The sequence below is a fragment of the Dasypus novemcinctus genome, chromosome 17, assembly GCF_030445035.2.
Source record: "Dasypus novemcinctus isolate mDasNov1 chromosome 17, mDasNov1.1.hap2, whole genome shotgun sequence".
NCBI lineage: Eukaryota > Metazoa > Chordata > Mammalia > Cingulata > Dasypodidae > Dasypus > Dasypus novemcinctus.
The window spans coordinates 81,811,075-81,883,163 of NC_080689.1; positions in this window are offsets into that span (position 1 = coordinate 81,811,075).

Here is a 72,089-nt window from a genome sequence, read left to right on the forward strand (position 1 = left end):
TTGCCCGTTCTGCTTTCACACTCTGTTTAATTAGTCTTTCTTAAATATCCAGGACCATCTTTTCCCAAGCCCTGTTCATTTTCTGAAGTGCTCTTCACTGGGCTTTGAAGGACAGCCCCCTCCTCCATTCACGCATTAGGCCAACTGTCCCCTACTTGAAGACAATATTTCCTTACTCCACATTTTACGTGGACCCCTCTGGGCCAGTTACCCTGCACAGACACATCTTATTTTATCATCCTGTCATCCATGAAAACTTTAAATTTTTGAATGTGTATAAGAATGGGAAGGAAATTATATTGCACTGATGCAGGAAACCTATCAATTAAGGAGAGAAATTCAAGCAAAATAAGTAAACTTAAGAATGTTTATTAAATGCAACTTCATGGAAGAGGAGGAAAAATACATGGGTGTAAAGAACACATCTGAATTAATTATTAACACCTTCTAAACACAGATACTTGGTGTTCTAAGTACAGGGTGGATTGTTGATGAGAAGGAATGATGTCCCTGTTGACGTGGGTATGTGCAGCACCATTCTTGAATGCTGGGAGGGGACCCCTCCTAAGGTAAAGTGCTCATAAGGAGGGAAACTACAGAAAATGAATTTATTAATTAGAATTAGAACAATAAATGCCTTAGGACATTCCACATCATGGGAAACCTCAGGAGCTTTGGAAAAAGTCGGCAGGAAAAGTTATACTCATGATAGTGGCAGAATTTTTTATCTATATAATTGTTAAAGTGTCCTAAATTTTCTCTTGCCTCTGACTGTTCATGCAGAGGGTTGATCCTGAAATGGACCAGGTTCACACGGCCCTACCTTTCCTGAGTAACAGCTTAGCTCAGAGGAGGAAATCTCAAAGAAGCAGGTTAGTAAAGGTCTCAGAAATGTTACTTGTTTACTGTGTAACCTCCCAGTAAAACGAATCATTCTACTTGTTCATAATTTAATATCCTATGCGTAGAAGTGTTCATGACATTGTTATTTGCATAATTCTAAAAGTATCATTACTTTTGGGTAGAAATAAATGAAGAAATTCTCTATCTGAACTTGGGAGCTTAAGTCATTTTACGTATGACCACTAGGTGGAGGTGTTGCACTTCAGGTCTGCTAATCACTTCATTAGTGATTTTAGAAAGTGGTTGACTTAAATGATAGTCCTAAGGATGACTTGTAAATATTGGTAACTCCTTTCTGGGAGTAATATTGTATTAAGGGCAATACAGAGGACTTGTTTTGGAAATATTAAGTGAGGTTCCTTAGGGATGTTAAAATTTAGAATAGACTGAGTTAGATACACCATACGTGCACTACATCTTAATCTACCCAATGATATGAGTATGTTCCACCTAGGTTTTGGCACCATATTTATAACACTTAATAATTTCTGATATTACACTTACAGATGCATGTATTTTCTTACAAATTCCTTTTGTTTTCAAGATGGGTGCAGTTGATTTGGAAAAGCACAATTGCATATAAAATATTTCATTTTCCGAATTGTGCTGAATAGCATTGAAAGTTGTGTTGTTAAGCTGATATCTTGCCTTTTGCAGGCTTGTAGTTACATTTCCTCTGGTCATGGTATTTTTATCTCCATCTATTATTTATCTTCACAACTCACTGCACAGGTACATTTGACTTTATACTCTCTATTGATTTGCATATGCTCCTCGGGGACTTGGTTGTCTGCTCAGAGCTCTATTAATGCAGTTTCCCTGGAGATGGAGCCATAGTGCATCAGACAAGTGAGCAAGATGATGTCACATTCCCAACTGCTCATCCTGCTTGTACTCTGGGCCTCAGGTGAGAGGTTTAGAAGGGTATTATCTTTATAAAGCTGGAGAATGGTTTTAACATGCAGAATGAGCAAACCATTTCGTCTAAAGCAGATGTGAATATATATGAAAAATTTTAAAAACCTACACTTAGATACATATTTTATACATTTGTGGTTGAATGTATGCTCTATGTTCTTTTCTGGTTGCAGGCGCCAGTGGGGACATCGTGATGACCCAGTCTCCCGGCTCTGTGGCTGCATCTGCAGGAGAGACCGTCACCCTCAAGTGCAAGGCCAGTCAGAGTGTTAGCAGCTACTTAGCCTGATACCAGCAGAAACCAGGACAGACTCCTAAACTGCTCTTCTATGCTGCATCCAACTGGCCATCTGGGGTCCCTGATCAATTCAGTGTCAGTGAGTCTGGGACAGATTTCACTCTCACCATCAGTAGATTCCAGCCTGAAGATGTGAGAAATTATTACTGTCAGCAACGTCAGAGCTCTCCTCCCACAGTGCTTCAACCTCAAGCACAAACCTCCTCCCCAGGGCTGTAGGGCAGTGAGTCTTGCAACACCAGCTGCTTCCTGTTCAATTAGACTTGAATAAGTTTGCTTCTTCCATCAGTCTGAGAAACTACATCCTTTAGGGTCTGTACCATAGAAATCTATTTTTTACTTGGCTAGATCTAATTACAGGGTGACTGGACCCTCTAGGCTAGGGTCTTTTAAACTTTACACCCTGATGGATTGATTCTCTATTCATTGTACCTCCTTTATGTTTAAACATCATCTTCTTTCCTTGTCTCTTCCATCTTCTTCCTTCTCTTCCGTCATCTTCCAACTCTGGTGCTTCCCAAGATTAAATCCTTGATCCTTCATATTAAAAACTTCCTCTATGGAAGGTCATTTTCCTCCCTTACTCTTTCTTCCCTGGACACTTTGCCATCCAAGCCTTTCTTTTCAGTGTCACAAAAGATGATTTGATATCCTACTCTACCTTCCTTTTTTATTTAGATAACTATTTTCATTTCTTATTGCCATCAATTAGTAATTGTGGATGCCTTAATATACTATACTCAGTGAAGAATGCTTAGGTTAAGGGATGATGCTCAGCCAATGACATATGTTGATTTCAGTTTAGATATAAAATTTTCCAGTGAGCTTTATATTCCTGCGATTGTCAAGCTATTTCTATAGTTCTCTTATAAAATGGTTGAACCATAAAATTCTAAAAATTAAATGTTTTCTATATTGTTATAAGGTTTGTGTTTACTTCATCTTATTCCCATATATTTAAAATGACACATATATAATTTTATTCTTTAAAATATTACTTAATGTTGTATGCTCCATCTGTTTAAAAAGAAAAAAATAATTCAAATAGAATATATGTATGTTTGATGATGTGAAGCAGTATGGACCTCAGTAAAGTAGGCTCTTAAGGTGAATCTGTTCTGCAGGTGTAAAGTATTGTAGGTGGAACCATTTGAGTAGGTTACTTCAGTTCATGCCTGGATCACTGTGGGTCTCAGTCCCTTTACTTGAGTCTTTTATAAGAGAATGAGATTCAGACAAAGAAGGAGAAAGCCATGGCAGCAAGAATCTGAAGCAATGAAACCTGGAAGTTACAGAAGAAACAAGCAGATATCACCATGTGTCTTGCCACGTGACAGAGGATTCTAGCACCACTGGCAGCTGGTTTTTGCGGAGAAAGCATTGCCTGATGATGCCTTGATTTAGACAATTTCCTCAGCCTCTAAATTGTAAGCTTGTAAGTTAATAAATACCTCTTGTGGAAGCCAACCCATTTCAGCCTGGCTAACCAGAACAGTCTATATCCAAATATTTATAGAATAACTGAAAGTCTGCCTCCTTTTGTAAAGCCCTTTTTCTTTTCTCCCTCTCTTTCAGCTATTCTGATTCTTTCATCATGACTCTCTAATTCTTCAGCTTTAACCTTCTAGAAATGTGTGAGAACTTTCCTCGTGAACTCTTTCACCAATTGTCAACTTTCTCTCTTACCATCCTCTGGCACTGAAGGAATTCATGGTTCTTAAGTCTGCTGTAACCTGAACATTTTGAATAAAGTTTATTTATTATTCTTTTATTTATTTATTTATTTCTCTCCTTTCACCTTTCCATCCCCGTTGTTTGCTCTCTGCATCTGTTCCCTGTGTATTCTTCTGTGTTCACTTGTATTCTTATCGGTGGCACCAGCAATCTGTCTCATATTTTGAATCATCTTGCTGCATCAGCTCTCCATGCATGGGGTGGCTCTCCTTTTGGGGTGCACTCCTTGTGCATTGGGCTCCCCTACATGGTGGACACCCCTGCGTGGCTTGACACTCCTTGTGCCCATCAGCACTGTGCATGGGCCAGCTCATCCCACGGGCCAGGAGGGCCTGGGTTTGAACCCTGTACCTCCTAAGTGGTAGGCAGATGCTCTATCAATAGAGCCACATGAGCTTCCCTGGATAAATTTTAATGAACACATTATTCTCAGTGTGCTGGGGGAATACTCTGAATATTCTAGTATCATTTCTGAAGTTTCTTCATAAATATGTTGGTGGACGAAATTTAGTTTCACCAAATGTCTCATCAAAGCAGAGGAGAATACACCAAACTCTCTGACACACATAACTGCTCTTACTCTTAGTAATGAGAGGTATTTTAATCATTGAATCCATGTCTTTCATTCACTCAAGAAATATTTATTAAATGGTTCCTCTGTCAGTTGCAAAAATCCCTCCTATCATTGTAGGTGATGAGAAAAAAGCACGCATGAAAAATATACACTAGGCCAATTTTTGGTTTTATGATGAAAAATAAATCAGGTCTGGAGAGGAGATTGTGGCTTAACAATGAATAACAATTTAAAAGATGAAAATATGTCAGTTAGCTACTCTCATGTAAAATACCATGCCCAAAACCAGTATCATAAAGCGTTAGCTGGTGAGTTTCTGGTGAGCTGTGCAGTCTGTTCATATGGGGGCCTCATTGGCTCACCTGGGCCTACTCTTGGTGTATAGTTATCTGGCAGGGCCCTGAGGCCTGGGTGTTCTATGCTTAATTGTATTTGATCTCCTTCACATGTCCCTTAACTGGCCATCAGCCTGACTTTGGGTTGACTGCACTACATGTCTTTTACCACCTGGCAGACTAATTCTAGATTCTTCTGCTCCAAAAGATGAAATGAAAGCCCATTTCAGAGTGTTTTATTCCCTGATGGATCAACTACCTCTTCCCTGTGTCTCCTTTATTTAAACTTTCCTATTTTGACTCCTCATTCTTCCCTTCCTCTGGTCCCTGCTATTTTCCTCCATGTATGACATACAGGTATAATCCTGGCCACACAGGTTCAGAATCTCCTCTGAAGGTCTTGTCTGCCACTCTCACTCCATTCCTACTGGACCCTCTGTCAGGGCAGGTACTTCTGCTCAGCATCTCCTGGTTGTATTTTACAGGCCTAGCTCAATACTTCAGGAGGCATTGAGGCATTGGATCTCAGTAGGATCCAATCTGGGGTAAATTCATTTCTCTCTATAGACCAGTCACAAGAAATGAATTTTACAGATTCCAAAATACACTTGTGGGGCAGGCATAGTATATATGTTGCAGATATCCTGATTCCAAAATGGAGAGGATGAACGGAAGAAGAGAAGCACTGTTCTGAAGTAATTTTGAAATCCTGAAGTTCTGTTAGGTTCATTGTCTGGGGTCATCTCTATGACCTATGGAATGTCCTTGGAGACACGTCTCTGCCCTCTGGACTTCTGGCTTTGGTTTCTGTACCCAGGTCTCTGGCCTCTGAGCCCATGTTTGTTATAACTCCCCCTGCAGAGTTGTCCTCTGTGCTATCTGGTGTATTTTTTATTATATACATATTCTTAATCATTGTCAGTATTCCTGTCTGTGTGGGTGCATTGTAGATAGGACCTCGAATATGTTATTTGAGTTAAGGTGTGGCCACCTGAGTGAAAGGGGGCCATAATCCACATCACTGGATTCTGTTATGAGCATGATATATTCATTCAAAGATATAGAAGCCACAGGGAGGAGCCAGAAGATGGAGTCAACAGAAACCAGAGGAGAAAGAAGATGACACTGCGATGAAAGCAAGGCTGGGATAGTAGCCAAGGAAACTCAGGGATCTCTGGTATCCAGCACTGGAATGTTGTAGAGTTTGGGGAGAAAGCATTGCCTTGCTGCTGTCTCAGTAGTGGAGTTATCCTAACCTCAAAGCTGTGGGCCTAAAAACTCCCAGTGTTCAAGCCATCCCATTCTGCAGTACCTCTGACAGCAGCCTGGCAAAGTAAGGTATCATACTTTGTTTTTCTTCAAAAGATTTTTGAAGTTCATAGTTTTGTATTTTGTAATTCCACAGCCTTCTTAAATTTTTGCCCCTTTAAGCTCAGCTGACATTGTTTTTGATTATATAACATTTTCAAAAATCTTCTGGTTAAGGAGAGCACAAACCAATAATGTGGGAAGGGAGTCTGGTTATGGAGTCTGAAATTTCATAATTCTTGAGGACCTCTAATAGGCCTTTCGCTTAAATTAGAAAAGTTTGGTTACAACTGAATTCTATTACAGGGACATGGTGCTGTACAAGAAACAAGTGCATTAGGATCAAATAAATGGGAACTTTGGAATATTTGCAATTCCTCATAATATCCTCAACTATATTTCCACATAATTCTTTTAATGTGCATAACCTGATAGAACAGCCAGCGTGATGAGTCAGAGGAAGGAGCGTCTAGAGTCAGCTCCTGCTACAGGGCATACTTTGTAAATACTCAGGGCTCTTGAGCTAGATGAAGCACCTGCTTGGGGGCTCCAGGTGACCAGAAGCGCATCCTGCAACATACTGGAAGGAATGGAAGGATGAGACTGCCCATCTGCAGAGAAGACTCATAAGTAGAGCACTCCAAGCCACCAGGTCTGGTGCCCATCCTCCATGGTAGGCACAAGCTGCCTCGGGAGCAGTTCCATGGCTGGAATTGAAAGCTCCACTTCTAAAAAGCAGGGAAGGAAGATGTGGCTGGGCACTAACTTCAGCTACTGCTGAGTAAATTTGGCAGCAAAAATATAATCCTAAGAACAGCTAAAGTTTGAATATGTTCAAGTGAGAAAGAGGCTGGTAGCTGGCATCTTAACTCAGCACCTGGCAGAGGGGAAGCGGGGACAACTGAAAATCACAGTGCTGGTGGGGACTGGTTTCATTCCATCCAGGCCATATTGCAGTTCTGCCTAGGCTCCAGCCCCTCCTCAACAGGGAGGAGGCTGGGGGACCTGCAGCAGCCTCTCTAGGAAATTACTGGCCAAGTCTCAGAGGCATTTGATCACCTGATGTTGACTGTGCAAGTCACCCAGGAGCAATTCTGTGGCTGGAATTGGAAGCTCCATTCCCAGAAACAGGGGAGGAGGAGATGTTTGGCCACTGCTTGCAGCTACTGTTTAGTAAATTTGGCTCACTAAAATATAACCCTAAGAACATCTAAAGTTTGAAACTGTTGAAGTCTGAAAGAGGCCATTGTCCTCCATTTTGCGTAAGGGGAAACCAGGCTGAAAAAAATCACAGTGACTGTAGGAATCAGTTTATTTCACCCAGATCACCCTGCAACCTTAGCCCAGGCTTCAGTCCCACCTCTTGCAGGGAGGAAGCTGGCGGACCCTGTACAAGCCTATCCAGGTAACCGCAGGTATATTTGGCTGGCAAAGACAGAATAATCGGAATTCTACCGGGGCAACTGTGGTCATCTTTGGACCTTAACTTCATAGATTGTTTCCCCACCTACAGCTCCACCCCTACCCAAGGCAAGGGAGAAAGGGGTGTGAAGCTTCTTCAGGTTCTCTGGGCAGCTACAGTCTAGGCCAACACAACTTGTATTATTCCACAAAGCTGTGACTTTGTCCCTACTCCTGGCAAAGGAGAACGTTGGGAGAAGCTTCCTTGGTCTCTGGTGCAATGAGGGCAGCTTCAGCCTCCATATCTTGTAACACCAACTACATCCTTGACTCCTACTGCACAACCAGCAAGGGAGAAAGGGCAGGTAGCCTGAAACTAATGAGAAAAACTGCACCCAAAATAAATACTCTAGTAAGCCAGATGTCAAGGCACAACAAAAATTATAATCCACACCAAGAAACAGGAAGATATGGCCCAGTTAAAAGAAAAAGATAAGCCTCCAGATGACATAAAGCAATTGAGACAACTAATCATAGATGTTCAAACAAATCTCCTTAATAAATTCAATGAGATGGCTAAAGAAATTAAGGATATTAAGAAGACACTGGATGAGCACAAACCAAAATTTGAAGGGATACATACACACAAAAAAAGCAGATCTTATGGAAATGAATGGTGCAATAATTCAAATAAAAAATATTGGAATCATAAATAGATTTGAGGAGGCAGAAGAAAGGATTGGTGAGCTTAATAAATGGCCTCTGAAAGTGAACATATGAAAGAACAGAGGAAGAAAAGAATGGAAAAAATTGAACAAGGTCTCAGGGAACTAATGTACATCATTATTGCAGGGTGGTGGGAATGTGGGGAAGCATGGGAAAATACAGCTGGAGTGAACTATGAATTGTGGTTAGCAGTAATAATATAATATTCTCACAACTATGCTAAAGATGTACTTTGTTGATAATGGGTCAGTATGCAAAATGTGTGCCAAATGTACACTATGGAGGTGGTAATAATAAGATGACATTATCTTACCTGTAACAAATATCCCGCCACAGTGTGGTGTGTTGATTGAGGGATGTTGTTTGGGAATTCTGCACATGTGCATGATTGTCTATAGGATTACAACTTCTATCATAAAAATATATTAAAAAATAATAACAGGGTATTTTGGGGGAAAATACACCAAATGTAAGATAATGACTATAATTAGTAGTAGGATTTTGACAATATTCTTTCTTCATTTGTAAGAAATGTCTCATGACAATGCAAGGTATTGGTGGAGGGTTGATGTATGGGACTCCTGTATGATGGTATGCATGTTTGCTTTGTAAGTTCACAACTTTTACTATAAACTTATTGTTTTTGTATCTTCATATATAAGTGATACAAATATAATAATAATAATAGGGTGGGTTGGGGGAAAATACTTTAGTTAGTAGTAATATATTGACAATGTTCTTTAATAACTAGTTAAAAATGTCTAACAACAATGCAAGGTACTGGTGGTAGAGGAAGGTGTGAGAGTCCTGTATTATGTTATATATGTATGTTTTGTAAGTTCACAGTTATTACTATATACATATTTTTTATGTAAGTTTATGCATAAGTGATATACTTCAATAAAGTAAAAAATGTGCATATGAAAACAATTTCATAGACTGAAATAACTTGACTTAATGTTGTCTGTTCATTCAGCAGGAATTTTTAAGTGACATCTCTTTGTATGACTCAAAGACACTTTGCTACAAAGCAGTATAAAAATACAGAATATGGAATATGTGTTTTCCTGACATAGTCACATGGAATTTTCCAGGAAGTTTATGAAATAAGACAAGTTAGGATGAATTCAATCTAAAATTTGATTAAAAAGATGGGTTGAAATCTATTTGGGTAGCAATAGATATTTTTAAAGTCAGTAAAAAATGTCCATTAAGCAACTATTGCTTGCATGATGGATGATGTATGTATGGCAGGTTGAATAATGTAAGTACAGTGAATTATGCATCTTTTTATTTTATATTAGAAAAATCTGAAATATTATTGAAAATTTAATACCTAATATATAGTAGTATCTGGTATTAAATTTGCACATGTGTTCTCTCCATTTCACATTAGACAAGAGGGTCCTCCACAGATCTTTCCAGGATATTCCCATCTCTGTTCCTCATTTCTGCTCTTTGGCTGAAGTCATCCATATGCACATGCCTAATGTCTTTCCACTTGCAAAAGCTGTCAAGTCTCCCTTGAACTTATCTCCAGTTCATTCTTTCTTTACAGTTGATATCTTAATTTTAGCATCTCTTGCAATCTAGACAGATGGAGTATTATCCAAATCATAATTCATAGCTCCTTTTACTTAACAGTTTTTTCTTCACTTTATCATTTTACCTTTCCTCCTGTAGTTTACATACATAGCAAGATGAACCTGGGACACGGTGTGAATTCTTCACTTGGAAATCTCCTAGGCTATGTGTAGATGTTTCTTGATTTTGAGTTCTGCTTTTCACACAAAAAACACTCAGACAAAATTCAGCAATGCTCTGCTTCTATATAAAAGGATTTTCAGCTTTCCCTTTTAAGGTAACAGTTTGTCATTTCCTTTGAGCCCTCAACAGAAGCAAATGTCTATATTTCTACCAATGTTCTCCTTGAGGGAATCTAGGCTTTATCAAAGGCCTCAAAATTCTTCCAGTCTTTACCCATCAACCATTTTCAGTGTCACTTACACATATTTAGTATTTGTTATGGCACCACCCCATGCTTGGTACTAAAATCCACCAGGATTCCACCACAGAAGACCTATATTAAGAGCCTTATTGCAATGAATAATTTGATTGTTGTGGCTGATTTGCTTCAGTCCTCAAGGATTCTGATTACTGTCTTTATTGTTTTAATACCATTTTATTTTCTATTTGTGGTCAAATGTCCCTCCTATGAGAATATATGTGATGGCATTGGGGGTCCAATGTTTTGATCCAGGCAATTCTCCCATCTGAAGTTTTAACTTAATCACATCTACAGAAATTTTACGTATGAGATAACTCATATAGGTTTCCAAGATTAGGATTGTTTTATAGGGTCTCCTTCAGGTGACTACAAACATACAAAATATATCTTCAGACATCATGAGTCTTCTAGGATCTTCTCCTTGACCAAAGCAGTGTGACTGTTGCTGTGACATTTTCTATCTTGGTCTCTGGGACTATCACTTATAAGATATTGTGATTTCTTTAATCTTCTCAGTTCAGTCATCTTGTAAGTTGATTATAATCAGCCTGGGGGAGGGAATGGTTGGAGGTATGGTTGTGGCTTGAGGGATGAGATGATGGAAAATGTTGGGTTTGAAGAGGACCTTTGTTAAAGGATTTACTTTTCCAACTACTGTTCTTTTTTTTTTTTTTCAATGCAACTATCTCAACTACTGTTCTTATTTCTCCTTTTTTGCAGAGTTGAATGGATTCCTTCCCTAATATGTCTGTAATTAGTTTACTATTGCATTGAGCAAAGACATAACAGGATTTAGTTTATGTAGTCAGTTGATTGCATATACAGCTGATTGCAACTATAATCAGGAAAAGAGATTTTCCTCAGCAATGTAGGGAGTCTTTTTATCCAATTCAATGGTTGCCTCAAGAAAAAAATACAAGCAAAAACATAGGTAAATGAGCACTGATCTCAAATTTCAATTCTGTCCCTAAATGTCCAGACCATGACCTTCAGTTGTTCTCCTTCAGTCTCCTCACTTAATAAATGAGAAACTGCATGCCCCGCAATGATGAAATTGGTTGTTGATGTGGGTGGGGTGGGGCTAGAGGTTTGGGGGGCTATATGGGGACCTCGCAATTTTTTAATGTAACTTTAAAAAAATAGAGAAAAAAAAGTAATTCAGAAAATGGAACCCATTCCTTATGCCATTAAAAACTCCTTACACATGTACATGAAGTGGGCATGTTTCAAGGAGAACACTTTTATTATCAAAAATAAAATCTTGCTCTAGTAACAACAAAAAATAAAAATAAATGAGAAATTTCATTTCTAAGCTCCTTTCTCACTCTAAGGGTCTCGGAATCTTTGTCCCTGGAGGTAGCAACTGTGAGTAGTAGCTATTGAGGGGCCAGCACTATGTTTTAGAATTAGGGCTCTTGATCAGGCTGCCTGAGTATGAGTCCTGATTTCTGTATTTACTGATTGTGTGACATTGGACATTGTATTGACTCTCTCTAAGTCCTAGTTTCCTTATCTATATAATGAGGGTAATCCAACTTGTCCCATGGGGCTATTGGAGGATCCACTGATATGATCCTTGTCAGAGTCTGGGATATTGTATCCCTTACTATTATCAAAAAGTATTATAAAAACCTATTGCAAGTTGACAATTTTTGAACCATCAGCTGTATCATAGGTCTCCTCTGTTCTCATTTCATTTTTTATCTTGATTATCAAGATTTTATTACTGTGACATATGTCATGAACTGTTTCTCATTTGCTTCCACAGTGAACCCATGGTAAAATAAAAGATTGTATATTTTCTTCAGAAAGACACATAGAGAGGGAAGAAACTTGTTCACCATCTAGTCTGATCCTTTCATTAATTAGTATTTGGTTTAATCATGGTTATACTGCTCAGGAGTTTTGTAGTCCTAAGCACATGACATCATGTTTCTCAGCCTTAGTTTCCTCCTTTGGGAAGCAGGGCACTTGTCAGTACCAGCTAATGTCAGTTCCCTGCTCTCCTCTGCCTTCCTGGCTCCATTGTCCTCTCCTTTCCTTCAACCCTGTCCAGACTTTACCTAGAGAACTTTGCTAGCTTCAGGGATACAGAAGATTAGGGCCAGAGTTGGGAGATAGAACCTTCTCATAAAGAGATAAATTGCCACATGTGATGTCACATGGGATAGGTAGAAAGGACTAGTTGAAACCTGAGAAGATATGGGTCAGTAAATGGAGGGGCAGGAAGGCTGAGAGGAACTTGGGAGAGAGAGAGAGAGAAGGAAAAAAAGAAGCCATTACTTACCTGACAGTGGGGAATGGAGCAAGAAGAAGGAAGGGGACAGAGGAGAGGGAGGGTAGAGGGTGTGGGGAGAAAGGAAAGCAGGTTTCATAAGGGGTGTCTGTTGGGGAGCCCATGAGGGTCTCTGTCCATGACAATGTTGGCAAGTGGAGCCAAGGAGAGAGGAACTGGCAGGTGGAAAGTGATCATCCTAGTCAGTTTCCCCCTTCTTCCCCTTTGTCTCTTCTCTTAGCTTCATCCTGCTCAGACCCTTTGTTTAAATCTGCAAGGTCTTCTCAGGCTCCTAAATTTACAAAATGCAAATGATACACATTTATTAGAGAAGTCATGAGCAATTGCCAGTACAGCTGTGCTCCTCTCTGCTCTGCTCCTGTGGATACAACCTTCTCTCCTGTAGTGAACCATCTCTGTCCCTTGCTAAGGCCATAATCTCCAGCGGTCCACCATCTTCTCCACTCACCTACTCAAGGACATCATTCCAGCAATTTTGTCTTCTTTCTCTTGCAACATCAGGCTTTTCTCTCCACTGGATCATTATCATTAACACTTAAAAATTCTGTCATTTAGCTCAATTTAGTATATACCCTGAGTAGATGCCTATTCTTATTCCAGAAACTGCCTTACTGCTTCCCATTTCTAAGACTTTCCTTAAAGAGTTGTCCATGCTGGCCGTTTCCAATTTATCATCTCCCATTCTGTTTGAACCCATTCCAGTCAAGACTTTTGCCCCTGCCGTTCTGCAGAATCTACTCTTACCCAGTTCATCAATGACTGCCTCATTGCTAAATCCAGTGGTCCATTTTCATTCCTAATCTTCTTGGACCTGTCATCAGCATTGACATAGTTGGCCAGTTTCTCCTCATTGTAACACTTGAATTGCACCCGGGGCTCATCCCCCAGGGTTAAGCCTGCCACCCCTGTGTACTTGGACTCCTTCATCCATACTCATCCCCTAGGTGCTCTCACTCAGTCTTAAGACTTTAAACACCATCTCTACGGGGAAGACACCATACTTATGTTTCTGGCAGTGGCTGGTCTCTTCTGAATTCCAGACTCATAATGAGCTGTTTATCTAGCATCTCTACTTGGTGGTCTAACAGGGACCTCAGATTAAACATGTCCATAATTGGGGTCCTAAACCCTAGAAATAAAGAGAGTATCTATTGGCATAAGGATGTTCAAATTGAACACTGAAATGGAATAGAGCCCAGAAACAGACCAAATTGATATGATCATTTGATTTTAAATGAAGATGCCAAAGCAATCCAAAGGGACTAGGAAAGTCTTTCAATAAATGATACTGGGACGACTTGATTTCCATAGGGAAATTCATGAACCTTGACCCCTACATCATAACATACAAAAAATTAACTCCGGATGGTTCAACATTTAGCTCTTGGTCCTCCCATATCTGCTCCTTCTATAGGTTTCCATAATTTCAATTAAAGCAACTGTATTCTTCTGATTCCTTAGCCTGTGCATTCTGGAGTCACTCTTTTCTTCTCTTTCTCTTTCTTTCTCCCTCCCACCTACACAGTCAGTATGTCCTGTCAGGTCCTCTTTCAAGATAGCTTACAGTATTATAATAGCCTCCTAACTCTGGCCCCTACCTCCATACTTGCTCCTGCACTGGACTCTGATGGTTGTTCTCATCAGGAAATCTAAAGAAATCCTGTTTAAATAAAAGTCAAAGGCAATCATGCTTCTGCTCAAAATTCACCACCCCTCATATCTCTTGGAGTAAAAATATTCACCCTGTGACCCATCAAAACCTACATGATCTGCTCCACTTCCTCCCCATGCTGGCCACTTCCCTGGGTTGTCAACACACCAGGCACACACCCACCTCAGGACTTTTTGTTTGTTGTTCCTGTGCCCAGAATATCTTTCCCTCTTCATCCACATGATTTGCTTCCTCACTTCATTTAGTTCTTTCCCTAACTGTTACCTTCTCACTGACACCTTTCCTGAACTACCTAAACCTATAAACCTGCTCCAGCAACCTCTGCCCTTCCTCCCAAACTTAATTTTCTTTTTAGTACGTATCATTATCTAAGATAGTGCATTTTGTACTTATTAATATTATTTATTATTTTTCTCCCCCACTAGACTAGAAGCTCCGTGAGGGAAGGGAGCTCTACCTGTTTGGTATTCTCAGCATCTAACACAGCGTCTGACATATTTCAGGCATTCAGTAAATGCTTGTTAAATGAGTGAGCAAATTGGGGTTCATGTCCATGGACTATTGGTCAAAAGTGTTCTGCTTCCCCACACTGCCTTTCCCATCTGGTGCTCTTGTCTTAAGGGACTGGTTCAGTTTCTTGCCTGTATCTTGATTGTGGAATTAGATTGTAAGAGCATCAGTGGCAAGGAGCATGAAACTGGTCTCATACAGTTTTACATTCCCCACTATTGCTAGCATTGGGAGGGGCAGGTAGCAGCTGCTGACCTCCCTCTAGCTCCCTACATCATATGTCATGTCCAGTAAATATGTGAGCTTGTGTAGATACATGAGAAGTTAGGTCTACCACCCTCTAATGCTTTGCAAAATATTTCATACCTTTTTAAAATTTTTTTTTTAATTTTAAAGAAGATTTAGATTATATAAATGTCCCATAAAAAACATAGAGGATTCTTCCCATGTGCCCCAGTCCTTCCCCCTCCCATACTTTCCAACGTTAACATCTTTCATTAGTATGAAACAGCTATTACAATTGATGAGCACATATTGAAGCATTGCTGCTAACCGTGGACTATAGTTTATATCACAGTTTATACTATGCTGTGATCAAATTTAAAGATTATGACAAAATATATAATGGCCTGTATCATTCATTGCAATGTCATGCGGGACAATTCCAATGCCCTGAAAATGCTCTCATGTTACACCTATTCTTCCCTCTCCCTTCCCTCAATACTTGTGGTATTTCACATCTTTATAAATATTGGAGTCCAAGTATATTTGTATTCCTAGGAATTTGAGTAATTATGGCTTACATTGTTGTAACTTCTATGCCCATACTTGTGAAAAAAATATTGAGAGATTTTTTTCAGGAATAATTGTATAGAAGGAGATAGAGTGGTAAAGAGGAATCAAGAGCAAACTAGATGTCAGGACACAGGCGCCCAGGTGTTTAGTAGCTGAACAATCTGAAGCAGGCATCCCTCTGCCAGTGTTTTCATCTGTATGAGGGGATTGGACTGGAAAGAATCTTTTCACTAATAATTACTCTAAGGTTTGCTAAGGCGTTGGGTGTGAGCCCAGGGAAATTCATCTCATTTTTCCATGGGGCAGAGTAATGTCAAATTCAGAACTTTTTGGTGTAAAGCCTTGGATGTGTGGGGTAGTTAAGAATTATCTAGACAGCCCCACTGGATAGAAATATAATGAGAACCACATATATAACTAAAAAATTTCCAGTGGCCACATTTAAAAAGTAAAAAGAAAGCTGTGAAATTAATTCTGATAACTTATTTGATTTAGCCTAATATATCTAAAATATTACCATTTCAACATGTAGTCAATATAAAAATTATTAATCAAGTATTTCATACGCATAATTCTGTACTAAGTGTTCAAAAGTTGATGTGTTTTTATACTTACAGCAAATCTCAGTATGGACTAGCCTCATCTCCAGGCTCAGTAGCCACGTGTGGCCAGTGACAGCTGTACTGAAGACAGAGAGGAGCAGCAAGCTTCAAATATTTTGGAACTTGAAAGATTTATGACTGTGAAGAATGGGCTCAAGGAGCCCTGGAAGGAAGTCAAACAATAGGCAGACTGAGCTACTCCTGTTACGTACAATGATTGACATTTTTAGCATCCTGAGTGTGTAGAAGGCCAGGTACTTTGCACTTTATGTGAATTTTTTCATTTAATCCTCACATCAGTCTTAGTCATATTCCTCCCCTTACATATGAGAAAAATGAGGCATAAAATTCAAGTAATTACCTATTATGACTTGTGAGCATATTTTCCTGGGCAATTATATGCAGACAATGATGTGGGAAAAGGAGCTCAATAGTTTATCCACTGAGTGCTTCCAGGCTTAAATCCCAGCTGGTTGACCCCTGGTGGTAATTCACCTGTGCTCACCCATGGGGATGGGGCCTTGGAGCTCAGGGCCTGTGTCCTGGCATCTGAGCCTTACGTCCTCCAGTGGCCACTCAGTCAACAATTTAAGTTTAATAAAATGTTAGGTCCCACCTTGCTAGCCTTTATAAACCCTCCTCTTCCTCCCCAAGCCCTGGAGCCAGCCTAAGTGGCTCCTTCTATGGGAAGATGAAAAGGCCTGACCCACATGTGATCTCCCTGGGAGCCAGGATTTCAAGAAAGAACAAATACAATTGTTAGGTTGGAGGGACACAGACTGAAAAGCTAGGACTTGGAATTGTGAATGCCTAGAACAAGACATGCTATAAAAAGACAAGCAAACCAACATCTCTGCTTTCCATTTTTTCTTCCTGTTTCATGTCTTATCCTCTCATCACTCAACTTTTGCTTCTTTTTCCTCCTCCCTCTTCTGCTCCTTTCCCAATTTCTTTCTCTCTGTCTTTCTTTACCTGTTTTTTTTCTTTTTAAGGAGGAACCATGGACCTTGTACATGGGAGGGAGGCACTCAACCATGAGCTACATCTGCCCCCTTCCTGTTCTTTTTATTTTCTTTACTTATCCTCTCTGCTCCCTTTTCTGTTTCTTTGAAACACTATGTTTAATTCATGGAATTGCAAAGCCACAATTTTGCTCTCTGCAAGGTCTGGGGGATGGTAGCTTCCCTCCCTAGTTCTGGAATATTTGTGTCTGATAACTCATCTTGAAGGCTGTTGTTGCATATATGTTTTGTCCAGCTCATCAGGCATGGTAGAGTTCAATGCAGGTGATTCTTTGCACCTCAGCTTGGTTCCTCCATTTGATCCTAACACCGACCATTTTCATTTCATTTAAGCTGATATTCACAGGCAGTAGCAGATATTTTGGGGCTTCCATCCAGTGACACATAGAATCTGAGCAATTTTCTGTTTTCAGTGACAGAGTGCCAAGAGTGTCATGAAGGACATTCCCTAAATCCTCAAAGGGTAAAACTGGGTCCCTTTAGTCAGAAAGAAGGAGACAGAGAGGTCACCTGAGAAAGAGCTGCTCCTCTGCTGCTTCAGAGCTGTGTCTGCTCCGCTAGTTTCTGAAGAAGGAGGTGCTGGGAGAAGTGTAGTTTCCAGGGGGAAAAGTGTGTGTAGGCAACAAGACCACAGATTCTGGTTCCACTCTTGAAAATACAGACTCTCTTCTTGTTTCTAAGGGACATTAAACTGCAGGTATTGTTCTGCTTCTCAGAATGGAAGAGAAAAGAGCAGCTTCTGTGTCAGGATTTACTACTTTGGAAGGAGCATAGCTCAGCCACCAAGATTTGCATACTGAGCGCTGTGGTTTCCAGCCAGACAGTCATGAGTGATGGTGAGACAGCATCTTGACTGTGCCCGAGAGTTGCCTGCCCTCCTGCTTCGTACTTGGCATTTGGCTCCAGGCACAGCAGAGAAGCCTGTAATGGACAACTACGGAGATCAGGTAGCTCTGGAGGAGCTGTGAGATCAGCATGTTCCGGTTGGTTCTTCATGCTCTTTGTCCTCTCTGCTGTCACAGTCCTCAGGTCTGTCATGGACACTACACTGCTCCCTGCTGGTCAGGGGTCTAGCACATAGGACCTCCCCTCTGTTCATCTCCATAAGGGGCCCAGACCCTGATCTTTCCTTTCACTACCGTGTCACCACTTCATGCTTCAGAAAAGCATATTCCGAGCACAGTGTTTGAAAGATTCTGATGCATCTCTCTTTCTCTTCCTATTAATGCTCTTATTTCCTTTCTTGGGTCAGTTAAATTGGTTATCACGTGACATCTGCATTATACGGTCTAATATTTTGCTGCTGTTGCCTCCTGCTCAGTTCTTCCTCTCTTTGTGGGTTTGTTTTTTAAAAATAATATTCTTATAGGGAAGCTGATATGGCTCAACTTACCACATGGGAGTTACTGGTTTGGGCCCCAGTGCCTCCTAAAAGAAGATAAGTAGATGCTGCCTCCTGCCACAAAAAGCTAGATGCCACTCCCAATGCAACAAACAGATGTCACAAGCCAGCAGATGCCACAGCCACAGGGAGTGGATGTGGCTCAGGCCATTGGCACTCGCCTCCCATGTCGAAGGTCTCTGGTTTGGTTCCCAGTGCCTCCTGAAGAAGGCAAACAGACAGATGAGAAAGTCATCTGGGGCACAGGTGGTATAAATAAAGTAAATAAAATATATCTTTAAAAATACATATATTCTTAAGGGAATCCCTTATATTATATATATTTTTTAATTAATTAATTTTTAATTCATTTTTTAATATATTACAATAAAAAAATGAGGAGGTCCCCATTTACCCTCAACCCTCCTCACCCCACTACTCCCCCCATAGCAACATTCTCCTCCATCATCATGACATATTCATTGCATTTGGTGAATACATCTCTGAGCATCGCTGCACCTCATGGTCAATGGTCCACATCATAGCCCACACTCTCCCACGTTCCATCCAGTGGGCCATGGGAGGATCTACAATGTCCAGTAATTGTCCCTGCAGTACCACCCAGGACAACTCCAAGTCCTGAAAATACCTCCACATCTCATCTCTTCCTCCTATTCCCCACACCCAGCAGCCACCATGGCCACTTTTTCCACACCAATGCCACATTTTCTTCGATTACTAACCACAATAGTTCATGAATAGAATATCAGTAAGTCCACTCTAATCCTTACTCTATTCCTCCATCCTGTGGACCACGGATTGGTTGTGTCCATTCCACATCTATGTCAAGAGGGGGCTTAGATTCCACATGGATGCTGGATGCAATCCTCTTTCTTTCAGTTGTAGGCACTCTTGGCTCCATGGTGTGGTGGTTGACATTCTTCAACTCCATGTTAGCTGAGTGGGTTAAGTCCAATAAACCAGAGTGTAGGAGCTGAAGTCTGTTGAGGCTCAGGGCCTGGCTATCATATGGTCAGTCCAGAGATTCAGATACCCTAGATATATCTTAAACCCCAGCACCAACTACAATTCTGGTAAAGTAACAGGAAAGGCTTGTGAACAGAGATCACATCTGAGTCCAGCTCCATCACACAGAAACACCAACTCCAAAGAAGGACCAACTGACATGGCAGTGAACTCCATCTGCCATGACCATAAAACCTCTGGGTCTCTGAGCCCTCAGAAGAACCAATACCTGGGATTGTATCTACTTTATCTGTCTCTGAGACTCTGCTCAGGTATGCATAAGGGCATCCCCTGTGATAGTCTCCAGGCTCTTTTTTAGAGACTCATAGCCATATAAACTCATTTGGCCTTTCCATTTCCCCCTCGATTTAGGTCAAAAAGCATTTTTAACTCTTGTTATTATATATAAACAGGGATATTCTGCTGGTCCGAGTTGAACCTTTTATTCAAGGTCATTTACTAGTTATGTCATCAGCTGGTACTTGGTAGTGATCCCTCAGCACCAGGGAGGCTCATCCCCGGGAGTCATGTCCCACATTGGGGGGAAGGCAATGCATTTACATGCTGAGTTTGGCTTCGAGACTGGCCACATTTGAGCAACACGGAGGCTCTCAGAAGGGAAATCTTAGGCACACTGTTGGTCTAGGTCTTATTCTTATTTCAGATGCACAGGCTCACAAGCATAATCATTAGTATCAGATGCTCATTGTTGGATGGTCATTCCTTTTTGGTCTTTGCCATTGCACTTGGGGGATTGTTGTTGTTCTTTTAGGGATTGTGATAGAGCTCCCCTGGCTAGGAACTCAGCACTCCCTCAGTTGTTGTTTTTAATGGTTTCCACTATTAAAATATCCAAACTTTTTATGTACCCTGGATATATGCCCTATAGAACTCCCTGTCATCCATGTGTCCCCTGTCAACAACATCCCACACCAGTATTCCTCCACTGCCATTGTTGAACCACTCTGTGATTCAAAACTTCCTGAAAAGTGAAGCCCAATATATTGCCAGGTTCCCTTAATAATAAAATGGAATATAGGGATGACTTTAAAGGTTAGATATAGAATATATATTAATTTGGAAAAATTCTACATCCTATCTTTTTCTTTTCTTTTTTCTAATAATTAAGCATATCTTCACAAGAGTTTTAGATCACAGTAATTCATATATATAATATACAGTACTCCCACATATCCAAAATAAAACCAACAATAATCTTTTAACATATTCATTCCATATTTACTGAAACTGATGTACAGATATTGAGACAATAGCTTTCAAACAAGGTAACATTTGTGTTTACATTGTGGTTTATACTTTAGGCTATACAATTTTCTAAATTTTTAGTTATCCTATGTTTTACATTATGATTTGCATTTTAGCCTATCAGCCCCTATATCTTTTTGGTGTAATTTTACATGTTTTATATCCATCCTTGCATACTCTTGTGAAACACTTCTATTGCCCTCACAGTTATGTTGGTTCCATCTATTCAATACCTATTTCCCCCTCCCCTTAGGGCCCACAGTGACAGTCAATCTTCATTTCTTGAAGAGCCATGTTCAGAGATACTTGCAACAATGTTGAGAGCTTGACATGCTCAACTGCCCTATGCCCTGGCAGCCACCATTTCTCTTGAGAGATACAGTTCCCTCTATTTGATGGCATCAGTCCTCCCCAGGATGTGGGTATACCTTCACTCTCATTATATGGGTCTCTACCCAGTGATATAATGCACCCTGGCAAAATGAGCATTCACATATTCCCTAGGAGTCTGTCCTGCATCAGATTATCCCCTTTAAGTATCTTAAACAGGTAAGTTTCCTTATTATATTTTTGAAAAGGTTTTCGCAGCATTATACTCTCAACGAACACCTGACAATCTCCTATATTCGTAGATTGCCGCACCCTCCCCCCAATTTCTTGGGCAATAGTACCCATCTGCCGATCCCTAGCTCCCCTCAAGCCCACAAAGCCCCACCCAAAGGTAACCCTATGTCCCCATTTTATGCATTCCTTTACAAATACTTACCTCTAGCTTATTATAGATTTCACCCATGTAGATGTCAGCTTACATCCTTCCTCTACTCCCCAATTTCCTGTAAGCCTATCATCCAGTCTCTAGCTCTCTGAGGCAGCTTGGTTTACTTATTTCATATCATTGAGGTCATGTAGTATTTGTCCTTCAATGCCTGGGTTGCTCCACTCAACATAAAGTTCTCAAGATTCATCCATGTTATCACATGTGTTTGTAGTGTTTTTGTTCTTAAAGCCAAGTAGTATTCCATTGTATGCATATACAACATTTTATTTATTCATTCATCTGTTGATGGGCATTTGGGTTGATTCTAACTTTTGCCAATAGTGAACAATTTTGCTATGAACATTGGGGAGCATATATCATTTTGTGTCCTTGTCTTCAGTTCTGCTGGGTATATACCCAGCAGTGGAATTGCTGGGTCATATGGCAAATCTATGGTTAGTTTTTTGAGAAACTGCCAAATTGTCCTCCAGAATGGTTGGATCCTTCTGCATTCCCACCAGCAGTGGATGAGTGTTCCCATACCTCCACATCCTCTCCAGCATTTGTAGTCTTCTGTTTTTTTCATAGCTGCCAATCTTATGGGAGTAAGACGGTATCTCATTGTAGTTTTGATTTGCCTTTCCCTGATAGCTAGAGATTTGGAGCATTTTTTCATGTGCTTTTTAGCCATTTGTATTTCTTCTTTGGAGAAGTGTCTGTTTAAATCTTTTTCTCATTTTTTAAATGGGTTGTTTATCTTTTTATTTTCAAGATATAGGAGTTCTTTATATATGCAAGTTATAAGCCTCCTACCCGATATATGCTTACCAAATATTTTCTCCCATTGTGTAGGGTCTCTTTTCACTTTCTTGACAAACTCCTTTGAGGTGCAGAAGGCTTTAATTTTGAGGAAGTCCCATTTATCTATTTGTTCTTTTGCTGCTCATGCTTTTGGTGTGAAGTTCATGAAGCCATTTCCTATTACAAGGTCTTGTGTATGCTTCCCTACACTGCTTTCCAAAGTCTTTATGTTCTTGGCTCTTATATTTAGGTCTTTGATCCATGTTGAGTTGATCTTTGTATAAGGTGTGAGATGGTAATCCTCTTTCATTCTTTTACATATGGCTATCCAGTTCTCCAGCACAATTTGTTGAATAGGCCTTTCTCTCCCAGTTGAGAGGGTTTGGTGGCTTTATCGAATATTATATGGCTGTATGTATGAGGATCTACATCAGAACTTTCAATTCAGTTCCATTGGTCTGTGTGTCTCTCCTTATGCCAATACCATGCTGTTTTCACTACCGTAGCTTTGTAGTATGTTTTGAAGTCAGGTAGTGTGATTCCTCCAATTTCATTTTTGTTTTTCAATATGTCTTTGGCTATTTGGGGCCTATTTTTCTTTTGAAATAAATTTCATAGTTACTTTTTCTAGTTCCTTAAAGACTGCTGTGCTGACTTTTATTGGGATTGCATTGAATGTTTAGATCTGTTTTGGTCGGATAGACATCGTAATAATATTTAGTCTTCCTATCCATGAACAGGGAATATTTTTCCATTCATTTAGATCTTCTTTAATTTCCTTGAACAGTGTTGTGTAGTTCTCTGTGTATAAGTTCTTTACCTCTTTAGTTAAATTTATTGCTAGGTATTTGATTTTTTAAAAAAGATTTATTTATTTATTTAATTCCCTCCTCCCCTGGTTGTTTGTTCTCTGTGTCTATTTGCAGCGTCTTGTTTCATTGTCCGCTTCTGTTCTGTCACTGGCATGGGAAGTGTGGATGGTGCCATTCCTGGGCAGGCTGCACTTTCTTTTGCGCTGGGAAGCTCTCCTTACGGGAGCACTCTTTGCGTGTGGAGCTCTCCTATGCGGAGAACACCCCTGCGTGGCGTGACACTCCTTGCGTGCATCAGCACTGCACATGGGCGAGCTCCACACAGGTCAAGGAGGCCCGGGGTTTGAACCGTGGACCTCCCATGTGGTAGACGGACGCCCTAACCACTGGGCCAAGTCTGTTTCCCTGATTTTTTAATTTACTATTGTAAATGGTATTTGATTCTTTATTTCCTCCTGAGCTTGCTCATTATTGGTGTACAGAAATGCTACTGATTTTTGTGCATTGAACTTATAACCTGCGACTTTATGAAACTCATTTATGAGTTCTAGAAACTTTGTTGTAGACCTCTCAGGGTTTTCTATGTATAGGATCATGTCGTCTGCAAATAATGAAATTTTGACTTCTTCCTTTCCAATTTGAATGCCTTTTATATCTGGTTCTTGTCTCAGTGCTCGAGCAAGTTCTTCTAAGGCAATGTTAAATAGAAGGGGAGAGAGTGGGCATCCTTGTCTTTTTCCTGATCTAAGAGGGAAGGATTTTAGGATTTCACCATTGTAAACCATGTTGGTTGTGGGGTTTTTCGTATATACTCTTTTTTTTTTATTGACTTTGTAATAATATTACATTAAAAATATATATGTGAGGTCCCATTCAACCCCTCCCCCCCCACCCCACCTCTCCCCCCCCCCAGCAACACTCATTCCCATCATCATGACACATCCATTGGATTTGGTAAGTACATCTTTGGGCACCTCTGCACCTCATAGTCAATGGTCCACATCATGGCCCATACTCTCCTCCATTCCATCCAGTGGGCCCTGTGAGGATTTACAATGTCCGGTGATTGCCTCTGAAGCACCATCCAGGGCAGCTCCATGTCCCAAAGACGCCTCCACCTCTCATCTCTTCCTGCCTTTCCCCATACCCATCAGCCACCATGTCCACTTTTCCCAATCCAATGCCACCTCTTCTATGTGGACATTGGCTTGGTTGTGTCCATTGCACCTCTATGTCAAGAGGAGGCTCAGATTCCACATGGATGCTGGATAGCCAGGTCCTGAGCCTCAACAGACTCCAGCACCTACAATCTGATTTATTGGACTTACCACACTCGTATATACTCTTTATCGTTTTCAATAAATTTCCTTGTATTCCAATCTTTTGGAGTGTTTTTATCAAGAAAGGGTCCTGTATTTTGTCAAATGCTTTTTCTGCATCTATAGATATAATCATGTGATTTTTTCCCCTTCAATCTGTTTATATGGTGTATTACATTGATTGATTTTCTTATGTTGAACCAGCCTTGCACACCTGGAATGAATCCCATTTGGTCATGGTGTATAATTTGTTTAATGTGTTATTGAATACGGTTAGCAAGTATTTTGTTGAGTATTTTTGTGTCTAGGTTCATTAGAGAAATTGGTCTGTAATTTTCCTTTCTTGTGGTGTCTTTGTTTGGCTTTGGTACTAGGGTAATGTTGGCATCATAGAATGAGTTCAGTAATGTTCCTTCTGTTTCTATCTTTTGGAAGAGTTTTAGCAGGATTGGCAGTAGTTCTTTCCGGAATGTTTTGTAGAATTCACCTCTGAAGCCATCTGGCCCTGGGCTCTTCTTAGTTGGGAGGTTTTTAATGACTCTTTCTATCTCTTTACTTGTAATTGTTTTGTTGAGATCATCAATTTTGTCTTTCATCAATATAGGCTGCGTATGTGTTTCTAGGAATTTGTCCATTTCCTCTGAATTGTCATTTTTGTTCGAATATAGTTTTTCAAAGTATCCTCTTATGATAGTCTTTATTTCTGTGGCGTCAGAGGTGATATCTCCTTTCTCATTTCTTATTTTGTGTATTTGCGTGTTCTATCTTTTTTTCTTTGTTATTCCCGCTAAGAGTTTGTCAATTTTATTGATCTTCTCAAAGAATCAGCTCTTGGTCTTGTTTATCTTTTCAAGTGCTTTCTTATTTTCTATTTCATTTAGTTCTGCTCTTATCTTTGTTATTTCTTTCTTTCTTCTTCTTTTGGATTACTTTGTGTGTTTTTTACTAATTCCTCCAAATGTGCAGTTAGTTCTGCAATTTTTCTATTTCTTCTTTTTTGGTGTATGAATTTATGGCTATAAATTTCCCTCTCAGTACTGCTTTTGCTCCATCCCATAAGTTTTGGTATGTTGTGTTATCATTATCATTAGTTTCAAGGTAGTTATTGATTTCTTTTGAGATTTCCTCTTTGACCCACTATTTTTCTAAGAGTGTGCTCTTTAATTTCCATATCTTGGTGTGAAATCTGGACCTCTGGTGCTTGCAGATTTCCAGCTTCACTTCACTGTGGTCATAGATATTATTTTGTATGTTTTCAATCTTTCTGAATTCATTAAGCTTTTCTTTGTGGCATAGCATATGGTCTATCTTGGAGAATGATCCATGTGCAGTTGAGAAAAATGTATATACTGCTGTATTCTGGTGTAATGATCTGTATATGTCTATTAGATCCAGCTCCTCTTATACTGTTCAAATATTTTGTTTCTTTCGTGATTCTCTTTTTAGATGTTCTGTCCAAAGTTGGTAGTGGTGTATTAAAATCTCCCACTATAATTGTACAGACATCTATTCTTTCACTTAGTTTTTCCAGTGTTTTCCTCTCATATTTGGAGACACCCTTGTTAGGTGCATAAATATTTATGATTGTTTGTTCTTCTTGAGAGATTGTCCCTTTCACTAATATGTAGCATCCTTCTTTTTCTCTCACAATTGTTTCACATTTAAAGTCCATTTTGTCTGATATTAATGTAGCTACTCCTGTCTTTTTTTGGTTATTGTTTGCTTGTAAGATTGTTTTCCAACCATTCACTTTCAGCGTCCATGAATCCCTGTGTCTAAGATGTGTTTCTTGTAGACAGCATATCGATGGGTCATATTTCCTTATCCAATCTTCCAGTCTGAATCTTTTGATAGGTGAGTTTAATCCATTGCCCTTTAGTGTTATTACTTTCAAGGAATTATTTATGTTAGCCATATTTTGATTGGACTTGTGTTTGTCATATTTTGTTTTCTTTTTTTCTTCTCTTTTTGTTTTTTTGTTGCTCTTTCACTCTCCTCCAACTCTGCCTCTCCTGTTTTCCCTTTTCTTCCTACAGAACTCCCTTTAATATTTCTTGAAGGGGAGGTTTCTTGTTGGCATACTTTTTCAAATTCTGTTTATCTGTGAATATTTTGAACTCTCAATCATTTTTGAATGCTAGTTTAGCTGCGTAGAGTATTCGTGGTTGGAAATATTTTTCTTTTACTACCTTGACTATGTCATAACACTTCCTTCTTGCTTCCATGGTTTCAGATGAGAAATCAGCACTTAATCTTACAGAGCCTCCCTTGTATGTGGTGGTTTTCTTTTCTCTTGCTGCTTTTAGAATTTTCTCTTTGTCTTGAGCATTGGAGAATTTGACAAGTATATATCTTGGAGTGAGCCTGTTGGGGTTTATGATGTTTGGGGTGCGTTGTGGTTCCTGGATATGTACATCCATCTCTCTCAGTAGATTTGGGAAGTTTTCAGCCATTATTTCCTGCAACACTCCTTCTGTCCCCTTTCCCTTCTCTTCTCCTTCTGGGATGCCTATAATATGTATGTTTGTGCATTTTGCATTATCATTCAGGTCCCTAAGTCCTAGCTGGATTTTTTCTGTCTCTTTATCGATCAATTCTACTATTTGTTTGATATCCGATGTACCGTCTTCCACATCTCTAATTCTCTCCTCTGCCTCTTCTAATCTGCTGCTATTCGCTGCGAGTGTATTTTTGATTTTTTGAACTGTGGTGTTCATTCCCATCATATCTGTTATCTTTTTTCGTATGTCTGCAATTTCCTCTCCAAGTGTTTTCTTCATATTGTTAAACTCTTCCTTTATTTCATTATGTTAGTCTCTAATACATGTTCTGAGATCTTTAATTACTTGACTGATGTTCTCCTCCACTTCCTGGTTTTTAGTTTGTTCATTGGATTTAGCCATGTTTTCCTGATTATTGTTTGGGTCTGTAGTTTTTTGTTGCTGTCTGGTCATCATTTTATCTTGACAGGTTTAATCAGTTCCTTAGCTTCTTTGTTTATTCTTGGGGATTAATTAGTTTTTGTTCTTGCATAAGTGTTATATCTTCTCTTTGTCACTTTGTTCTTCTTATTCTAATTTCTTGTTGCTGGCTGAGTTCACTTTGAAGGGAAATATTAGGGCCAGGGAAAGGCAATTGTGTAAGAAAAGAAAATGTGTAAAGTAGTATTGGTAATAAATATTAACAGAGCAACAATATGAGATCTGGGGGAATGGATATTAGGTTCATGTAAGTTGTGTAAATTTATAGCAGTAAGTAGAGTACCTATAATGAGATAGTTAACTGAATATGGTAAGAATTAAAAAGCCAGTGTTTTTATGAGAGAGGGAAAGAGAAAAGAAAGACAATAGTATCAAGAGTGGATAAAAGACAGAAAACAGAGCAAACGTATTAGAAATTAAAAGTTAGACAATTTGGAGACCAAAGAAAGGGAGGTGGAATGTAAGAGAGGCAGTAGACGAAGGAGTATGGCAAGATGTGGGGGAAAGGGGATAGTGTAGATGGCCAAAATCAATTCACACAGAAATGAGGAAATGGAGGATGAGGAAACACAGCAAATGTGAGGCATTCCCTGCAGCACCTATTGTATATATAAGATAAAATAAAATAAGAAGAAAAAGAGAGAAAAGGAAAAAAAGAGAAGAAAGAAAGGGGGGTAGGCAAAGAAAAGTGGGGGAAACAAGCAAGAAAAAGAAAAGAAGAAAGAAAAAAAACCCTAAATAAACAAAAAAGGACCTTGGGGGATAGAATGGGAGAAAAGTCCAGGAGATAATGCAATATTAGCAACCAGGACAATAAAAGAAATAAGAAAAAAGAGAAAAAGAAAAAAAAAACCCACAAATGCCAAGGGCTAGGACAATCAAGGACCTCAGATGGCCCTCAGGGCATGGTGGATTCAGGGATGGGAAGTCTGTGATATTGCAGACTCAAGAGATGTGAGTCTACGGGGTGTGGGCCACCAGGGTTTAGGGGACACAGACCTGGGAACCACAAATCCAGTTAACAGGGAGCCTGAGAGCACCGCAGTGCAAGACAGCCTTCAGGGATCCCGCAGCTGAGCATCAGCCCTATGGGGAGGGGTCACACCCGCAAACTCTGACCTCTGTGTCAGAAACCCAAAATTCCCCCTCTCACAAGAGTCTCTTCTGTCACTGTTGCACCAAGTTGACTTCAGGACACCTCCTGCCCTGCAAGCCCTGCAAGCCCCTGAAGCAGCCTGCTGGGGCCGCCGCTGTACTACAGACAATTTGGAGACCACCGCAGATGGAACGCCAGCCCTACAGGGAGGGGCTCTAGCCTGAAGCTCTAATCTCCATGTCAGAAACCCAAAATTCCACGTCTCGCAAAAATCTCCTCCATCTCTGTCTCACCAAATTGGCTTCCAGACACCTCCTGCCCTGCAAGCCCCCGAAACAGCCTACTGGGGTTGCTTCTGTACTACAAACAATTCAAAGACCACCGCAGATTGGCTTACAGCCCTAGGGGGAGGGGCTCTAGCCAGAAGCTCTAATCTCTGTGTCAGAAACCCAAAATTCCATGCCTTGCAAAAATCTCCTCCATCTCTGTCTCACCAAATCAACTTCCAGACACCTCCCACCCTGCAAACCCCCAAATAGTCTGCTCAGGGCTTAGAAATTCCCCAGCACAGCAGAGCCTCCAGGAATCACTGCTGCCGTGCCGCCCACCCCAGGGGGAAGTGTCCCCCGCAGCCCCCATCTCTGTGGAAGAGGCCCAAAATTCTACCTTTCACATGGACCTTCTCTGTCACCATCCCACTAAATCGATGTCCAGACACCTCCTGCCCTGCAAACACCCAAAACAGCCTGGTCCAGAAAAATTCCAAACCTGCTCAGCTGCTTCTTTGCAGGAGAGATTATAAGGTGCACTCACTCAGACACCATCTTGCCCCCATATTATATTTTTAATGTAATATTTATGTATCTGGAGTTTCTTTAAAAATCAAATTTAATTAAAAACAATTTCTCTTCGGGATTTAAGGGATGTCTTAAATCCACTCTCATAACCTTGGTTCTCCTTTGACTGGTGCCTCTGTGTGCTAGTTAGGGTTGAGCTAGGCTGCTTCCTGATTCTCCCACTCATCTTCATCAGTGCACAGATAAGTCCTGCTGGTCTATTGCTGGGAAGAAGCAGCGAAGCCCACTGTCTCCCATTTCCCACATTGCCCTTGTAATGCTGGCAGAGACCTAGATAAAGTTCCAACAAAGAAGAGCAGATAGGAAGAAGGCAGACGAGGAGGAAAAGAAGAGATTGAAACCCTTGTACACGTGGACTTTATGTTCAGTATTTCATGCTCTCAAAATCTTTGAAATCAGAGAAAAAATAGAAAAATGCTAAACTTATCTCATAGTTGGAGAATCATCATTGGAGTTTATTTAGCAGAAAACAAATTTTGAGGAAAACCTCAAAGATTTAACTTATGTGATCAAACTGATGGACAAACTGGAATCTAGAAACTTCTATTATTTTGTGTGAACAGGACTGGCCCTGAACCAGCCAGTGATAGTTGTCTGCACAGAGCTGGGGAAAGCCCACCTCATTCTTCATGGGCTGAGGAGGGGAGAGGTGGGCAGTGGAAGGTGGAATCACATGAGGAGCATCTGCCTGAGTTCAGAGACCTTGGCTTTCCCCTTCAGGCTGTATGGACAGTGATGGAGATAAAAAGGGGTAAGGTTAGTAGACAGAAAACATCAACAGGATTTACCACTTCCAAACCACTTGGAGGAACAAGATGTGCAAAGATAATGAAACCAATCCAGCCAAATTCTGGACAGGGTAATCAAAACCCAAGAGGAGGGAAGAGGACTTGGCCCAATGGATAGGGCCAAACCACTTGGAGGAACAAGATGTGCAAAGATAATGAAACCAATCCAGCCAAATTCTGGACAGGGTAATCAAAACCCAAGAGGAGGGAAGAGGACTTGGCCCAATGGATAGGGCGTCTGTCTACCACATGGGAGGTCTGCAGTTCAAACCCCGGGCTTCTTTGACCCATGTAGAACTGGCCCATGCGCAGTGCTGATGCGCACAACGAGTGCCCTCTCATGCAGGGGTGTCTCCCACATAGTGGAGCTCCACGCACAAGGAGTGCACCCCGTATGGAAAGCAGCCCAGCACAAGAGAATGTGCATCCTGCCCAAGAATGGCACCACACACACGGAGAGCTAATGCAGCAAGATGATGCAACAAAAAGAAACACAGATTCCTGGTGCTACTGATAAGGATAGAAGCGGTCACAGAAGACCACACAGTGAATGGACAGAGAGAGCAGAAAACTGGGGCGGGAGAAGGGGGGAAAAATAAACAAAACAAAACAAAACAAAAGAAAAAAAAAACCCAAACAATCCCAAGAGGAAAATATGATAAATAGAAATACTAAATGAGATGGAAGGACCAAGCCCAAACATAACAGTCCAACTATAATTAGGGGTTTTAAAGAAACTATCTTACCCACGTCAGCTAACACAGAGGTGAAGATGGTCAACCCCCCCACCAGGGAACCAAGAGTGCCTACAACTGCAAGCAGGAGAATTGCATCTATCAGCCATGTGGGACCTAAGCCCCTCTTGATATAAAGGTGGAGTGGACATCACCATCGTAGGGTCCACATAATGGAAGAATAAAATATGGATTAGAGGGAACTTACTGACATTCTACTATAAAACTATTGTGACTAGTAATAGAAGAATTTGTATCATTGACATGGAGAAAGTGGCCACAGTAGTTGCTGAGGGCAGGGAGGGGGAAGAAGAGATGTGATGAGGGGGCATTTTGGGGATTTGGAGTTGTCCTAAATGATATTGCAGGGTCAGATGCTTGACATTATATATCCTTCCATAACCCACTGAATGTACTGGGGGAAAGTGTGAACTACAATGTAAACTATTATCCATGTGGTGCAGCAGTGCTCCAAAATGTGTTTGCTGAGTGTGATGAGTGTGCCACAACGATGGGGGAGGTTTTTAGAGTGAGAGGTTTGGGGTAGGGGAGTGGTTCGATATGGCAACCTCTTAGGTTTCTTATTATGTAACCTTTTTTTGTGATATATGTATCTTTAAAAAATACAATTTACAAAAATGATGGGGGTGGGGGTGGGGAGTGGGTTGTATGGGAACTTCTTATGTTTTTTCAAATGTAACATTCTATGTGAGCCATTATCTTTAATTAAAAAAGAGAAACTTTCTAACACCCTGGAAAATAAATAAAAATGATGACTCTATGACTTTTAAAAGTTCATTTGCTTCTCTAGGTAAATGAAACCTGAGTTTTCTTTACTTTTGAAGAAGGCCTGGAATTCATCAATTTAGATGTTACCCTAGAGAAAATTGATACCATGAAAATGATAGATAATTTTGGTCTTGTAGTGATGATAACCCCAGAGCTTATGGTTTTGTTGCTCCTTAGGGCATTAACCCATTTTGCATCTTATTTATCAATCTCTTCCCAGTCTTGATAGAGATGTGTGTGTGTGTGTGTGTTTATTCCTTTGAACCAGGTTTGTCATCGGCTGGTTCTGTCATTAATAATTTTTTTTAATCAAATCTTTGACATGTGCTTGTAAGCTATAGGCATGGGAATTATATTTTAGTTTTTCTGATTATACTTTGACAATGAAAATAGGAAAATTTCACAATGGAAAGACAAAGAGTGGATACAATACAAATTTAGCTATGTGGTATTTACATAAAATTCATTTAAAACTAATATGTGAAATGTCTGGAACAAATGCAATGGATAAAAGTATGCCAGGCAACTGCTGATTGAAAGAAAGCATAAGTGACAATATGGGATATGAGAAAAGTAGAATTAAAGGACAAAACATCAAGAGGCAAAGTAAAATATGTTCAATGTCATATAGCAAAATGATCAATCATAAGACTAAAGAGACTAGAGTATAGAAAATATATTTATATAAGATGGATTTATTTTTTAAATATCTTTTGAGGACTGTGGGAGCAAAGCAGTTGATTTGCAATTTCCAGTTTTCCTAGGGACGGGAGCTAGTGGGTGCTTGGGCCTGGAGCGTCCTCTGGGACTCAGGGAGCAGCAGGAATCTGCCGAGGGAGACGCTGTGGTGGGATGGGGGGAGCTGGGCTGGTTAATTTCTCCTGGACTCATGGATGTCACAGGATGGGCAGTGCCTTCAAGCCTCTAATTTATGTTGCCCCTCACCCTCAAATGTCCTTGAAGCAGGAACATTTTGTCCAAGGCACTGTGACTGGAAAGCCTGAACTGATTTCAGTCTCTTCTTCTCCCATCTCAAGATTCAGGAGGCAAGCGGGGAGGTCTGCTTGGCCTGGCTGGTCAGGAGTTCACCCCTGGGTTAGCACAGGGTGGACCTATGACACCCCCCTGACTGCAGTCGGTCAGAAAGAAGCAGTTCCTCAGAAGGAGAGGTCAAGATGCTCTCTGGATATGTGAGGTGCAGCTAGGAAATAGGATCCCATTACATCTTTTTGATTTGTAAATTTTGTACTCAGAACTCATGATTCAGAACATATTGGTTATAGGCAAAATGTATAATTCTCCAAAAAGACTTAATAGTGAGGAACCTTTATACTGAATCACATTGCATCAAAATATATAAAGAAAATAAAATCTCATAGATAGAATAAGAACCTGAGGAAAATTGTTTCTACTGAAGGCTGTAATATGATTTTCTCAGAAATAGATGTTTTCAAGTCGACAAAAATAATTATGGATATAGAAGACTGCACCAAGACAACTAAAAAAACCCTTGATCCTTCTACCCTCCATTTTTCCCTCCCAGCACCATCATTCTTTCTATCCTACGTGGATCCACAGAAATGACAATATGTGATAGAGTTGTTTTCACCTGGTCTCAATGTATTAAAGATTATCTGGCTCTTCCATAAGTGAGCTTATGTAAAAAGAAACTTCTCAATAAGTGGCAGAGTATATCTCTGTTTGAGTTCTGTAGTTGAGTAAAATAAGTTTCAGACAGATTCCTTCTAATCTCCAATCCAGGGCCCAGTAGAAAATGAAATTACAATTCACGAGATTGTTTAAAAATAAATACAAGGAGAATACTACATGTCCATCTATGGGATGTGGTCAAAGTGGTTCTCAGGTGACAATGTGTTGCCTTTACTGATAAAAGTACAAAGAGATAAAATATTGAAAAACCTAAGTATTAAACTCAAAGAGTTAGCCATAGCATAGCAACGTAAACCAAAAGAAAGTTAAAAGGAAGCAATCAGTATAAATAAAAAGAGAAGGAAATGAAAACCAAATAATGCTAATTTGATTAATAAAATAAAATATTTTTTTATTTGAAAAAGGTCAATAAAATATTCAAATTGGCAAGCTTAACAAAGGAACAAGAGAGAAACTAATAGACAAAAGGAATAGGAAAGAAATTATAATACTAGATTAAAAGGGCATTTTAAGCAAGTGCTGCCTGGATTTTTCTTCATTTTCTAAATCCTGTGGGCATCCTTCCTCTTATCTAAGTAAAATTGCCCAGGCGTCCCTGTGAAATGCTGGTGAAGGCTGCACCCTTCCCAGGATATCTAAGTATTTGCAGAGTTTTCTCATTATACAGTCCCTTCTTGTTTCAGATTTGTGTTCCAAAAGAAGCACTGATCTCCTGACTGTGGTTCCTGCGGCCACTGCCTTCTCTGTGTCCCTCCTTCCTCATGCTGGACTCTTCTTCCCTCATTTTTGCAGAGGTTCTGTAATGCTGGGTGTCTGGGTTCAGCAGGGTTGAGTTGGTAGAATATTTATCCTCTCCATTTTCTCCTCATACTCAGAGCAAAACCCTACCGGTCATGTTGTTGTTGTTGTTGTTGTTGTTTAAATCTAAGTGAAGTGGACACATCTCCAACCCCCTCAAAAAAGAACAAAATAACCCAAGAAGAGAAATAAACTGTAATAAATCCACCACCATAGAAGGATATGAGGAGTTTTCAAAGACCTACCTCCTCCTAAAGAACCTAATACAAGATGGTTTTCAGGCAAATTCTTTTTAATCCTTTGTGTTTCTGTGTCAAGAATATAAAAAATTGGAACCCTCTGTAATTCGTTCTCTGATTTGGCATAACTCTGATGTTGCCACTACCTGGAGTAACCCATGAAAGAAACCGAGGGCCACTCCAGATTGGAAGGGCTCCTCTCTATTCCTTGAACCCTAAATCCAGTGATTTTATGTCTTTTAAAAGGAAGTGAAGAGAAAGGGTAGAGATTGTCCTCTCAAGTTTGCTGGCTGAGAGTCTGGAGAAGTTCTTCACACAGGGGCAGATGCCAAACTTACTGACAGAAATCCAGAACAGTGCACACAAATATGCCATATTGTACAGGCCACATCAGCCTGGGATATGGGATGGCTTGGACGTCCACAGCCCAGTGAAACATGTTCTTAACTTACTCCATCCCGTGGGTGTGAACCCATTGTAAGTAGACCTTTCTGATGTGGTTTCTTCAGTTAAGGCGTGACCCACCTCAATCAGGAGAGGTCTTAGTCCTCTTACTGGAGCTCTTCATAGATGGGGTGAAATTCAGACAGAGAGAAAAAGCTATGGGAAGCTAGAAGCTGAAGGTCAGCAGAACCCAGGAGAACGCAGAGAGGCACCATGTGCATTGCCATGTACGGAGGAGACTAGGACCAGGATCACGGGCCGCCAGCCCCAGAACGCCAAAGTCTTGGGGAAGAAAGTGTCACCTTGATGATGTCTTGATTCGTACTAATAAATTCCCTTTGTTTAAGTCAACCCATTCCATAGTATCTGCTTGAACAGCTAAGGAAATTGAAACAGGATAAAACTAGGGTCACTAAAATAAACAGTATGTCACTGGCTCTCATCTCTATCCAGGACGTCATATCTTCCAACCCCATGAAAATTAATATTATTCATCTTCTGTCGTCATTTTCTGGATCTCAGAGGGCATCGCGTGGCTGCCCACATTCACAATTGTACCCTGAGTGGGTAACAAGTACTTGGCACACAGTTGGTGCTGAATAAATACTGACTAAGTGATTGAAATGAACAAGGATAGTTCGGCAGCCACGTGGTGCTTGCTGTCAGCCTCGTCTCCTCTGGTGCCCTCTGGTGGTCAGGCCGGTGACTTCTGCAGCGAAGGTGGAGATGTCTAAACCCAGCAGGCAGCAGCCCTGCCTTATCAGGACCGTCTCAATCCTGCACGACTCTGGGGCCTCGGTGGGCTGAGTACAAAGTGAATGGACTGAGGGCTTCCCTGGGGCTTTTGTAGCTTGTGGGTTGTTTGAAGTGGAAGAGACAATTTCCAGCTCTATACATGGCTCACAGGAGGCACGTCTTCTAAGGGAGGGAGGGATTCGCTCAAGGCTGCACAGCTGGGGAACCACTGGGCTGGCAGTGGGGCAGGAGTCTGGTCTCCCAGTAAATGGACTTCCGTTACATTTCTTGAGCCACCCGGAAAGTCTTTGCAAGCCAGAAAATCCCCTGCAAAGTTGCCATCTGGTTGCCCCAAATCAAGGTGGGGGTATTTTAACACAATTCCTGAAATCAGGGAAAGAATGAGAAATGACCCAGCGCCACTAGAAAATGTGCCTTTCTCCAGCATGGCAGCTGCTCCAGGACTCATGCATTTGAACATTTCTTTGCGTATTAATTAAAAGGGATACTGTTTTCAGTTGGAGGTGTGTACATATTGAAATTTGATAATTGATCTTCAAGTTTTGTTTACCAATTTAAGATCCTACCTTTACAGTGGTAATCGCACAGGAGGTTTCCCTTTCTCCAATACTTGATATTTTCAAGCTTTTTCAATTTTTCAGTTTTTGCCAGGCAAATGGATAAGTAAATTGTATCTCATTGTTAATTTAATATGCATTTTCATGATTCCTAAGACGTTTGATCATTTAAAAGTATTTATTTACCACTGGGGTCCCATCTGTTGTGAATTGCCTGTTCATAATGAATGCCCGCTTGTGGTTGTTTACATTTCTTATTTGTTATAGGTGTTCCCCTTATCTCCCTCCCCCCTATGCCCTTATTCCTTAACATCACAATCACAGTTTTGTACAAGTCAACAGTGTCTTAGCCAAAATCAGATTTCCCATTTCCATGCAGGTAGTGCAAGGGAGACATAATGTGCAGTCTGTTGTGAATTTCTGGGATAATTGTGACTTCTTGTCGGAGGAATTGCTGCTTCCTTGTTCTTTGGTTTCCTTATGCTTTCTTGGTCTGGAACATGGTAGAGGAGCCATCCCACAACAGTTAGAGTGTTGAGAAGGCAGGGAGAAGGAAGCTGGGTCCTGGGGCAGCTGCTGCAGACCTGAACCGCCCACTCCCCCCCAGCATTTCTGAGGAAAAATACACCTTATTCCATCAGGCTTCTCTAGTTTGATTTCAGTTACATGAGGTTGAATGACATTGTAATACCACATTGTAATATTTTCTCTTGCATTACTGCATTGATGTTTTCAAGTGAATTTTTCTATAATTTTCTTCTTCACTTTCAGTCTTCTATTTTGGTTTCAAGATTATCTTAGGCCTAGGATATGACTTATGTTGGTAAACTCTAATATTTTACCCCCTTCTATTATTCCCTGAAAAAATTAACATATAGGGATTATTTTAGGTTTTGGTAAAGTTTAACCATATATTTTTCTGCACCTGAATCTTAATTTAAGAAAACTTACTGTAAAACACTGTTCTGAGACAATTGAGGAAATGTGATTAGAGACTGAGCATTAGTTGACATTAGGGAATTACTCTTAAATGTAGAGGTGTCTTAATTGCCTGGTAGTCATTTTAACAAGTCCTCATCAGTTATCAATGCATTGACTCTCTTGACAGAAGAAATAAGTACTGTCTGAGATTTCCCTTCACATACCCCATGTGTGGTGTGTGTGAGAGAGAGATGCAGGAGGCAATGGGATGAGAGAGGTGGTTGAAACAAGATTGGAAAATATTAATTGTTGGAGCTACAGATTCATTATACTCTTTTATCTCTTTACTTATTATGAAATTTACTATTTTCATAAACACTAAAAGAATAAGGGGAAGCTGCTGTAGCTCAATCAGTTGGGCTCCCCTCTACCATATGGGAGGCTCTGGGTTCGAGTCCCAGGGCCTCCTTGTGAAGGCAAAAGCTGGCCGGTGCATTGTGGTTAGCTGACAGTGGGTGTGCCAAGGAGAGCTGGAGCTGCAAGATGACCCAACAAAACGGAGACAAGCAGATACAGAAAAAACACGCAGCGAATGGACACAGAGAAGAGACAGAAAAAAAAAAAAAAGAACAAACCTCAAGGGGTGAAATAAAAAAGTAAATTAAATCTTTAAAAAAAAGTAAGAGGAAACAACCTCCTCTTGATCACTAGGTGCAGTAAAGTTAGCATGCAGCTCCAAGATTAGGTCAGCAGATGGCAGTGTTGCATAAATAATCAGACTAACCTGTGCCTCACGGGTCTTGGGTGGATTACTGTGCACTCTAGGTAACAAAAGTAATGAAATTCATTGTAAAGTTTTGGTGATGGATGGTGACAACTGTAGCACGACATTGTGAATGTATTTAATGGCTCTCAATTATATATTTGAATATGGTTAAAAGGGGAAATTTTAGGTTGTATGTGTGTTACTAGAATAAAAACTTAAAAAAAAAAAAAAAAGTAATGAAATTACAGGCTAGGACAGATTTTACTACTTTTAGACCAAAGGTCATGGAAGATTTCCAGGGCGAAGACCAGATACAGATAAATCTTAAATTATTTTTTAAATTGGAAATGATTTCTAAAGTCTTAACATTTTTGTTAAGACTTGTAACATTTTGTGTGATCTATGTATCTTTTTAAAAAAGGTAATAATAAAGAAAGAATATATGAATAAAAAACGTTTTATAAAGAATCTAGGTGGAAGTGTAAAATAAAACAACCTCCCACAAACTTATAAACTTATTATATCTGTATAATCTTTTTTAAAAAGATTTATTTATTTTCCCCTTCCCCTCCTCCTGCCTGCCCACCCTGCTCTCTTTGCTGTCCATGTCCATTCGCTGTGTGATCTTCTGTACCTATTTCTCTTTTTTTGTCTTCTTTTCTCATTTTCTCTCCTCTAGGATTCACTGGGATTTGATTCTGGAGACCCCTGATGTGGACAGAGGTTCCCTGTCAGTTGTGTCACCTAGTTGCCAGTCTCTGCTGCACTTCACTTTGAATTCCCTCTTTATTTATTTATTTATTTATTTATTTTTAAAGATTTATTTATTTATTTATTTCTCTTCCCTCCCGCCCACCGTGGTTGTCTGTTCTGTGTCTATTTGCTGCGTCTTCTTTGTCTGCTTTTGTTGTTGTCAGTGGCACAGGAATCTGTGTTTCTTTTTGTTGCATCATCTTGTTTTGTCACTTCTCCGTGTGGGCCATGCTATTCTGGGCAGGCTGCCCTTTCTTTTGCGCTGGGTGGCTCTCCTTACGGGACACACTACTTGCGTGTGGGGCTTCCCTACACGGGGACACCCCTGCGTGGCAGGGCACTCCTTGCGTGCATCAGCACTGTGCATGGGCCAGCTCCACACGGGTCAAGGAGGCCTGGGGTTTCAACCATGGACCTCCCATGTGGTAGACGGATGCCCTAACCACTGGGCCAAGTCCGCCACCTGAATCTCCTCTTAATCTCTCTTTTCAAGCATCATCATTTGCTGCGTGACTCATTTGGGTGGGCACAGGTTTACCACGTGAGCACTCATGTGGGCACTGGCTCACCACTCAGGCACACTTTTTCTTCTTCTTTTCTCACCAAGAGGCACCAGGGATTGAACCCGGGTCCTCCCATACGGTAGGCAGAAAATCCATAACTGGGGCCACATCCACTTTCCTGTATAATCTTTTTTTTAAGCATTTCTTGGATTTTTATTTTTTAAAGATTTATTTTTTATTTATTTCTTTCCCCTTCCCCCTTTCCCCCAGTTGTCTGCTCTCTGTGTCCATTCACTGTGTGTTCTTCTTTGAGCACTTCCATCCTCATCAGCGGCACCGGGAATCTGTGTTTCTTTTTGTTGTGTCAGCCTCCATGTGTGCGGCACCATTCCTGGGCAGGCTGAACTTCCTTTCCTGCTGGGCGGCTCTCCTTACACACACCCCTGTGTGGCAGGGTACTCCTTGAGCGCATCAGCACTGCGTGTGGGCCAGCTCCACACGGGTCAAGGAGGCCTGGGGTTTGAAACGCAGACCTCCCATGTGGTAGGCGGACGCCCTAACCACTGGGCCAAGTTAGCTTCTCTCCTGTATAATCTTTGACCTTCCCCAAACTTCATCTCATTTACCTGCATTTTGACAGCATTTTCATACATTTACACATTTATTTGCATAATTTTAACAATTTTGAACTTTGCTCTAAAATTATATATCACAAAGTTTCTTATACTATTCTGTAGTTCTCTTGATCACTGTTTTTATTTGGTGCAGTTCAATCTATTTTAAGAACTGTGTATTTTAAGAGATTTTCTGAGTATATCTGTAAGCAGTCCAAGAGGTTTCTAAAATTTCTACACAATTTAGTCTGTTTATACCTTGCTTTTATAACTTTCTTCTTTCCTCCAAAATATTTGGGTTTAATTTAAAAAGTTATGATGGAATTATTAAATAAGCATGAAAAGAGAAAAAGCAAATTGAATTAAAAATATGCTTATAAAAACCTTGAGAAATTGTAGTTCATCATAATTAAAAACTTATGGTCTTCAAAAGATACAGTTAATAAAATAAAAAGCTAAAACATACACAGGAAGAAAATATTAGCAAAACATACACATGATAAAAGAATAGTGTGCTGAATATATAAAACCTTTTTTAATTTTTCTTTTTTTTTTTGGTGCTCAAGGTTAATCTTTTTTTTTTTATTGACTTTGTAATAATATTACATTAAAAATATATATGTGAGTTCCCATTCAACCCCACCCCCCACCCCACCTCTCCCCCCCCCCCCCCCAGCAACACTCCCATCATCATGACACATCCATTGGATTTGGTAAGTACATCTTTGGGCACCTCTGCACCTCATAGTCAATGGTCCACATCATGGCCCATACTCTCCCCCATTCCATCCAGTGGGCCCTGTGAGGATTTACAATGTCCGGTGATTACCTCTGAAGCACCATCCAGGGCAGCTCCATGTCCCAAAGACGCCTCCACCTCTCATCTCTTCCTGCCTTTCCCCATACCCATCAGCCACCATGTCCACTTTTCCCAATCCAATGCCACCTCTTCTATGTGGACATTGGATTGGTTGTGTCCATTGCACCTCTATGTCAAGAGGAGGCTCAGATTCCACATGGATGCTGGATGCAATCCTCCCACTTTCAGTTGTAATCACTCTAGGCTCCATGGTGTGGTGGTTGTCCTTCCTCAACTCCATCTTAGCTGAGTGTAGTAAGTCCAATAAATCAGATTGTAGGTGCTGGAGTCTGTTCAGGCTCAGGACCTGGCTATCACATTGTCAGTCCAGAGATTCAAATCCCCTAAATATATCTTAAACCCCAACATTAACTGCACCTCCAGCACATTAGCATGAAAGTCTTATGAAGGGAGATCCCATCTGAGTCCAGATTCATCACACATAAACACCATTTCCAAAGAGGGGCCATCTGACCTGGTAGTTAACCCCATCGGCCATGACCATAACTCCCATGGGTCTCTTTAGCCCTCAAAGGAACCAATATCTGGGGGTTGTATCTGCTTTATCTGTCTCTCTGACTCTGCTCAGTTGTGCATAAGGGCAATCCTTCTGCCAGCCTCCAGACTCTTTTTTAGAAACTCGTAGCCATATAAACTCATTTCTCCTTTCCATTTCCCCCTTACTTTAGATCAAACAGCATTTTAAAGTCATGTTATTTTATGTAGACAGGGATATTCTGCTGATCCGCATTGAACCTTCCGTATAAGGTCATTTTCCAGTTGCATCATCAGTTGGTAGTTGATAGTGGTCCCTTGGTGCCAGGGAGGCTCATCCCCGGGTGTCATGTCCCACGCTGGGGGGAAGGCATTGCATTTACATGCTGAATTTGGCTTCGAGACTGGCCACATTTGAGTAACATGAAGGCTGACAGGAGGAAATTCCCAGGCACAATGCTGCTCTAGGCCTTGTTCTTATTTTAGGCTTATCAGCTCACAAGCATAGTCATTAACATTAGGGGCTCACTGTTGAACCCTCACTCCCTCCTGGTCCCCGCCGCTGCACCTGGGAGACTGTCACTGCTCCCCTAGGGACCACGACAGAGCACCACTGGCCAGGAACCCAGTACCCCCCCTGCTGTGGTTTTTAATTGTTGCCACTATGAGTATATCCAAACATTACCATGCACCCTGGACATATGTTCTGTACAGCTCCCTGTCAGCCATATATCACCTATCAATGGCATCCCATACCAGTATCCCTCCATTGCCATTGTTGAAACACTCTGATCCAGAACTCCCCGAAACTTGAAGCCCAATATAATGTCAGGGTCCCTTACTAGGGAATGGCATATAGCGATGGGTTTAAAAGTTAGATAAAGAACACTTGTTGACTTGGAAAAAATTCTACTTCCTATCTTTTTTTTTTTTTTTTTTTTCCCCCTGATTATTCAGCTTCTCTTCACAGGAGCCCTAGACCACAGCAATGCATATATATAATATACAGCACTCCCATACATCCACCACAAAACCTTTTCCCTTCCACAGCGATACTCTTACACCCTATTCACATCATATTTACTTAACGTGATGTGCAGAGTCTGAGACACTAGCTTTCTAACAAGGTGACATCTGTGCTTACATTATGGTGCATACTTTAGGATACACAGTTTTTTACATTCTTAGTTATCCTATGTTTTACATTATGGTTTACATTATCAGTCTGTCATCTCCTATATGTTATGGTGTAATATTACATGTTTTATATCCATCCTTGTGTACTCTCAAGAAACTCCTCTCTTACCCCCCATTTACCTTGGTTCCACACATTAAAGTCCATTTTCCCTTCCAGCTTGGTGCCCACAGTGACAGCCAACCTCCGTTTCCTGAGGAGCCACTTCCAGAGATAGGTGGAATAGTGTTCAGGGCCTAACTTGCTCAACTGCCCCAATGCCCTGGGAGCCACCCTTTCTCTCGAGGGATACAGTTCCCTCTATTTGATGGCATTAGTCCTCCCCAGGATGTGGGTCCACCCCCACTCTCACTACTTGGGTTTTTACCCCATGGTGTCACCCACTCTGGCAGAATGAGCATTTAGACATTCCCCAGGAGCCCGTCCTGCATCAGACCCTCCCCTCCGAGCATTCTAAACAGGTAACCCTCTTTATTATATATATATATATATATATATTTTTTTTTTTTAAGATTTATTTTTATTTATTTAATTCCCCTCCCCTCCCCCGGTTGTCTGTTTTTTGTGTCTTTTTGCTGCGTCTTATTTCTTTGTCCGCTTCTGTTGTCGTCAGCGGCATGGGAAGTGTGGGCGGCGCCATTCCTCGGCAGGCTGCTCCCTCCTTCCCGCTGGGCGGCTCTCCTTATGGGTGCACTCCTTGCGTGTGGGGCTCCCCTACGCGGGGGACACCCCTGTGTGGCACGGCACTCCTTGCTTGCATCAGCACTGCGCATGGGCCAGCTCCACACGGGTCAAGGAGGCCCGGGGCTTGAACTGCGGGCCTCCCATGTGGTAGACAGACGCCCTAACCACTGGGCCAAAGTCCATTTCCCTCTTTATTATATTTTGATATGATTTTCTCGGCATTTTACTCTCCACCAACACCTGACCCTCTCCTGTGTTCATATGCTACCCCTCCCTCCCCCCACTTTTGGGCAATGTTATCCATCCATCCCTCCCCAGCCACCCTCAAACCCCCAAAGCCCCAACCAAAGGCAACCCCTTGCCCCCCTTTTATCTCTTCTTTGTGTTCATACTTACCACCATTTCGTCTTAAATTCCACCCCTGCAGACATTGGCTCACATCCTTCCTCCACCCTCCGATTTCCTGTAAGCCTATCGTTCAGTCTCTTGCTATCTAGGGCAGCTTGGTTATTTCATATCATTGAGGTCATGTAGTATTTGTCCTTCAATGTCTGGGTTGCTTCACTCAACATAAGGTTCTCAAGATTCATCCATGTTATCACATGTGTTTGTAGTGTGTTTGTTCTTACAGCCGTGTAGTATTCCATTGTGTGTATATACCACATTTTATTGATCCACTCATCTGTTGATGGGCATTTGGGTTGATTCCAACTTTTGGCAATAGTGAACAATGCTGCTATGAACATTGGTGTACATATATCGGTTTGTGTCCTTGTTTTCAGTTCTGCTGGGTATATACCCAGCAGTGGTATTGCTGGGTCATATGGCAAATCTATGGCTAGTTTTTTGAGAAACCGGCATACTGTCCTCCAGAATGGTTGGATCCTTCTGCATTCCCACCAGCAGTGGATGAGTGTTCCCCTTCCTTTACATCCTCTCCAGCACTTGTATTCTTCTGTTTTTTTCATAGCTGCCAATCTTATGGGTGTAAGATGGTATCTCATTGTAGTTTTGATTAGCATTTCCCTGATAGCTAGAGATTTGGAACATTTTTTCATGTGCTTTTTTGCCATTTGTATTTCTTCTTCGGAGCAGTGTCTGTTTAAGTCTTTTTCCCATTTTTTAAATGGGTTGTTTATCAAGATATAGGAGTTCTTTATATATGCATGTTATAAGTTTCTTATCAGATATATGATTGCCAAATATTTTCTCCCACTGTGTGGGCTCCTTTTTTACTTTCTTGACATACTCCTTTGAGGTGCAGAAGGCTTTAATTTTGAGGAAGTCCCATTTATCTATTAGTTTTTTGCTGCTCGTGCTTTTGGTGAGATATTCATAAATCCATTTCCTATTACAAGGTCCTATAGATGTTTCCCTACACTGCTTTCTAAGGTTTTTATGGTCTTGGCTCTTATATTTAGGTCTTTGATCCATCTTGAGTTGATCTTTGTATAAGGTGTGAGATGGTAATCCTCTTTCATTCTTCTACATATGGCTATCCAGTTCTCCAGACACCATTTGTTGAATAGGGCACTCTCTCCCAGTTGAGAGGGTTTGGTGGCTTTATCGAATATTATGTGGCTGTATATGTGAGGTTCTATATCAGAGCTTTCAATTCGATTCCATTGGTCTATGTGTCTCTCCTTATGCCAATACCATGCTGTTTTCACCACCGTAGCTTTGTAGTATGTTTTGAAGTCAGGTAGTGTGATTCCTCCAATTTCGTTTTTCTTTTTCAGTATGTCTTTGGCTATTCGGGGTCTCTTTCCTTTCCAAATAAATTTCATAGTTAGTTTTTCTAGTTCCTTAAAGAAGGGTGTGTTGATTTTTATTGGGATTGTATTGAATGTGTAGATCAGTTTTGGTAGGATAGACATCTTAATAATGTTCAGTCTTCCTATCCATGAGCAAGGAATAGTCTTCCATTTATTCAGGTCTTCTTTGATTTCCTTGAACAATCTTGTATAGTTCTCGGTGTATAAGTTCTTTACCTCTTTAGTTAAATTTATTCCTAAGTATTTGATTTTTTTATTTACTATTGTGAATGGTATTTGTTTCTTGATTTCCTCCTGATCTTGCTCATTATTGGTGTACAGAAATGCTACTGATTTTTGCGCATTCATCTTATAACCTGTGACTTTACTAAACTCATTTATGAGTTCTAGAATCTTCATTGTAGATCTCTCAGGGTTTTCTATATATAGGATCATGTCATCTGCAAATAATGAAATTTTGACTTCTTCCTTTCCAATTTGAATGCCTTTTATTTCTGGTTCTTGCCTCAGTGCTTGAGCAAGTACTTCTAAGACAATGTTAAATAGGAGCGTAGACAGTGGGCATCCTTGTCTTGTTCCTGAGTTTACAGGGAAGGAGTCTAGGATTTCTCCATTGTAAACAATATTGGCTTTAGGTTTTTCATATATACTCTTTATCATGTTCAAAAAATGTCCTTGTATTCCAATCTTTTGGAGCGTTTTTATCAAGAAAGGGTGCTGTATTTTGTCAAATGCTTTTTCTGCATCAATAGATATAAACATGTGATTTTTTTCCTTCAATCTGTTTATATGGTGTATTACGTTGATTGATTTTCTTATGTTGAACCATCCTTGCATACCTGGGATGAATCCCACTTGGTCGTGGTGTATAATACGTTTAATGTGTTGTTGAATACGATTAGCAAGTATTTTTTTAAGTATTTTTGTGTCTAGTTTCATTAGAGAAATTGGTCTGTAATTTTCCTTTCTTGTGATGTCTTTGTTTGGCTTTGGTACTAGGGTAATGTTGGCATCATAGAAGGAGTTGGGTAATGTTCTTTCTGTTTCGATTTTTTGGAATAGTTTCAGCAGGATTGGTGTCAGTTCTTTCCGGAATGTTTTGTAGAATTCACCTCTGAAGCCATCTGGCCCTGGGCTCTTCTTAGTTGGGAGATTTTTAATAACTGATTCTATCTCTCTGCTTGTGATTGGTTTGTTAAGATCATCAATTTCTTCTTTTGTCAATATGGGCTGCTTATGTGTTTCTAGGAATTTGTCCATTTCCTCTAGATTGTCATTTTTGTTGGAATATAATTTTTCAAAATATCCTCTTATGATAGTCTTTATTTCTGTGGGGTCAGTGGTGATCTCTCCTTTCTCATTTCTTATTTTGTGTATTTGCATCTTCTCTCTTTTTTCCTTTGTTAGTGTCGCTAAAGGTTTGTCAATTTTGTTAATCTTCTCAAAAAACCAGCTCTTGGTCTTGTTTATCTGTTCAAGTGCTTTCTTATTTTCTATTTCATTTAGTTCTGCTCTTATCTTTGTTATTTCCTTCCTTCTTCTTCCTGTTGAGTTACTTTGTTGTTGTTTTTCTAATTCCTTCAAATGTGTAGTCAGTTCTTCAATTTTTGCTCTTTCTTCTTTTTTGCTATATGAATTTATGGCTATGAACTTCCCTCTCCGTACTGCTTTTGCTGCATCCCATAAATTTTGGTATGTTGTGTTATCATTATCATTTGTTTCAAGGTAGTCATTGATTTCTTTTGAGATTTCCTCTTTGACCCACTGTTTTTCTAAGAGTGTGCTGTTTAATTTCCAAATCGTGTTGTGAAATCTGGGCTTCTGTCCCTTGCGAATCTCCAGCTAGACTCCACTGTGGTCAGAGATAATGTTTTGTATGATTTCAATCTTTCTGAATTCGTTCAGCCTTTCTTTGTGGCCTAGCATATGATCTATCTTGGAGAATGATCCATGTGCGCTTGAGAAAATTGTATATCCTGCTCTGTTTGGGTGTAGCGATCTATATATGTCTATTAGATCCAGCTCCTCTAATATACTATTCAGATGTTTTGTTTCTTTGATGATTCTCTTTTGAGATGTTCTGTCCAGAGTTGATAGTGGTGTATTAAAATCCCCCACTATAATTGTAGATGTATCTATTCTTTCACTTAGTTTTTCCAGCATTTGCCTGACGTATTTAGAGGCACCCTTGTTAGGGGCATAAATATTTATGATTGTTCGATCTTCTTGACAGATTTTCCCTTTCACTAAAATGTAGTATCCTTCTTTGTCTCTCACAATTGTTTCACATTTAAAGTCTATTTTGTCTGATATTAATATAGCTACTCCTGCCTTTTTTTGGTTATTGTTAGCTTGTATGATTGTTTTCCAGCCATTCACTTTCAATCTCCATGCATCTGTGGGTCTAAGGTGTGTCTCTTGTAGACAGTATACGGATGGGTCATATTTCCTTATCCAATGTCCCAGTCTGCATCTTTTGATAGGTGAGTTTAATCCGTTGACATTCAGTGTTATTACTATCAAGGAATTATTTGTGTTAGCCATATTTTGATTGGATTTGTGTTTGTCATATTTTGTTTGTATATTTTTTTTGTCTTTTTTGTTGTTGTTGTTGGTCTTATACTCTCCTCCAACTCTGCCTTTCCTGTTTTTTCCTTTCTTCCTGCAGAACTCCCTTTAGAATTTCTTGAAGGGGAGGTTTCTTGTTGGTATACTCTTTCAGTTTCTGTTTGTCTGCGAATATTTTGAACTCTCCATCATGTTTGAATGCTAGTTTAGCTGGATAGAGTATTCTTGGTTGGAAATTTTTTTCCTTTAGTACCTTGACTATATCATACCACTGCCTTCTTGCCTCCATGGTTTCAGAAGAGAAATCAGCACTTAATCTAATTGAGCTTCCCTTGTATGTGATGGTTTTCTTTTCTCTTGCTGCTTTTAGGATTTTCTCTTTGTCTTGAGCATTGGATAATTTGACAAGTATATGTCTTGGGGTGGGCCTGTTGGGGTTTATGACTAGTGGAGTGCGCTGTGCTTCTTGGATATGTACATCTGTCTCTTTCAGTAGATTTGGGAAGTTTTCAGCCATTATTTCCTGCAACACTCCTTCTGACCCCTTTCCCTTCTCTTCACCTTCTGGAATGCCTATAATACGTATGTTTGAGCGTTTTGCATTGTCATTCAGGTCCCTAAATCCTAATTGGATTTTTTCTATCTTCTTATTGACCCCTTCTACTATCTGTTTGATTTCTGATGTACTGTCTTCCACATCACTAATTCTCTGCTCTGTCTCTTCTAGTCTGCTGATATTTGCTGCAAGTGTATTTTTGATTTCTTGAACTGTGGTGTTCATTCCCATCATATCTGTTATGTTTTTGCGTATGTCTGCAATTTCCCCTCCAAGTGATGTCTTCATGTTGTTAACCTCTTTCATTACTTCATCAAATTTGTCGGTGATAAATGTTCTGAGATCTTTCATTGCTTGTGCCAAGTTTTGCTCCCCTTCGTGATTATTGGTTTGTTGATTGGATTCAGCCATGTTTTCCTGATTACTGGTTTGGTTTGTAGATTTTTGTTGCTTTCTGGTCATCTCTTTACCTTGACGGATTTAATCAGTTCCTTAGCTTCTTTGTCTGCTCTTGGAGGTTAATTAGCTGTTATTTTTGCATAGGTGTTATATCTTCTCTTTGTCACTTTTTTCTTCTTATTCTAGTTTCTTGTTGTTGGTTAAGTTCACTTTAAAGGAAAGTATTAGTGTTGGGGAAAGGCAATTGTGTAAGGAAGGGAAAAGTGTGAAGTAGTATTGGTGATATATGTTAACAAAGCAAGAATATGAGATCTGGGAGGATGGAGGTTAGATTCATGTAAATTGTGTAGAGTTATAGCAGTAGGTAGAGTACCTATTATGAGGTAGATGATTGAATATGGGAGGAATATGGTATGAGCTAAAAAGCTATTGATTTCGTGAGAGAGGGAAAGAGAAGAGAAAGGTAATAGTTTCAAGAGTGGATAACAGACAGAAAACAAAACATAGGTATTAGAAATTAAGACTTAGACCCTTTGTGGATCGAAGAAGGGGAGGTGGGAGGTGGAATATAGGAGAGCCAGTAGATGGTGGCGGATATCAAGATGTAGGGGAAAGAGGATAGTGTAGGTAGCCTAAATCAGTTCACACAGAAATGAGGCAGTGAAGGATGAGAAAACCCAGCGAATGTGAGGTGTTTACTGCCACACCTATTGTACAATTGAGTTAAAATAAACTAAGTAGAATATGAGGGACAAGAGGGAGAGAGACAACAGAAAAAAAGGGGAAAAAAAGGGGGGGAGGAAGGGAAGAGAAGAAGAAAGGAAAAGAGGGTGGGCAAGGAGTGGGGAACAGGTAGGGGAAAGAAAAAAAAAACAAAACAGATATACACGAACCAGAATTAAAATACCCACTACACAGCACCTACCACAAAAAAAAAAAAAAAAAAAAAAACCTTAAATAACTGAGTAAAAAAAGACTTTGGGGGATACGCTGTGAGAGAAGACTAGGGAATAATGCAGTGTTAGCAATCAGGAAATTGAAAAAAGTAAAGAATAAGTCAAAATGAAAATAAAAACAAAACAAAATGAAATGATAAAGAAAAAACGCCAATGTTGAAGGCTAGGGCATTTAAGGACCTCTGATGGACCTCAGTGCATGATGGATTCAGGGATGGAAAGTCTGAGATATTGAGGACTCAAGAGGTGTGAGTCTCTGTAGTGTGGGCCACCAGAATTTAGGGAATTCAGACCTGGCAGCCTCCAATCAGGTCAACAGGAAGCCTGGGAGCCCTGCAGTGTAACACAGCCCTCAGGGATCCCCACAGCTGGGTGCCAACCCTATGGGGGAAGTCAGATCCGCAAACTCTATATTGTGACTGAACCCTGCAATTCACTTACTTTGCTGGGCTCATTAGTACGTTATCTTTCACTTCAGCTTTTGGACAGCTCCCATCCTGTGATTCCAAACCACTGCCACTAGAGGGCGCCTCTACACCGCAGCCACTTTACTAGTACAGATCCGAAGCCCGGCCTGTGATGCCGAAAACAGATTCCAATACCAGAATTCTCAAGCTTCGCAGAATATTCCGTAATCGGCTTCCAGACGTGTCCCCCCCCACCTTGCCTCAACCTAGAACAATTTTCCAATTACTTCTCTTTATTGCCTACAGCCTATTTGGGTTGGAGAACGGTTGCCGGGCTTTTGGGGGCAGGGCTTCAGGCGGAAATGCTATTGTTTATATTCGCACTCAAAAGTTTCTCCCGCTTCGCAACAAAACACCGTCTATCTTCCCAAATCAATCCACAAAGGCGATCTGTCACATCAACCTGTCAATAGCTCGCCCAGAGCTCGCAAACTCCTTAGCCCTTCAGAGCCATCCAAAAGCGGAACCCCAGGACAGGAGAGCGGTTCCCCCCACCCCCAACAGGGAGGAGCCCGTGTGCGGGTCTCACCTGTGGGCAATAGAACCCAAATTATATCTACTAGACCAATCCTCTCCGTTACCTTTCCACCCAATCGATGTCCCGGCACTTCTGCCCTGCAAAAATCCTGAAAAAGCCTCGCCTTGGAGAACCTGCCGCCGCGCCCAGCCGTCTCTTCCCGGGACAGACCACAAAGGCAAGTTCACTCAGCGACCATCTTGTCTCCTCCTTAATTTTTCATGTTTACTTGTCTTTTAAAAAAATATACATAGATCACAAAAAATGTTACATTAAAAGATATGAGCTACTCTTATATCCCACAGCCCACTCCCCCCACTCCTCCCACTCCTCAACAACCTCTTTCATCATTGTGATACTTTCATTGCATTTGGTGAATACATTCTGGAGCACTGCTACACCAATGGAATATAGTTTACATTGCAGTTTACACTCTCTCTCGGTCCATTCAGTGGTTTATGGTAGGATATATAATGTCCTGCATCTTTCCCTGATTTAATATCATTTAGGACAACTCCAAATCCTGAAAATGTTCCCACATCACACCTCTTCTTCCCTCTCCCTGCCTTCAGAAACTCCCGTGGCCACTGTCTCCACATCAATGATACAATTTCTTCCATTGTTAGAGTCACAATTGTTCTATAGTAAAATACGAATAAGCTCACTCTAATCCATATTTTATTCCTCAATCTTGTGGACCCTGGGATGGTGATGTACATTCCAACTTTCTGTCTAAATGTGACTTAGATCCCACATGGCTGATGGATTGATTCTCCTGCTTGCAGTTGTAAACACTCTTGGTTCCCTGGCGTGGTGGTTGACCATCTTCATCTCCCTGTTAGCTTACCTGGGTAAGTCCAGTGACCTGGAGAGTAGGTGTTTCTGAGACTCAGGGCCCAACTGGCACATGGCCACTCCAGAGATTCAAGTCTTCTGAGTATACACTAACCCCAACACCAACCACAGTTTCAATAAAAGTGAAAGAAGAGGCATTTATAGAAAGGTCACATCTGAGTCGCACACCATCACACTCAGGAGCACAAATCCCAACGTAGGGCCCACTGGCAAGGCTCTGAACTCCTGAGTCATCTGCCAGGACTGTATAACCTGTGTGTCTCTGTAGCCCTCAGGAGCACAAGTACCTGGGGTTGCATCTATTTTGGTTGTCTCTGGGATCCTGCGCGAGATGTGCATCAGTCTGACCCCTCTGATGACATCCTGACTCACTTTGAAGTCTCTAACTCATATAAACTAATTTGTCTTTACCATTTACCCTTTTATTCAAGGTCTTTTTCTATTTGAATCACCAGCTGGTGATTGGTAGTAATCCCCCAGTGCCAGGTAGGCTCACTTGTGGGAGTCATTTCCCACACTGGATGGAAGGTAATGCATTTACATGCTGAGTTTGGCTTAGAGAGTGACCATGTTTGAGCAACATGGAGGCTTTCAGGAGGTAACTCTTAGGGACCCTGCAGCTCTAGGCTTAAGTTGAAATTTCAAGCACACAGGCTCCTAAGCATAGTTATCAGTATTAAGGGCCCATCATTGGATCATCCTTCTTCACTAGTCTTTGCACTTGGGGGATTGTTGCTGTCCCATTGGGGAATGTGACAGAGCTCCCCGGGGTAGGAACTCAGCACTCCCTCAGTTGTCATGTGTAACTCTACCTACTATGACAATAGCCAATGAATATCTGAACATTTTTATATACCCTGTATACATGCCCTGGAGACCTTCCTCCTACCCATGTGTCCTCCATCAATGACACCCCACACCAGTGCTCCTCCCCTGCCATAGTTGAACCCCTCTGTGATCCAAAACTTCTTAAAAAATGAAGCCTACTATATTGCCAAATTCAATCAGTAGGAAAATGAAATATTAATTTTTTGTTTAATGATTAGAAATAGAATACATACTGATTTAGAAAAACTAAAATAAAGTAAGAAATAAATTGTGGTATTAAAAAAAGGAAAATATCATAAAACTTTGTTTTGATCTTTTGCCTTCCATCACAGTAATTGGTGTTGCCGTGTATGTACAGTGGCAAGGCAATCTCTTCCATTCCTTCCTCAGAATCTACATCTGTTTTTAAAATTTTTAATTTTGTGTTCAAAAAAGTATAAGAAACTCTTAATAAGTAAAGAAACAACTCAATAAATACTAGGAAAAATTTTGAATGGGCACTTCATTGAAGAAGTTTCCAATAACCTGATGACACCAGGTTGAGCAACTGGCATGATCATGCATTACAGGAGAGCTGCAAAATGGCACAGCTGTTTGGGAAACTGCTGACTGTTTCTTATAGAGTTATGCATATACCTGCATTATGACTCAGCAATCCCCCTCCTAGGTATTTCATGCCCAAATGAATTGAAGCCCTATTTTCACACAAAAACCTGCACACACATCTTTACAGCAATAATAATCATCAAAAATTGGAAACAGCCCAAATGTCTTGAAACTGGTGAATAAATAAGCAAACTGTGGTAAATCTTCACAATAGAATACTATTCAGCACTAAAAAGGAGTGAGATGTGTGGATACATGCAACAAGTTGGACAAATCTCAAATGCATTATATAATGAAAGAAGTGGACTTGAAAGGCTTCACACAGTAGGGTTCCATTTATATAGCATTCTGGATGAGCCAAAACTGTTGGCTTATAAACAGCCCAATGGTTGCCAGGGACTGGGAATGAGGGAAGGTTGACTACAAATTAGCATAAGAGGTCTTTTAAACCTCATAGAACTGTTCTACATTGTTTTGTGGTTACATAACTATGCTTTGGACCAAACTCATAGAAGTATACACTACAAAGGGTGATTTTGCTGTATCTAACTTTTGCTTCCGTAAACTTTACTTAAAGAAAAAAAAACGAAAAACTAGTGTTGAAATCGAATATAAAATCTGGCTCAGAGCTTCCTGAAAGCCAATGAAAACAGCTAAACATATAAATATGCAGGCCTCTTATCCTGGGAAAAAATTCTAGTTTCTAATGTGACTAAGTTTTCCCAGTATCACAGTAAAAGAAAATTCCTGTCTTGAGGGTATTACATGTAAGACATTAGATGGTGAATTGCACAGTATTCTAAATAAAAGTTTTACTGAAAAGACAAAAATATAAATTCATATGCCATTTTTCTATATCAAATGTTGTGAGTGGGTTGTGAAATAGTATAAAAAATTACTTACTATAGTGCCTGGGAATCTAATAAGTGCTTAGCACATAATAATTTTTGTTAGACCCAATTAGGGCAAGCATAATTAGTTAGGTGGTTGAGGAGCAACAAATCTTCCAAATTATTATCCTTCACATAGCAGCCACAGCAATCTTAACATAAAAGACATTCTTTTTTTTCGTTAATTCAGTCACCCTGCTCTGAATTCTTCAAAGGTTGCTTAATGCATGGGGAATAAAATCCAAACTCCCTGTCATGGCCTCCTATGTCCACATCAGTGGTTCTCAGCCTTGGTTGCTGTGAATGGAGTCTCCTGGGGAGCTGTGAAACTACCGATGCTGGGATCCTGCCCCCAGAGGGTCTGATGTCCCCTAAGTAGGTGGTGACTTGGTATCGGAGTTTCATGGAATCTTCACTTGATTCTAAATCTGTTGATATCTTGACCACTCTGTGATCCAACATTGTTTCTTTCTATGCCTCCACTCCCTGCCCTGCTTGTTTTCCTTCCATATTTTTAAATGTGCTGAGCCCTTTCTCATCTCATAACCTAGTGCTTCTTTACTCATGAGTCAAATCCTACCAACCCTTCAGTGTTGAGTTCAAATTCCATCTCTGTTAGGACTCTGGACCCTTGTCAGAACCCAGGATCCTCTATCATGTCAGGAATCTGGGGCTTTGGAGGTTGGGCACTTTCATCATCAGAATTTTGCATCATCTTTTGTAGTTGGAAATACCCTGCCTCCTCATATGTAATTAGACATCAACCACAGGTGTAATTTGGTCTCCACAGTGAAGATGTCAGTCTCAGGAACTCAAAAGTCATCCATGCTCTTTGGAATTCCCTTATCCAAGGGAGGGACTAGGGTGAGACATGCAAGATAGTATTGCCTATAGTGGTATTGCCAGGTCACATGGCAAATGTATGTTTAGCTTTAGAAACTGTGAGCCCTTCACAGCAGCTGCCCCTGTCTACAATCCTGCCACAGCGAATAAGCATTCCTGTTTCTCAACATCCTTCTTACACTTGAAGTTTCCTTTTTTTTTTCTTTCCATATTGGCCATTCTATTAGGTGTGAAATGATAACTCATAGTAGTTTTGCTTTGCATTTCCCTAATTGTTAGTGATGTTGAACATCTTTTCGTGTGTTTTTACTCCTTAGAAAAATGTCTATTCTAGTCTTTTGTCCATTTCTTAATTGGTTCTTTTGACTTTTTATTGTAGAGTTGTAGGATCTCTTTGCATATTCTACATTGGTATTAAAACCTTTTTGGATATGTGATTCCAAAATATTTTCTTCCATTGTGTAGGTTACTTTTCTCCCTCTTGAGAAAGTCCTTTGTGGTAAAAAAAAGTGTTTAATTCTGAGGTCGTCCCATTTATATACATATTTTCCTTTCGGTTGTTAAATCTTTGGGTGTGAGATCTAACCATCCATCTCCTGCTACCAAATCTTGAAGTTGTTTTCCCACGTTATCTTCCAGGAGTTTCATAGTCCTGGTTTTTAAGTTTATGTATTTGATACATTTTGAGTTCTTATACAGGGAGTGGGATAGGGGTTCTCTTTCATTCTTTTGGTTATGGATATCCAGTTGTTCCAGTACCATTTGTTGAAAAGACTGTTCTGTCCCAGGAAAGTGGATTTGGTAGGTTTATAAAAAATGAATTGACCATATAGGTGAGGGTCTTTTTCTGAACTCCCAGTTCATATACATTGATCAATGTGTCTGTCTTGTGTTACAAGTTGTTTTGACCACTGTAGCTTTGTAAGGTGCTTTAAGGTAAGGAAGCAAAAGTCCTCCAACTTTGCACTTCTTTTTGATGGGTGCTTTTGGCTATTTGGGGCCCCTTTCCCTTCCAAATAAATTTTCTATTTTTGTAAAGTGTGCCATTGGAATTTTAACTGGGATTGTGTTGACTCTATAAATATTGGAATTTGTGTTCCTGATGTGATAGAGTTGGACTCAGATGTCACCTCTCTACACTTGCCTCCTCTGTCACTTTTACTGAATCTGTGGTTGGCACTGGGGTTGGTTTATACCCAGAGGAGACTTGAGTTTCTGGACTGGCCATGTGCCAGCTGGGCTCTGAGCCTCAGCAGAGTTGCAACTCCTACTCTCCTGTTTGTTGGACTTACACAGGTCAGCTAACAGGGAGGTAAAAATGTTCAGCCACCACACCAGGGAACTGAGAGTGCCTATAACTGCAAGCAGGAGAATCACATCCATCATCCATGTGGGATCTAAGCCCCCTCTTGATATAGAGGTGGAGTGTACATCACCATCCCAGGATCCACAGAATGGAGGAATAAAATATGGATTAGAGTGAACTTACTGATATTCTACTATAAAGTTATTGTGACTAGTAATGGAAGAAACTAGCATTGATGTGGAGAAAGTGGCCCTGGTAGTTGCTTAGGGCAGGGAGAGGGAAGAAGAGATGAGATGTGGGGGTACTTTGGGGACTTGGAGGTGTCCTAAATGTTTTTGCAGGGACTGACGCTGGGCATTATCTATCCTGTCATAACCCACTGAATGGACTAGGGGAGAGTTAAACTACAATGTAAGCTATTCCATGTGGTGCAGCAGTGCTCTAAAATATATTCACCAAATGCAATGAATGTAGCACAATGATGAAAGAGATTGTTGATGTGGGAGGGGTGGGCTGTGGGGTGTGGGCTATGTGGGAACCTCTTATATTTTTTAATGTAACATTTTTTGTGATCTAAAAAAGGGAAATTTAATGAAAAATAAAAAATAATAAAAAGATGGATTTGGATATAATTGACATCTTTATGATACTTAGTCTTCCAATCCAAGTACACAAATTGTCCTTCCATTTGCTTAGGTCTTCCTTGATTTGTCTAGCATTGTTTTTTTGTTTTTCTGTATTTAGGTCATTTACATTCCTGGTGAAACTATTTCCTAGTTGTTTGATATTTTTTGCCATCATAAATGGAATTTTCCCCTTGATTTCGACCTTAGATTGTTCATCACTACTGTGTAAAACACTAGTGATTTTTCCATGTTTAGTCTTGTATCCTGCCAATTTGATGAACTCATTTATTAGCTCTTGTAGCTTTGTCATAGATATTTAGGAATTTTCTAAATGTAGGATCATACCATCTGCAAATAGTGAGTTTTTCTTCTTATTTACCAATTTGGATGTCTTTTATTTCTTTTTCTTGCTTAATTTCTCTAGCTAGAACTTTTAATACAATGTTGAATAACAGTGGTGACAGTGAATATATTTGTCTTTCTTTTTTTAATGTTACATTAAAAAAATGTGAGGTCCCCATATACCCCCCGACCCCCTCACCCCACTCCTCTCATAACAACAACCTTCTCCATCATCATGGGACATTCACTGCACTTGGTAAATATATTTCTGAGCACTGCTGCCCCACATGATCAATGGTCCACATTATACTATAGTATATACTCTCCCCAGTCCACCCAGTGGGCCATGGCAGGACATAAAATGTCCAGTACCTGTCTTGGCACTACCACCCAGGACAACTCCAAGCCCTGAAAATGCCCCCACATCACATCTCTTCTTCCTACTCCCTACCCTCAGCAGCTACCATGGCCACTTTCTCCATAGTAATGTTGCATTTACTTCCATTACTAATCACAATAGTTCCAGAATAGAATATCAGTAAGTCCACTCTAATCCATACTCTATTCTTCCATTCTGTGGACCCTGGAATGGTTATGTTCACTCCAACTCTATATTGAGAAGGTGCTTAGATTCCGCTTGGATGATGGATGCAATTATCCTGCTTGCAGTTGTAGGCACTCTTGGCTCCCTGGTGTGCTGGTTGACCTTCTTCACCTCCCTGTTTGCTGGCTGGGGTAAGTCCAATAAACCAGAGGGTAGGAGTTGCAAGTCTGTTGAGGTTCAGGGCCTGGCTATCATATGGAAAGTCCAGAGATTCAGGTCCCCTGAGTATACACTAAACACAGTGTCAACCATAGGTCTGGTAAAAGTAACAGGAGAGACTTGTGAACAAAGATCACATTTGAGTCCAACTCCATCACACTCAGGAAAACAAACTCCAAAGTATGATCAACTGACATGGCACTGAAGTCCATCTGCCATGACCATAGATCCTGTGGGTCTCTGTAGCCCTCAAAAGAACCAATACCTGGGGTTGTATCTACTTTAGCTGTCTCTGGGACTCTGCTGAGGTGTGCATAAGGGTGACCCCTCTGGTGACCTCTCGGCTCTTTTTTTGGAGACTCATAGCCATATAAACTCATTTGTCCTTTCCATTTTCCCCTTTTATTCAAGGTCTAAAAACATTTTTAACTTCTGATATTAAATGTAGGCTGAGATATTCGACTGGTCTGAGTTGATCCTTTTATTCAAGGTCATTCTCCAGCCACATCATCAGCTGGTACTTGGAAGTAATCCCTCAGTAACAGGGAGGCTCATCCCTGGGAGTCATGTCCCATGCTGGGGGGAAGGCAGTGCATTTATATACTGAGTTTGTCTTCTAGGCTGGCCACACTTGAGCAACATGGAGGTAAATCTTAGGTATACTGCAGTTCTTGGCCTAGTTCTTATTTCAGACACACAGGCTCACAAGCATATTCATTAGCATCAAGGACTCATTGTTGGACCATCTTTCCTTATTGGTCTTAGTCATTGCACTAGGGAGATTGTTGCTGTTCCATTAGAGAATGCGACAGAGCTCCCGTTGCCAGGAACTCAGCACTCCCCCAGCTGTCGTTTCCAGCTGTAACCACTGTGAAAATATCTAAACATTTTTATGCACCCTGCACATTGCCATTGAGAACTTCCTCCCAACCATGCACCCCCCCCAACCAATTACACCCCACACCAGTATTCCTCCCCTGCCTCTGTCAAACTCCTCTGTGGTCCATTTCCCCAGAAATGAAGCCTAATATATTGCCAGGTTCCATTAATAGTAAAATGGAATATAGTGATGGGTTTAAAGGTTAGATATAGAATACACACTAACTTCGAAAAATTAAAATAAAAATAAATTTGGGTATCACCAAATTTAAAAATGAAAAAACTTTGCTTTTGATGTTTTGCTTCCTATCACTGTAATAAGTGTTGCCCTGTATGCACATTGACAAGGCAACTTCTTCCATCTCTTCCTCAGTGTCTACGTCCTTTCTTTTTCTTTTTTTTCTAATTATTAAGCTTGTCTTCACAAAGGTTTTAGACCACAGTAATTCATATATACAATATTCAGTACTACCGTATATTCAACATCAGACACTTTGTCCCTTCCCCAGAAATAATATTTTTACATGTTCATACTATATTTACTGCAACTGATGTACAGATACTGAGACAATAGCTTTCAAACAAGGTTACACTTGGGTTTACGTTATGGTTTATATTTTAGACTATACAATTTTCTAAATTTTTAGTTATCTTATGTTTTATATTATGTTTTACGTTTTAGCCTATAGGCCCCTATACATTTTTGGTGTAATTTAACATATCCGATACCCATCCTTGCATAATCTTGTGGAAAACTTCCATTGCCCTACAGTTACACTGATTCCACCTATTCAATACCTCTTTCCCCCTTCCCTCAGTGCCCACAGTGACAATCACTCTTCATTGCTTGAAGGGCCATGTTCAGAGATATTTGCAACAATGTTGAGGGCTTGACATGCTTGACTGCCCTAATGCATGGGGAGCCACCATTTCTCTCAAGAGATGCAATTCCCTCTATTTGAGAACATCAGTCCTCCCCAGGATGTGGGTATACCTTTACTCTCACTGTATGGGTCTCCATCCAATGATATAACCCACTATGACAAAATGAGCATTCACACCCTCCCTAGAAACTTGTCCTGTGTCAGATTTTCCCCTTTAAGCATCTTAAACAGGTAACCTTCCTTATTATATTTTTGAAAAATTTTTCTCAACATTACACTCTCAACCACACACCTGACAATCTCCTATGTTCATATGTTTCCCCAACTTCCTCCCAGTTTCTTGGGCCATATTACTCATTGTCCCATCCCTAACCCCCTTCAAACCTGCAAAACCCCACCAAAGGTGTCCCTGTGTCCCCATTTTATGTCTTCCCTGTACAAATACTTACCTCCAGCTTATCATAGATTTCACCCAGGTAGGTGTCAGCTCACAACCTTCTTCTACCTCCCAAATTCTTTTAATTCTATCATCTGGTCTCTAGCTCTCTGAGGTAGCTTGGTTTACTTATTTCATATCATTGAGGTCATGTAGTATTTGTCCTTCAATGCCTGGGTTGCTTCACTCAACATAAAGTTCTCAAGATTCATCCACGTTATCACATGAGTTTGTAGTGTATTCATTCTTAAAGCCGAGTAGTATTCCATTGTATGTATATACCACATTTCATTTATCCATTCATCTGTTGATGGGCATTTGGGTTGAGTCCAACATTTGGCAATAGTGAACAATGCTGCTATGAACATTCGTGTGCATATATCTGTTTGTGTCCTTGTTTTCTGTTCTACTGGGTATATACCCAGCAGTGGAATTGCCGGGTCATATGGCAAATCTATAGCTCTCTGCTCAAGATATCTCTTCTCACTTGAAGATTGAAAATGAAAACTGCTTTCTCTGGCCCTTTCTGCCACTAGATAGGGTGTGAGTCTAGAGATGAGGTTTCTTGTTCCAAGACAAAACATCCCTGCATATGAGTTTTGGTGTGTGAGTCTTTCATCCCCATGGCAGTTAATCTATCTAATTGTAATCTATTTGTATCTATTTGTTATTTTAAAATATTTTTCCATTTGTTCTTTTTCTCCCTTTCCTCTTTTTTGCCTACTTTTCTATTAAGTATATGAATCCTTTTCTGACATTTGTTGACTTACTAGCTCTAATCTTTAATTTATCATAGTCTGCCTTTAAGTGATATTTGATTCCCTGCTTTCATTTCTTTTGGGCATGTACCTAGTAATGGGATTGCCAGGTCATATAATTCTGTCCTTAACTTTCTGAGGAACCATCAAACTGTCCTCCACAGAGACTGCACCATTTTATATGATCACCAACAATGAATGTTCCTATTACTCCTCATCATCTCCAACTCTTCTAATTTTCCACTTTTCTTTAAATAACCTTTCTAATGTATATGAAGTGGTTTCTCATTGTGGTTTTGATTTGCCTTTATATGATGGCTAATGATGTTGAGGATCTTTTTATGAGCTTTATGGCCATCTGTATATCCTTTTTGGCAAAATGTGCAAGTCTTTTATCATTTTTTAATTGGGGTTGTCTCCTTCTTATTGTTGAGATGTAGTATTTCTTTATATATTCTAGATATGAGATCTTTATTGCATGTGGTTACCAAATCTTTTCTCCAATTGAGTAGGTTGTCTTTCCCTTTCAAGATAATGTCCTTTAATTCACAATGAGTGTTAACTTTTAGGAGGACACATTTATCTCTTTTTTCTTTTGTTGCTTGCACTTTGAGTGCAAAGTCTGAAAAATCTATGCCTAGCAAAAGATCCTGAAGACACTCATCTATTTTTTTTCTAGGAGATTAAAAAATATATATTTATTTATCTATCTATTTATTTGTTTACTTATACCCCTTCGCTATTGTTTGCATTGGCTTTTGGCTCTCTCTATCTCTCATTGCGTGCTTTCTGTGTCTGCTCATCTTCTTTTCAAGAGGCACCAGGAACAAAAACGGGACCTCCCATGTGGCACCCAATGGATTGAGCCACCTCCACTCCCTTTATGTTGTGTCTCTCATTGTGTTTCCTCATTGTGTCCTCGTTGTATAATTTTGTTGCATCATCTTGTTGAGTCAACTCAATGTGCCAGCCCATCACGTCAGCTCACTGTCTTGTTCATCTTCTTTAGCAGGCTCTGGGAACTGAACCTGCAACCGTCCATTTGGTGGGCAAGTGCCCAACTTCTAGGAGATTTAGAGTCCTATTTCTTATATTTAGGTCTTTTATTCATTTTGAGTTAATTTTTAAAAACTTTTTAAAATTGAAATATATCACTCATACATAAACATATGTAAACAATGAATGTATAGTAGTTGTGAACTTAAAAAACAAACATATAACATCAAACAAACATATATAACATCTGACCCTACCACCAATACCTTGTATTGTTTTTAAACCTTTTTAACCATTGGTTAAAGAACATTGGCAAAATATTACTACTAAACAAAGTGTTTTTCCCCTAACCAATCCGCTTATTATTACTTTTTTATTATCTATATATGAACATACATAAACAATTAAGTGTGTATTAAAAGTTGTGAACTTACAAAGCAAACATGCATAACATCATACAGGGGTCCCATACATCGACCCTCCACCAACACCTTGTATTGTTATGAGACATTTGTTGCAAACTATGAAAGAACACTGTCAAAATTGGAGGAATCACACTACCTGACTTCAAAACATACTACAAAGATACAGTAGTGAAAACAGCATTGAATAATTTTCTTAAAGAACACTTAAAAATAAGCAAATCAGTATATATTGTTAATTTTATAAAGAATAAGTATTCAATATTGTTAAAATAATGTATATTCAATATCAACATGTTCACATATTTATTTTATGATATAAATAAATACTGTTTAAAATATAATATATAGTATTTTATATGGTAAATGACCTTATTAAATTAACAGTAGTTTTCTGTATTTAAAAAAATGATATTTGCATGTTGATGGGAATGATGCTAAGAAAGGGGAACATTGATAGTTCAGAGAGTGGTGGATATAATGAGCAATATCCTTGAGCAGATGAGAGGGATGTGGTCTGAGGGTCTGGCCTCACATAGGAGGGCTGCCTGCTCATCTACAATAACTGGAAGGAAGGCAGAGCAGAGGGACATAGGCATCCCTGGATCACAGGGTATGTGGGAGGGACTTGTGGACTTATTCCTTTTTTTTAACATTTAAAAAATTTATTTATTTATTTTTTCTTTAGTTAGGCTAGTAATTTATTCAGGTATGGAAGGAAGAGAAATGAAAGAAAATAACAGATCATGAGTCCTAGGTAGAAAGGAAGGGGCTGAAAAGTGATAAAGTGGGCTAATTTACAGACTACAATTTCCCATTATGGATTATAAATGCCCAAGTTTGACATGAGTATTGGGACAGGGCATAGGCAAGAGAGCAAGAGATCTGCCTGCTTTTAAACCATTAATTATTCCACCCCTTTGCTAATGGCAGGGCAGGAGTTCCAGCTGTTGCTGTTTTGATTGATTAACCCACTCATCAATCCCCCAGGAAGTCCCAATTATAAAGTGCTTGGGGAATATTGGGGCTTCTCCTGGCTTCGGGAGGAAATCTTCTGAGTGGCAGAATCTCATGTGTGTGGTTGTTGATGTCCATGTGGACTCGGCCAGGTTCCAGATCCATCTATTGATTCCCAGTCTTACTAGCCAGCTTCATTCCTCCCTCAGTGAGTTTACTCCTTTATTCTTAATGGGCTTGTTCCTCTTATTGCTTATTTTTACACAGGAATCAGGAAATAAGGCAATTGCCTTGTAGTTAGGACAGGGAAGAGATGTTAGAACTTGAAAGATAATAAAAAGAAAGAGTAGAGGGTGAAGGGTCCAGGGAAATGAAGAAGGATTGTGAGGTAAGACTCAGTGCCCTTATGAGGTGAGTGATTATGAATTTAAAGTGAGGCAAGTTAGAACGAATCTCCCGCCACAGAGACATGGATACAGGCATGTGAAGTGTTGTGTTTTTGCTATGGGTAGGGTCTTCCTGGATAAAGATAATGAAATTCAGGAAGGGAAAGTGATTTCTTCATGTGCATAAGGGAATCGTTAAGCAGGATCATAGAATTTAATCTGGGTAAGGAGGGAAATGAGAATAGGAGGTATTTAGGGAAACTGAAAATCTATTTTTTAAAATATATTGTTCAGAAAAAGTAAATTCTGGGAAACGGACTTTGGCCCAGTGGTTAGGGCGTCCGTCTACCATATGGGAGGTCCGCGGTTCAAGCCCCGGGCCTCCTCGACCCGTGTGGAGCTGGCCATGCGCAGTGCTGATGCACGCAAGGAGTGTCGTGCCACGCAAGGGTGTCCCCTGCGTGGGGGAGCCCCCACGCGCAAGGAGTGCACCCGTGAGGAAAGCCGCCCAGCGTGAAAAGAAAGTGCAGCCTGCCCAAGAATGGCGCCGCCCACACTTCCTGTGCCACTGACGACAACAGAAGCGGACAAAGAAACAAAAGCAGACAAAGAAACAAGACGCAACAAATAGACACCAAGAACAGACAACCAGGGGAGGGGGGGAAATTAAATAAATAAATAAATCTTTAAAAAAAAAGAAAAAGTAAATTCATAATTTTCACATGAATATAAAAAATTTGTGTTGAAAATTTCATTTTACTCATATGATATGAGGGAACCAGAAAGAGATTATAACTTGTTCAAAGGAAAAGTCAACACAGCACAGATCCATATGGTGTACAGGAATGTAAAGATGAATTGCAAATGGAGATAAAATAGTTTTTTATAAAAAAAATTATGTGTTTTTAAAATTTTTAAAATTCATACTGAAGAGGAAAGTTCCTACATTGCAAAGGGTTAGAGTGATTCAATTTGATTTTATCTTATGCCTGAAGAGTTCTTCCCCTCTCAATTTTTAAAAATCAGATCTACTGCTTCATATTTTTTAAACAAATCTATTTTACTGATACATATTAATAAAGCATACAATTCATCCAAATTGTACAATCAATAGTATTGGCATAATTACAGAATTGTGTGTTCATCACTTCGATCATTATTAGAGCATTTATAGACTCTAATAATGATTGCTAGCTGAGTTTGCAGGAAACCTCAGGTTCAGGCAGAGCTTGGTGCACAACAAGGACTCTGGAGATGCCATGGCTTACTTTGCCCTTTCCTAGAGATCCTGAGAAGTAGCTGGGGGCAGTTAACCCCACTCAACTCTCCCATGCGCTGGGTCCTATCTCTCTTCCTACAAAAGTCAGAGGACCTGGAGGTAGATTGGGAGCCCATCTCCCTAAGCACCAGGAGCTGCAGTGAGGCACTACTGCATCATGTCATCCAGGGACGTCTGTGCCCACCACAGGGGTGCTGTGAGCATGCCCATCCCATTAGGAGGGCAAGGAGGGAAGGCAGCAATGGGCACCACCTTGAGGGATCCACTTCAGCTTCCTGAATGAGAAAAGCAAGTCAGGAGAAAAGAGCTGTGGTTCCTGCACTGTACACCTAATGCCTGGGAGAGGAAATCTCAGAGAAGCAGGGTAAGAGTGGATGCAGAGATATTATTTGTTTATTGTCTGTCCCTCCCAGTAAAACGAAAGCTTTATGAGGTCAGGGCTTCTGTTTTATTTGTTCCTAAGCTTATATCCTAAGTTTAGAAGTGTTCCTGATGTTCTTTGCATAAGTCTAAAAATACCATTAATTTTGGGTGGGAGTAAATGAATAACCTGTTCTATGACACCTTAGGAGCTGAAACCATTTTACCTATTATCAGTAGGTAGAGGGCTTGCAGTTTAGGTTACTGATCACTTTGTTATTTGACAAACTGACCTAAAGGACAGTGCTAAGAGTGACATCTAAGCATCTTGTTGCTCATTTTCAGAGACAACATTTGCTGTGAGGGTAATGCAGAGGTCTGATTCTGTATAAAATGAAGAACTGGAGAGGAGTTAGCCGCAATTCTTCTGGGATTCAGGTCTCAACCAGCATATGAACACTTCAAAGACATAAGACTCTTAGAGATATATTTAATAGGTATATTTAAAATTATAGGTTCGCATAAAGGATTAGAAGAATCATGAGTAGTTAGTTGTATTATAAATGAGTATAGCTTTGTTATATTGGAGAAGTAGATTATCATGAATTACCAAATAAGGCCCACCAAAGAGGTGGTGCTCATGAGGCTGTGTTCCTTGCCTTTGGTTTGAAGTCTTGTCTTTTGTGATGGTTAGATTCATGTGTCAGCTTGTCCAGGTAATGGCACCCACTTGTTTGTTGAAGCAAGAACTGGCCTAATTGTTACTGTGTAGGTTTAAATCATCAGTAAGTTGTAAGCAGTCTGAAGAGAGAATGTCTCTACTTCAGCCTGCCCAATTCTCCTGGGAAATACATCAAAAACTTCCCTTGGAATTTCCAGCTTGCCGTGCTTTACAGAATTTGGATGTGTGCATCACAACAGTCAGGTAAGACAATTTTATAAAATCCTGTAATATTTTTAGGTTGGTGCATATGGATTTTGGTTTCAGACTGTGAATTTTAGATCATTATAACTAGGCTCAAACACATCTTTCTTAATCAAAATAGGAATCATTACAATCAACACATTTTTATTTATTCCTGTAGCACAAAAATCTGTGCTTTGGAAATTGACAAACTCTTGGAAAGCATTTTCTGCATCCTGCTGGTTATGGAAGCATTTTCTCTGCCAAAAGTTGTTGAGAAGCTTGAGGAGCTGGTAGTCAATTGGCAAGAAGTCAGTGAATAAGGCAGATGAGGCAAAAGGTCGTAGCCCAATTCATTCAACTTTTGAAGCATTGGTTGTGTGACGTGCAGTTGGGCGCTGTCATGGAGAAGAATCGGGCCCTTTCTGTTGACCAGTGCTGGCTACAGGCATTGCAGGTTTCATTGCATCTCATGGATTTGCTGAGTACAGTTCTCAGGTATAATGGTTTTACCAGGATTCATAATGCTGTAGTGGATCAGACTGGTATCAGATGACCAAACACTGACCAAGACCTTTTTTTGGTGCAAGTTTTGCTTTGGGAAGTGCTTGGACTTCTTCTTGGTCCAGCAACTCAGGGGGTTGTCATTGGTTGTATAAAATCCACTTTTTGTCCCATGTCATAATCTGATCAAGAAATGATTTGTTTTTGTAAAAAGAAAGAGAAGATGACACTTCAACAATTTTTTTTTGATTTTCAGTCAGCTCATGGAGGCACCCACTTATCAAGCTTTTTCACCTTTCCAATTTGCTTAAAATGCCATAGAAGGGTCGATGTTGAGTGATTCAGCAACTTTGGGGGCAGTTGTCAAAGGATCAGCTTCGACGATTGCTCTCAATTGGTTGTTGTCAACTTCTGGTGGCTGGGCACTATGCTCCTCATCTTCCAGGCTCTTATCTCCTTTGCAAAACTTCTTGACCCACCACTGCACTGTACATTAGTTTGGAGATCCTGAACAAGTGCGTTGTTGATGATGTGAGTTGTCTCTGCTGCTTTATGACCCATTTTGAACTCAAATAAGAAAATTGCTCAAATTTGCTTTTTGTCTCGCATCATTTCCATAGTCTAAAATAAATATAAAATAAACATCAATTAATAAGTCAATGGCAAAAAAAAGTGAGAAATGCACATTAAAACAATGTATTACATAATTACATTTATTTAACAATGTATGCCAATTTCAAATAGCAATTTCAACAATGATTCCAACATCCTGAAAATGTCGACATAGGAACATGTTTTTCCCTCTCCCTCCTTTCAGATACTCCTGTGTACACTGCCTCCATATCAAAGAGAAAATTTCTTCCATTGCTAGAATCTCATCTATAGTAGAATAACAGTAAGCCTGCTCTAGTCCATCATTCATTCTCTAATCCTAAGGATTCTTGGATGGTTATGCCCACTCTGTCTCCAATTAACAGTGGGATTAGATTCCATAGGGCATATGGATAGGACTATCATGCTTGTAGGTGCAGACTCTCTTTGTTCCTTGAAATGTTCATTGTCCATCATCATCTCCTTGTTACTTGTCCTGGGTGAGTCCAATAACCTTGAAAGTAGGTGCTGGTAACTGATGAGATAAACAGTTACAACTGGCACATGGACAGTCCAAAGATTTGTCCCTTGGGCATATACTTATCAGCTCTAGTACTAACTCTAGATTCAAATAGAAGAGCCATGTTTAGGGAAATGGAGTCCATCTCTGTCACACTCGGGAGTATAAATTCCAAACTCGGGCTCAGTGACAGGGCACCAAACTGCTGAGCTGTTTTCCCTGCTGTTAGTGTCTGGATGTCTCCAGGGACCTCAGGTGCTCTGCTATTTAAGGCAATATTTACTTGGGCTGTCAATGAGATCCTGCAGAAATGTGCATAAGCATAACCTCTGGAATGACCTCCCAACTCACTTTGAAGTCTCTTAACCATATAAACTCATTTTAACCTTCCCCCTTTTTTGTCAAGGTCTTTTTCCAGTTACATTGTTAGTTGGTGCTCGGTAGTAACCCTCACTGCCAGGGAGGCTCACCCCTGTGAGTCGTGTCCTACATTGGAGGTAAGTAATGCTTTGTATGCTGAGTGTGGCTTAGAGAAAGGCCACATTTGAGCCATGAGGAAGATCTTAATGATTTCTTTTTGACAAAGATTAGAAGATACCAAAAGTATAACTTGCACTAAAGGTTTTTTGAAATTTACAGTATGATATGAGGGCTAACCTCATTGAAACCATAACACACATCAGGGGCAGAATACTAGCATCTGTATTTCAGGGAAACTTTTACTTTAATAGCACTATTCCAAACACCAATTTACCACATGTATCTGCTGAGGATGTATTTAAATATCTCTGACATGTGAGATTTCATTTAGATAAAATGGGGGTTCTTCTAAATTAATTTTGCTTACCTTTAATTATATGTTTTTTTTGTGCATGTATGAAATATAAAATGACTGTTTTTTTCTCCACTAGAAAAAGAATGGTTTCACAAACATTTCAATGATGTGTCTTTTCCATCAGTGACCTCAGATGCTTCCATTACAAAATAGTTTAATTCCAATACTGATTTCATTTTTCATCCTATTTTTAGTAACTTTCTAGATGAACCTGCTTGTGGTGGCAATCCTCGAGTTTGGCCATGACATTTCACTGAGCCACTTCCTGTCCCTACAGTCCATCATGCAGCCAAGCCACCAGGACCTGGAGGGCGCCCTCTGACCTACAGCCTCCCCAGGAGGATGAAGTGTGCACCTGGCAGCTAAAGGCCTGCCAGGAGTCCATGTCCCCCACTGTGCCACCTGGTAAGCCTGCCCACCTGTGGGACCCTAGAGAAAGAATCCAGCATCAAGCCCTTAGGATGTGCTGCTCAGGTGTGACGCTGACTCTGAAGCAGTGTCCCCAACCCTGGGGAGCCTTTTTCAAAGGCAGGTACTTCTGGGACTGACCCTGCCTGGCACCTGGGGTCGCTGTGGCCATGGCACGTGCACCACCTCTGGTGGGCCTGGGCCACACCTGGACAATGTGGATGCCTGCACAATCGCACCAGCGACCCCAAGGATGTCTTCTTCAAAGTTCTGGAGGCTGGGGTCCAAAATCCAGGTGTATGGAGGGCCGGTCAGTCGAGGCTGTGAGGAGAGCCCCTCCACGCCCGGAGGCTCCCAGTCCTGGGTGGTTCCACTCTTGGGGGCACCTGCCTCTCTGCCCATCTTCACACCACCCTCCTCCATGGCTCCGAGTCTCCACGTCCCCTCCTTAGAAAGACACCAGCCCCTGGATTTGCTCCCCTATTCTAGTACGGCCTCATCTTCATCTAACTAACTCCATCTACAGTGACCCAATTTCACATTCTGAGGTTCTGGGTGTGTATCAATTCTGGGGGAAAGGGGAGAGAAAAAGCTTCTGAAGATTCATTCTGCTGGAGGCCCAATGTCTCCTATTATTAATACTATTGCAAATTCAGTAAAAACTTTAATATTGAAGACAAATGTTCGATGTGCGTGGTAACGATAGGACAGATTTTCGCAAAGGAGATGTGGTGGTAAGAATAATTTTCTTTCCAATTTAAGAATGCAAATATGATGAGATTTTCTTTTATTTGATTTTCATAGAAACTTCTTCATACATCAATCTATGAAACCTGTGTTATTCTATTCACACAAAGAGAAACCATGGTGATCAAAATTTACAAATGTTTATATAAATAAGTATTATAATACGTATGTATTAAATATATATATATATGTCTAAGTTCAGATATCTGTACACAAATGCACACACAGAGTACCTGAATAGGGACTTAGACAATTTGATATTGAATAAAAACAAAATAATCCATTCCCCACCTTCTCTCTTTGCTTATTATAGGTTAATTTCCAAAAATTTTTGAGCCTTTGTTGAAATACATAAAGTAACCAAGGTGTTTTCTATATTAATGAATATTTTGTAAAGAAATCATGTAAAATTTTCTGAAATCTTATTCAAAACTCGTTGGGAATCTTTATTTCCTTTATTCAAAAAAGTGGGAAATTTCAGCTTGTACTTTTTAGCTAGATCCAATTAGTAAATGTATAGTTTTCAATCAGGTTGTTATTAAAATATAGAAGAGACAAGAGTAAACAGGGTGGACTCAAGCTATGAATTTTGAAATTCTCTGATTGCAAGTTTGAATATTTGGGCTGACAACTCAAGTAGATCTTCTTTCAGTTTGTTGGGTGTGAATTATTTGGCACCACAATAGAGCTGCCAGTTTCTAGAGTCATTCACTTTCTGTATGCTGACCCACATGGATTTCTGAAAAATCCCTGCATTTCTGCTGCATAATTTTTTGGATGCCATGGAAATGCCTAAGTAAGATGAGTGAATGCTCATTTATCTTATTAAAACGGTTAAGGGTGATTATGCACATGACTTGGGAAAGGAAAATCAAGAGGACAACTTGACTGTTCTTGAGAAAATCCAATTTAAGAAAGAATCTGAACAGAATACATAGATCTAGAAATGTATTCCATTAAACCTATTCTTGGCCATGAACCCCTGGGAAAAACTTTTTGCCTACCAGTGGGACACATACCCTGGTTGAAGAGTTTGCTCTAAAGTAGGTTTGTTTGGACAAAAGGATCCAATGAGATCAGTAAAACCAGGAGTCAAAAATCAATATTTCAAGTTGTGCAGCTCTCACTTGCAAAGTGAGATGCTGAATGTTTGGAGTAGTGTTTTATTGTCACTGCAGATGAGGTCTGGCTTTAGAGTAGGATTATCTTACATGACCTCATCTTTTCAGACCTAACATGGTTAAATACAATGTTCACTCAGCTATACTGAGATAGCTCTCCTTGTGTTTTGTTAAATAAGTTTTTATTTTTGAACTATTTTACATTCGTATGTAAGTTGTAGAAGTTGTTCAGAGAGTTCCCACACAAACTTTCCCACTTCCCCTTAATGTTACCATCTTTCATTATCACGGTACATTTGTCAAACTAAGAAATTTACATTGTTATGAATTTAGTAACTATACTCCAGACTTCTTTCAGATATATCTAATTTTTTACTCCTATCCTCTCCCCCTTCCAAATTCCAATCGAGGACACCACATACATGTTTTTTTGCCATGAATCTGTTGCAGGAATATCATGTGACATTTACTGAGAAATGTCTTGGTCCCTGCTAATGCATTGTTCCCATTTTCAGGGAATAGTATAATATTTTATTCTGTACATGAATATTCTATGCATTTGGCAACAAGCCTCATCATTTCAAGTTTAAAGATTAATTTTGCCTTCATATTAAAAATTTGCTAACACATTACTTTCATCCATTCATGCCCAAACTAACTGAGCACATTCACTGGGACCCTGCATCTATACTGGGGAATAAGAATTCCTTTGATACTGTAGAATTGTTTGAGAACCATGAATCATGTTAGATCTGGCTGCATATGAATCCTGCCTCATATATCGATAAGCCTGATTTCATGTCTGCAATAGCAGCACTTGACTTGACTGCCCCCTGGTAAGTTCATGAGGTAGTGTGAGCTGTGCCCAGAAAATGTTCTTGCTAAGTTGATTTTATGTACAATTAATTGAGATTTTTTTGTTCATTTGAGCAACAGGAGTATAGAAAATTAAATAAAACATGTAGGATTGTAAATTCTAAATAAATGGAAGCGTAGGACACTTATCTCTTAGATCAAGAAAAAATGCTTCAATCCCATGTTGTCACATGTAGAAGGAATGAGTCATCCACATTTAGGAATCTGAAACATTCCAGAGTCTTAAGCAAATGTGAAGACAGCAGCTTGGTTCAGGTCTACCTGGGATGTCCCCAGTTGACTGCCCTCTTACCAACAGCCCTGTCTAGAATTTCTTCAGTTGTCATAGATCATGGCCATGGACACAGAGGGGACAGTTCCTCACCACCTTCAAAGCTACTTCTGCTCTTACCTGTATTTTCATAGCACAGTATTGAGCTCTAATCCTGTGGACCTGGTAACACATCAGGAAATCATCTGTGGGTAAAAGGGACATAAAGCTCACCACATTTCATGAGAAGAGACATGTGTCAGGTTCCTACATGGTTATATAAGGCTGCCTTCTGTCCAGAGCACAGAGTTCTCTTCGAAGCTCATGGGGTTTGGCAGAATCAGTTCCTCAGGTGGCAGTGCTGAGATCTCATGTCCTTGCTGGCTGTCAGCTCTCTCCTCCTAGAGCCTGCCCACGTTCCTTGATACATGGCCCCCTGATCTCCACAGTCAACTTCAGATGTATTCTTCCATTTCAAATACTAATTATTTATGAATTTCCCTAAGCTCTTTGTCTGCGACCGTTATAGCAGGATTTAATGGACCCTCCTTCTTAAAGTCAACAGTTTTAATGATATCTGGAAAATCGCATCACAGCAGTACCTGAACAGTGTTTCAAAAACTGAGAGAAGTCCTCACTGGTAGGAGTCCTCAGGCTTTTTTAGAATTCTACTTAACACAATGTGTTCTTTTTAAATCATTTACCAAGGATTGAT